The 66,777-nt window shown below is 41.2% G+C and overlaps 2 protein-coding genes across 6 annotated transcripts; both read left to right on the top strand.

The window, feature by feature from the left end:
• The first annotated feature begins 15,878 nt into the window (after window positions 1–15,878).
• On the top strand, window positions 15,879–63,469 carry LOC118571885 (zinc finger protein 431-like). Of its 5 annotated transcripts, none has more exons than XM_036171216.1 (5): window positions 15,879–16,015; window positions 54,524–54,584; window positions 59,390–59,516; window positions 59,699–59,759; window positions 60,350–63,469. In XM_036171216.1, exons 2-5 carry the CDS (start codon window positions 54,570–54,572, stop codon window positions 61,974–61,976), a joined length of 1,830 nt encoding a protein of 609 aa, XP_036027109.1. In that variant the 5' UTR covers window positions 15,879–16,015; window positions 54,524–54,569; the 3' UTR covers window positions 61,977–63,469. The 5 variants fall into 5 exon arrangements, with proteins under 5 accessions (XP_036027109.1, XP_036027114.1, XP_036027110.1 ...); XM_036171217.1 differs by lacking the exon at window positions 15,879–16,015 and adding an exon at window positions 50,103–50,186; XM_036171215.1 differs by lacking the exon at window positions 15,879–16,015 and adding an exon at window positions 50,103–50,207.
• LOC118571886 (X-linked lymphocyte-regulated protein 5C-like) lies at window positions 25,841–26,485 on the top strand. Its single transcript, XM_036171222.1, has one exon. The coding sequence runs from the start codon at window positions 25,841–25,843 to the stop codon at window positions 26,483–26,485; it is 645 nt and encodes a 214-aa protein (XP_036027115.1).
• Window positions 63,470–66,777: the final 3,308 nt, after the last annotated feature.

The raw sequence follows: 66,777 nt of genomic DNA, 5'->3' as shown, positions 1-66,777 counted from the left end.
TTAGCTGCCTAAGTACCTGGGGAACCAGGGTTGACTAGTGATTGAGAAAGCCAGAGCACAGAGAGTCTTAACTATGTGTCTGGGGACATACAGCTAATAGCCAGAGGTGCATGAGAAGATCATAATGTTCCTGGGGTCAGGTTGGAGTCCAGAACCTTCACTGAGGTGGAATGCCACCAGTTCAGCATGGAAGAATGGAACAAGGCCCAGGATCTAATCTGCTTTGGAGTCTAAATATCCTGAGAGTCTTACATGGGCTAGGGTAATAAATTCAGTGTGAGGCATTGTTTATGAAGAGATATATAGTACCAAGGCCCCTCTGTTCATGGCTCAACTGCAGTTTCAGTGGCCTCATATAGAGGGCAAGTGAGCATGCCAGGGCTAGAGCTATGCCCAGGAGTCCCTGGAATAGGACAAGGAGAATGACAAAAAAAGAGGCTTCCCTGTTCACTGTGGAGGCACACTAAGCTGAGAACAAAACCAAAGAACCTCTTAGAAGGCAAGATTTTGCAAAGACCTTCCACTTCTCACATGGGAATCTGAGGCACAGACAAGAAAGACTATCTTGGCCAGAGGAATTCTGGGTGTTGATGCTCCATCTAGTTATTATAACCATGGTAACAAGTGTGGTGCATTTACAGCTCTCTGAATAATAGGCACAGGGAGGTGAAGCCACTCAGAAAGTCACAAGGCAGTAAATGGATCATAACCCAGGATTCTCATGTGTACCCTTATAAGCTTTTTAAGATTGTATGTATTTGTTAATGTAGGGGTGAGGGCATGCATGTGTAGAGGTGAGAGGACAACTTACCTGAATCCATTTTCTCCTTCAACCATGTGGGTCCCAGGGATGGAACTCAGGTAAAAACAAACAAACAAACAAACAAACAAACAAACAGGCTTCATAGCAAGTGTCTTTACCACCAGAATCATCTCACTGGCCCCCAGTTGTATCAGTTTGTGTGTGCTCTTTGTGTGAATGTGCATGTATGGAGGTCACAGATCAGAGCTGGGCACCCCATAAATTGATATAATAATCCAAGTTGACTTTATGGGTTATTGAGCATGGCAAGGAAACTCCAGACTCCAGTGTCCTCCAAGATGTGCCAACAGAGACCCTAAGGACAGGGCAGGCATGGTGGCTTTCTGTGAATGGCCAAATAAACAAAATATTTGCTGACCTATAGGCCAGACAGTGTCTTGTTTCTGTGTGCTGTGAGTAGACAGGACCTTGAGTCATTAAAACATTATCTGTGTTTTTCATTGATGCAACATATCACATTCCTGTAAATTCATGGCTGTATTATCCACACACAGCTTTAATTTTCCTGTTTGTCATTCTGGCCCTATACACTTGACCCCCTTTGCAGTTTATTTTACCTGAGATCAAGTTTGAATCCCTAGAAGCTGAATATTTACCTCCTTAAGAGTCCAACCTGGATGTCAAGATTTGATGAACATCAAAATATGATCTGAAATCCTTTCAAGGGTCACAAAGTAATTCTATCTTTGAATTTTTTCTTTTCAAATGTTTTAATTTCTGAGGAACATTTTCAGCACCTGTGGTACACAAATACAAATTCTGAGTTGGATCAGCTCCTGTCCTGAATCTAAGACCTGTTCCAAGTGAAGAGGTCCCCCTGGTTTCTCCCTGGCCCAGGATGGCTGGTCATGAATCCCCTGCCCACTCCAGATTACAGAACTTGCCAAAGAAGTCTTTATGTCAAAGGAGGTTTTGAAGGTGCAGCAGGCTACCCTGGCCAGCTCTGAGGAGGAGGAGGAGGCAGTGAGATGCCAAACGACAGTCTTGCTGCAGAGAATCTAGTTGCTACTGTCTCTGTGGAGCACAGTCAAGTGATGGGACATAGAGCAGGTACTGTACAGAGAGGGATAACTTACTGGATCCAGTGTCAGCATGGTGGCTCAGGGACATGTCCCTGCTTCAGCCATCTATGACCTCAGAAGGTGTAGTTTGGTTTAGGTGCATAGATGTGTGGTTGTGTCATGCTATAGATGCAGCTGATGTAAGCCCTTGGCTGTTGATGACTCAGCACAGCCATTCAGTCTCCATCATTCACCTCTGCAAGATGAAGCCTCAGGGACCACCTTCCCTAGCCTGTAGGATGCTGACCTGGACTCACCATACACTGAGAAACCAGCCTGGGACCTCACCAATGGTGCTTAGCTGACCCCATCACACTATGACACCCTACACTCTTCCTGTGATTCCCATTATTCTGCAACACCTCACATGTTACAACTTCTGATATGCCACCTACATCACAAGTATCCATCAGAGAGCGTACGCTCACTGTGAAAGGGAAACATAACCAGTGCAGAACATGGTGTGATGGGAGGAATGGGGCAGATTGGCTCAATATAGGTTGAGCTTCTGGACCCAAAATTCAATTATTTCAATAAACATGAGTACAAGGCAATAGTTAAATAATCCCAGGAATGTGGCTCAGGGCTATAGTCCCTGCATAGAAAAGCCCATGTTTTTTTCTGGAGATAGTTCAAAAATAAGGTCTCAGCCTTCTGGAGTATGCAGAAGGTGTGGCCAAGTCTGGGATTGAACTGATGAATGCAGATTATCAAGGGATAGACAAGGTAACCCTTTGTCACTAGGAAATGCCCTGAGTGGCCCTGCCCGAGGCCCCAATATCAAATTCAATACAGTCATCCCTTGTCAGCATCAAGACCCTCAGAGTTAGATTACACAATGCTTTATTAATTTAAATTTTTAAATGCTAATTTTTAAATGGACAATAACTGTAGAGAGACATTGTATAGTACAAAAAACTGCTGAATTAAATCAGTTTGTATATTTTAAATGTGTTAACCTCAGAATGGAAACCAGGATATGTGTTCCATTGGGGAAGAGATTTTTTGCCTCTGTTTTCACAAAAGAAGAAAAACAGTGGATACCATTGAGATTGATAAAAGATTGTATTTGAACAGGAGGGACCTGCTTAATAAGGAGAGGTGATAGTTCATCAGACAGCTTGGTCATTCAATCCAAAATAACCTATAAACACAAATAAATGCCTTTCATTTGATCAGGCAAGAAAAAAAGATAATAAAAATTTTCTAATGATAATTTACCAAAGGTACACTTACCTTGCTGGCATGAAATAGAACATTGGTTTTCTTATACCACAAGTCTTAATTCCAGGTTCCAATGTTAGACTAGAGATTGTCATGTGGCCTACAACATTTTGGACACCAGCTTTTGAGGTTTCTTCTTAAATAAAAACAATATTTTTATTGTTTGCTATTAAAACCACAGTTAAGAGATTTAAAATTTTAAAAGTAAACTCAGATGGTTACTACAGTTCAAACTTGTTTTCTAAATATGTAAGAATTGGAGTGACTTGGAACAGAGTGATGGTAGCTCATACTTTTCATCCCTGCTGAGACAGACTTCCATAACTTTTAAAATTCTATATGTGGAGGTGGTTCACACCTTTAATCCCATTACCCAGGGACAAAACACAGATACTAATTGGTATGTTTGTACACTAGAGAAATCAGATACCATATTTACAGAATATTCTATAAACCCTCTATAGAATTATTAGAAAGGTAATTTCCAGTGGGGACAGGAACAAAGAGCAGCTTTTGCAGCAGTCATTACGCTCTTCTCTGTGCATGCAACTCTGACCATTATTGAACCAGATGATACCCTAATGGTAGATCTATTTCTTGGTGAATTGGCAACTAGGGACTCTTCATAAAGCCTAAATTTACCTTTTGGATTATATTGCAAACACTTTCCATATAAGTAGAATAAATATCCTCTCTATGAGAAATAAATCTGGACATTTTATGAGGCATGGAGAACCTGATAATGAATACCCAGTAACTTATTGTCATCTGGGCACCCCTTACAATGATGGATTGGATCTCTTCAAAGGCAGAGTCCTTAGCATGGATAGGAAGGCATTGCATTGGAACTAGTATATATCAAAATTCCTTAGTGACTGGGATATGGAGCACCAAGGGGTCTGTGTCTTCCCGAAGTGAAGAAATATTTCCATTGCCTAAAGTGTCCACCCCTCCTCCAAGAGAAGCAACTATTGAACTGTAGGGACCAACAGAATGGTCACATCACTTGGCTAAGTCATGGTTTACTGATGGTTCATCAATCATTGAGGGATCCCAAACTAATGGAAAAATGGCAGCCTCTAGTCTTGGGATGGAATGGCCAAGTCTGAGGAATGCACCACAAAATCAGTGAACCACAATTGGATATAAGACCAACAGCTGAGGAAGACAAAAGGAGCATCTGTCTTCTCCAATTCATGGTGCATGTGCAGTATATGGTAATAAAAATGGACCACTAACTGGCAGATAAATGGCAAAGAGATCAAGTTGTGGGAGGCAGAATGGAAATGGCAACACTCAGCAAAACTTAGCAAAGACATGAAATTTTATGTATCCCGTGCAGGCAAGACAGATAAAACATCTGAAAATAAAGAAATAGTGGGCAAATTGGCATAATGTTTAATTAAGAGAAGAAAATTAAAATTTGCCAGGTAACAAATTCAGAATAAATAATCAAAAGTAATAGATTACACATTTGAAAAATTTGAACGTTAACCCTTAACATTAAAATATAAGGAAAATGTAGGACCAAATTAAGCCAGGACAGCCCTATGAGAATAACTATTATAAGAAATCCATGCCAGGCAGTGGTGGCGCATGCCTTTAATCCCAGCACTCGGGAGGCAGAGGTAGATGGATCTCTGTGAGTTTGAGGCCAGCCTGGTCTACAAAGTGAGTTCCAGGATGGGCTCCAAAGCTGCACAGAGAAACCCTGTCTCAAAAAACAAACAAACAAACAAAAAAAAAAAAAAAAAAAAAAAAGAAAGAAAAAAAAAAAAGAAAAAGAAATCCATAGTGAGGTGGTGATTTACAACTTTAATCCCAACACTTGGGAGGCAGAGGCAGGTACATAAGAATTAAAATAATTTAAATGTAGAAGCTGCTTGAAAAATGCAGGCTGAAATTCAAAGTGAATGTTGTTGCAGAATATTCCTTTACACTGTGTGAAGATGTGCCACCATGACTGGTTTAATAAAGACCTGAATGGCCCTTAGATAGAAAGGAAGAAGTTAGGCAGGATGTCTGGGACAGAGAGGTCTCTAGGAAAAAGAAAGGTTGGATGACCAGCCAGACAAAGAGGAAGGAAGACATGCAGGAGGAGAGTATTTCTTCCCCAACCTGCTTTTGCTTACAAGTTTCATTGCAGCAAAAGAAACCATACTTCCAGCTCCCTGCAGTGGTTATAGAGCTGCACAAAGGGCCACTAGTGCCCCCCTCAACCAGAGATCCCAGACTACAGCATGTAAGGTCAAAATTGCCCTCCAACATTCTGATAGGAAGCTCTGCTTGGCTAGTGAGACCTAAGAGACAGGAGCAACTTCCTTAGAAGGGACACAGAACTTCCACCTCAGCCACAGGACTCTCTCAGACCTGCAGGGATCAACATTGTGCTAGGTCTTGCACCTGGCCTCCAAAAGTCAGCCCTGCAATTTTCTTGCACTCAGTAGACACTTCAGCTTCTTCTTCCTGAGAACATTTGTCTCTAGCATGCACAGACCATTACTGTGTATGCGGAGTTACCCATCTGCCTCATGGTGGAAAGGGCACCTGGTCCATCTATCACTTGGACAATTGACTCTTATACATGGGACATCTTTTCTTCAGATGTTTCAGTTATCTAGTGGTCTCTGGTTTCCCTAGCTTGTAGTTAGAGTTTTCCTGCCTGGCCCAGTCAGGACAAATCTCTCTCACCCACCAGTCCCACAGTCTCTCAGACCCAACCAAGAAAGCACACAGAAACTTACATTGTTTAGAAACTGTATGGCCGTGGCAGGCTTCTTGTTATCTGCTTCTTCTATCTTAAATTAACCCATTTCTGTTAGTCTATACTTTGCCACATGGCTTGTGGCTTACCAGTGTCTTTACATGTTGCTTTTCATGGCGGCTGGCGGTGTCTCTCTCCAGCCTTCTACTTCCCAGAATTCTCTTCTCTCTTGTCCCGCCTATACTTCCTGCCTGGCCACTAGCCAATCAGAACTTTATTTACACAGAGCGATATCCACAGCACTAGCTGGATGCTTTTCTTCTCCTGGAAAGATAAAAGCAAAGCCATGCTCCAAATCTGACTCTGGGGGATTCCTTTTTCAGCAGGTTATATCATTCCAAGGGCAAAATGGTTTCAGCCAAAAAAAAAAAAAAGTATTATCTTTCAATTGCAACAAATTTACTTGCATTGTTGGTGCTGAAACCCGGGACCAAACCCACAGAGTTTTTCCCCTTTCTTGTGAGTTATTCCTATTGGGGGAAAATAAAATCATTCCCATTAAGGGACCTTTATTATTGAGTTATTCCCAATATGAGGGCAAAACAACAGCAAACATTTAAACATATATTCAGTGAACATACAAGAAAATTCTAAGTTCTGGACCATTTGAGCTACTATTAATTCCACTGATTGAGAATAACACCACTACCTCAATTTAAAGCCAAATTTGAAGCAAGCTTGATTTTTATTGGGGTGTACCCAAGAGCTAGCCAGTGACTGCCTGCTAAATTGAGTTAAAGAGAGCAGTCATGAATCCACCTCTCAGGCCCCTTTTGAGTTGTTTTACAGAAGGGAAACAATGGGGCAATAAGGAAATAGAAAAAAAAAAACTTTAAAAAAAATCATGTGGTCACCCACCATGTGATTATCAAGGGGTCAGGGAGTGTCTGGGAAAGTCAGGGTGTTATGATCAAGCTCCACCTCCGCTCCCACCATCCATACCCAAACAGTCTGGAATGTTCTGGTGGAAACTCCACTTCAACACTCCTCCATCTCTCTCTCCAAACCTTCCCTCATCTCAGAAAGCCTTCCAAACACGGCTCCTCCCACAGAGATGCTCAAGACCCCTCCCACAGGGTATTTAAACTGCCCCCCAGAAAACAGACATGTGGTTTTTCTGTCTCTCTTCCCCATCTCCTCTCTGGGGGGCCAGGAAATCATCCTGCAGCATTTCGCCCATTAAACCTGGGCTTTTTCTTAATTTGGTTTGATTCAGTCTCATTTGGATTGCTGTGTCAGTGGAGAGGGTTATCAGGGGGTGGGAGCTTTTCATACAGTATTCTTAAAAATAAATCAACGTCATGGGTTGGGGAAGGTCTGGTTCCAAGAATCAGAAAGCAATTCAACTCTCATTCAAAATGGAGTCAGGCAGGTTCCTCCCTAGCTCATGCTGCAGCACTGGAGCCCTGCTGGCTCTGGTGGCCCTGGGCAGAAAGGGGTGACAGGCAGCTCACAGCCTGGGAGTTCTGAGTTCCAGTCAGATCCTATGTGATGCAAAGATGCATGACTGGCCAGGAAGCCTAAAGGCTCTGGAGTCCATTCTGCCGGCAGAAAATTCTCTCTCTTTATTAAGAAAAAACTATTTGACAGGAACTTTATTGCCAGTGTCCAGCAGAGTTCTGTTCCAAAAGAGGTGAATCAGGATGGCTGCTGCATTATAATAGAAGGCCTCACATTTTATACTCTACCACTGCACAAAGGAGTAAATGGGAATGGTGTTGGTTAAATTGGCACTGCTGGTGGTGCGGCAGCCATGCCGAAGGAGGGCTGTGCTGGTTGGCGGAAGAATCATGAGCCATAGCTTTATTGGGAGAGAGGGAGAGAGAGAGACAGACAGAGAGAGAGAGAGAGAGACAGAGACAGAGACAGAGACAGAGAGAGACAGAGAGGAAGAGAGACTGTACAGAGGAAAGAGAGAAGGGAGAAGGGGGGCACAGAGGGCCCGCATGCTTTTGAGGTCCCAGGATGATGACGTAATTAAGGACAAAACCCTTACAAATGGGAGGAAGGGGGCTTGTGCACAGGGGTGGGCTTGTGAGCAGGGTTTGAGGGAGCTAGCATTGACAAGTTAATAGGCACCACAGTCATATGTTAACGGAAGAGCTACAAGCTCCTGTTTCCAGAGATAAGAATGACTGCCTTTTTAGCAAGCAGGAAGCTTCTCAAAGCCCTTGTGGAAATGGGAGCTATTGTTTGAATGTCTGATCATGGGGAAAGAACGTTGTTAAGGGACCAGACACTCCATTATAGAATATTGCTTAGTTTACCCAAATAGCTAATGCTTAAAATGAGCAAAGAGGAAGCTAGAGAAATATTACTGTAACCTGGGTAGACCTTAGGAATTTACAAATCTTGATTATCGTAAATTCATATATATACCCTATTTATGAAACAAATCTTTTGTAAGTTTTCTAGCATCTTGGTGTTAACTTGTGTGGGAGTAGTTAGAGTTTCATGGTATATGGTTGCACAGTGGCTGGGATTTATCCAAAGGATTATTTTGTTTAAAGCAGTTCCCATTGTTCCCCGGCCAGCAGGGTTTCAACGGGGGCGACCCACCTGTGGGAATGGATGAGAGACAGGGGACACAAGAGACAGACAGCAAGACAAGATTCTGGTCAAGCTGCTAATCTTTATTTCTCTCCGCATGGCTTATATAGCATAAGAGGGGAAGGGGCAGGAAGAAGGGAAGGGGAAAAGACGTGGAAGGCATGCAGAACATGGGAGACATGCCGGTCGTGCAACTGCAAGATGTCTGCTAAGATCACTGGTCAGGGGCCATTTGTTCTGTTGCTAGGCTACCTGACCATGGAATGCTCTTTACATTCGGTTGCCATGGCACCTGACTGTGGAATGTTCTTATCTTTGGGGTCCTCCAGTTAGTAAACAGTTGTTACTGCTCTGGGGAAGGGCAGTGGGCTTATGACTTGTTCTCTGGCTTAGCTACTACTTTCCATGGTTCATGTTTGGTTCCTGAAATCTTGGTCCCTAACACCATTGTATACATCTTCTCCCTTCACTGAGTCCCACACAAAATTTCCCAAAGGAAAACGCATAAGGGAACTCATAAAACACAGTGAGAATTATTAAAAATGAAAGTCAAAAGGTGCTGGAGAATTGTGATCCACGATGTTGAAATGCTGGAACTCTGTCAAGCAGCAGTGGTCCATGCCACTTCATTATCTCCTTTTTTCTATCTTTTCTTTCTTTTGGCTTTTGGAGACAGGGTTTCTCTGGGTAGTTTTGGTGCCTGTCCTGGATCTTGCTCTGTAGACCAGGCTGGACTTGAACTCACAGAGATCTGCCTGGCTCTGCCTCCCGAGTGCTGGGATTAAAGGTGAGTGCCACCACCACCCAGCTTTATTATCCTCCCCTTTCCATGGGCTCTTACTGCTTTAGTTCCTATGTGATCTAAAGATTGTAGACCTGTAGCTCTGAATATTTTGTTCCTCTGGATCCTAACAAATATTTCAATAATTGTGCAAAATGCTTTGTCTCAAAAAACTGAGAAGAGCCCATATTTAGTCCCACTCTCTCAACTTAAGACCATGACTCCTTGTCAGGGAGAGGATTTGTTGCAGTAGCGCCCACACTACCACTACCCGTTCACCATGTCTGAGCGAGGTGCTGTGGATCGAAAAACAGAGACAAAAGACAGTGGGTCATTCATGTCGGCAGAATGCCAAATGTCATTTATTGAAAGAGGGAGGAAACCTTAAATACAGGCTTACAGCACAATGGAGAAACCCTGAAGGACAGAAGTTCAATACCCAATGTTCTACATTCTTGCATCTGACCTGTTTACACCAAATGCAGGATACTCGAACAAAGAACCTCAGGTGAGCATTCAGTAAGAAGGAAACCTGCAGTAATTTAGCATAGGGAAGATTTAGCATTGGTCAAGGTCTGCAAGCAGGCAACAGTTACCCAAAATTGGGAGGTCAGGGCACTACAAGGACTCTAATTTCTATGTAAAGAAAGCTCTTGTTACTTTCTCCAAGGGTCACATGCCCCACATTGGGCACCAGTTGTGCGGTCCCTGCAGGATGAGAAGGAAAACCCAGAGTGATTGACTTTGTCAACCTGGAACAGACATTGGGGAGACTATTACCAACTGGATCATTGTCAGCATATTTAAAATGTAGTACAATTTGGAAAAAGGTTTCCAGGCAACAGTCCAATTTCAGGTACATAAAGCTTAAGGTGTGATGACATGAAGACTCCTTTACAAAGTACATGTGACCATGAGGGTGAGTTCTATAAATAAAAGGCCTAGAAAACCAGTGTGATCTCTGTCCAGGACAGCATAGAGGTCAGCAGACCATACAGTACATGTGACATCTCCCCTCAAATGCTTAATGGACTAGGGAGAGAAGACTCTGGGATAATTATTCTAGGGAATATTGGTGAGATCTGCCTCTATAGCAAAAGGTGGATGAATGTTTGCTCCACAGATAGCAAAAAAGGTTATTAGGTCATTATCAAAATCCACATTTGGCCTTCTGGATGAAATGAACTTATTTGATTTGTATCTCCTCCATTGAGCAAGACACCCCTGGGTGATTAACATTTCCGATTCTATTACTGCTTCTCTGTGAGCACAAGGACCTCTGTGCCCCCAACATCCAGCCACTCTATAATCAGCATTAGCATGTGACTCCACCTGCTTTTTTCCATGTTTAGGTACAAATGAGTAGCCCTGAGAAACTAGATTGCTGAGCCAGAAATCATACAGTGAGTCAGAGTGAACCTGCCAGTCAAGTGTTGGTGTGGCTTTAAAGAATCCCCGGTGGAAGGCCTGCAGGCAGGACACAGGATGAAATTCCTCCGGAGAGCAGTGGAGCACGGCAGTAAAGCAGCTGGACAGGGAGTCTTTCATGCCATCGCCACTGCTGCTGGCTGCTGCTTCAGCACCGTCACAGGTTCCAGACAGGGTGTCCAAAAGTGGATGGTGGACTTGGGGGCAGAGGCCAGGGTGCCATAGATCCAAGTGGACTCCAGGACAAAGGCTGACACTAAGGGTCCTAAAATGGGGTGGCAGAGGCAGCATGTGCTTTGCCATTTGCTCTTTTGAGACAGGGTCTCACGTATAACCCAGGCTTGCATCAGTCTCACAGTGGTCCTCCTGTCATAACTGAAGTGAATGGTAAATGGCGCTGGTGGCAGCATTAGTTACTGGCGGAAAGGTCAGGGTCACAGCAGAACCCTGTTACTTAGTAGCGGAGAGCTTTATTAGGAGGAAGGGGAGGAGGGACAAAAGGAAGAGGTCTGGGCTGTGTGTGTGTGGGGTGGGGGGGGGGGGAAGCAGAGCAGAGCAGAGCAGAGAGAGGGGGTAGGGTCTGTGCCCGACTTTTAAGGGCTCCCGGTATGGAGCTACACCACGCACGCGCTGATTGCGTGACCATGCTGTGTGCGCATGAGCAGATGGCAGTAGAGGAGACTCAGTCTTCAGTCTCGATGCTGTGTAAGCATTGCCTGAGCAGGCCCGAGGCAAAGTCCACACCACAGAGACAGACCTTGGTGCATTCTGCTAAGTGATTGATTTGACAGACCCTCCCTGTATTCATGATTCTTACTCATTTTATTACAAATGTCCTGTTTCTGACTTTTCTTTGTTTCTTTTTTCCTTGCCAACTCAAAGAAGAGTTATTTGTTTAACCCAAAAGAGAGTGTCAAAGAGATAAGAAGTTCCATGGAAAACTTGTCATTTGTTCTTGTTTTCCATGCAGTGATAACTTGATAACATGGTGGGAAGTTAACAGTGAATGCTTTACTTCCTGTTGTCATGCTGACAGTGTAGTGAAGGAGTTCTATTGTGGTCAATGGTTGGACCAACACGTAGCTGTTGGATTGTTTTAGTATTGGTACTTTTTTTTCTTATTATTTTGACTTTTTAAAATTCTGAATTTGGGCTATTGACCTCAGGTGCTCAGACTTGGAATGTTAACCACCCCTCCTTTTAATTTTCTTTGGCGGGCAGAGGTAGGGTTTCTCAGCGTAGCCTTGGCTTCCTGGAATTTGCTATTTAGACCAAGCTGACCTCAAACAACAAAGATCCATCTATTTCTATCTCCTAAGTGCTGGCATGATATTCCAGTGCCACCATAAAAAGCTAGGAAAGTGTTAGTGTTTGGATAGCAAAGTGCAGCTGAGAGAAGTGTGAGCAACCTTAGTTGTGTCTTTTTAAAATTGCTGGTGCCTGGTGAATATCAATCAGGTGGTTTAAATTTGACCTAGGTCGACTGGGTGTCCTTTCAACTGTGAGGCAGGGGGATCACTCTCCTGGACACTGCTAATGATCTCTGTTTGCAAGAGACCCTACCCTGTGCCTAGACAGAGGAGAACTGCCTAGTGAGTACAAGAATTGTGCAGGGGTATCTTCTTCAATTTCTTTCTTCAAACACTTAAAGATTTTGTCACAAAGGCCTTTCATTTGTTTGGTTAGAGTTACCCCTAGATATTCTATACTATTTGTGGCTATAGAAAGGGTGATGTCTCTCTGATTTCTTTCTCAGTTAATTTTTCACTTATCTATAGGAGAGCTATTGATTTTTTTCAGTTAATGTTGTATCCCACCACATTACTGTAGGAGTTCCCTGGTAGAGTTTTTGGGGTCACTTATGATAGACAATTACACGGTTGGGCTTGCCCGGGGGACCGCCTAACTATTTCCGGTGTAGAATAGCCATCTCCGGGTCAGACATCTGGCGGGACCGGGACTCTGTGGCCTTACGTGGTTGCGTAAAGCGCGCGCGCAGCCATGTAATCTACACGCATGCGTGGAGTACCCACAGGAGTCCCTGTACGCATGCGCGGCCCAACCTTTAAAAAGCCGGCGCCATCTTGCGCGAGGCTCTCAGTCTCTCTCTGTCTCTCTCTCTCCTCACGTGTGTTTCACACAGGCCTGTCACCTCTATCCTCTTTAATAAAACTCTCCAGTGGTTCTGTCGTGTTCGGGACGTGTTCCTAGCGCTGCATAACTACTAACAACTTATGTAGACTATCATATTATCTGCAAATAGTACAAGTTTGACTTCTTTCTTGGTTGCCTTTGGTTGTCTTATTTGCTCAAGCTAGAATGTCGAGTACTCTAGTGAATAAATATGGAGAGAGCGGACAGCCTTATTTTGTTCCTGATTTTAGTCGAATTGCTTTGAATTTCTTTCCATTTAATTTGATATTGACTGTCAGCTTTCTGTATATTTATTATGTTTAGTTATGTTCCTTGTACCACTAATCACTCCAAGAGCTTTATCATGAAGGGGTGTTGTATTTTGTTGAAGGCTTTTTCAGCATCTACTAAAATAAACATGTGGTTTTTTTCTTTTAGTTTGTTTATATGGTGAATTACATTGACAGATTTTCAATGTATTGAAACATTCCTGCATCTCTGGGATGAAGCTTACTTGATCATGGCAGATGTGTGTGTGTGTGTGTGTGTGTGTGTGTGTGTGTGTGTGTGTGTTCTTAGATAAGTAGGAACAACATAGCAAAATGGCAATTTTACCAAAAGCAATCTACAGATTCAATGCAATCCCCATCAAAATCCCAACACAATTCTTCATAGACCTTGAAAGAACAATATTCAACTTCATATGGGAAAACAAAAAAACCCAGGCTAGCCAAAACAATCCTATTCAAAAAAGGAACTTCTGGAGGTATCACCATCCCTGCCTTCAAGTTCTACTATAGAGCTATAGCAATAAAAACAGTTTTGTATCAGCATAAAAACAGATATGTGGATCAATGGAATCGAATTGAAGACTCTGACATAAATCCACACCTATGAACACCTGATTTTTGACAAAGAAGTCAAAATTGTACAATGAAAAAAAGAAAGCATCTACAACAAATGGTACTGGTGTAACTGGATGTTGACATGTAGAAGATTGCAAATAGATCCATATCTATATCCATGCACAAAACTCAAATCCAAGTGGATCAAAGACCTCAACATAAATCCAGTTACACTGAACCTGATAGAAGAGAAAGTGGGAAGTAGCCTTGAACACCTTGGCACAGGAGACTACTTCCTGAATATAACACTAGTAGCACAGACACTGAGAGTAACATTTTAAAAAATGGGACCTCCTGAAACTGAAAATCTTTTGTAGGGCAAAGGACATGGTCAATAAGACAAAACAGTAGCCTATAGAATGGGAAAAGATCTTCACCACCCTCACATCTGAAATAGGGCTAATCTTCAAAATGTATAAAGAACTCAAGAAACTAGACATCAAAATAGCAAATAATCCAATTAAAAACGGGGCAAGAAGTAAACAGAGAATTCTCAAAAGAAGAACCTCAAGTGGCTGAAAGACATTTAAGGAATTGCTCAACCTCCTTAGTCATCAGGGAGATGCAAATCAAAATAAATTGGAGATACCATTTTATACTTGTCAAAAACACTGATAACAGCTTACGTTGGAGAGGATGTGGAGTAAGGAGAACACTCTTCCACTGCTGGTGGGAGTGCAAACTTCTACAGCCACTTTGGAAATCAGTATGGTTGTTTCTCAGAAAATTGGGAATCAACCTCCCTCAAGACCCAGCAATATCAGTTTTAGGCATATACCCCAAGGGTGCTCAATCATTCAGCTATGTTTATAGCAGCATTATTCATAATAGCCAGAACCTGGAAACAGTCTAGATATCCCTAAACTGAAGAATGGGTAAAGAAAATGTGGTGGTACATTTACAGAATGGAGTATTACTCAGCTGTAAAAAAACAATGACATCATGAAATTTGCAGGCAAATGGATGGAACTAGAAAAAAATCATCCTGAGTTAGGTAACCTAGACTCAGAAAGACAAACATGGTATGTACTCACTCATATGTGGATATTAGATGTAAAGCAGAGGATAATCAGGCTATAATCCACAGCCCCAGACAAGCTAGGTAACAAGGAGGACCCTAAGGGGGATGCATGGATCGTCCTGGGGAAATAGATGAGATCTCCTGGGTAAACTGGGGGCAGGGAGATGGGGTGTAGAGGAGAGGAGATGGAGGATGTGAACATGAGTGAATGAGGAGGTTGAGTTGGGAGAGGAACGGAGAGGGAGAGCGATAAAGGAGATATGTTGATAGAAGAAGCCATTATGGGGTTAAGGAGAAACCTGGTGCCAGGGAAATTCCCAGGAATCTACAAGGATGACCCCTGCTAAGACTCCTAGCAATAGTGGAGAGGGTGCCTGAACTGGACTTCTCCTGTGATCAGATTGGTGATTACCCTAATTGTCATCACAGAACCTTCACTAATGGAAGTAGATGCAGAGATCATCAGCCAAGCACTGTGCTGAATTCTGGGTGTCCATTCAAAGAGAGGAAGGAGGGATTATATAAGCAACTGGGATGGGGGTGAGGGTGGGATGGAGGGGTGGGGTGGGGTGTGGAGATCAGGGAAACCCATAGCAATAGATGACCCCAGCTCATGGGAGCACACAAATTCTGGACCAACAGGTGGGTAGCTTGCATGGGATAGAACTAGGCCCTCTGCATGTGGGTGACTGTTATGTGGCTTGGTCTGTTTGTGGGTCCCCTGACAGTGGGACCAGGATCTGTCCCTGGTGCATGAGCTGGCTTTTTGGTGCCCATTCCCTGTGGTGGGATGCCTTACTCAGCCTTCATGCAGGGGGGAGGGGCTTGGTCCTGCCTCAACTTGATGTGTCAGGTTTGTTGACTCCCCACAGGAGGCTTTCTTTACTCTTTCTGAGGAGTGGATGGGGGTGGGGAGAGGGGGAGGGAGGGGACTCTGTTGTTGGTATGTAAAATGAATTTTAAAAAAGAAAGAAAAGAACAGTGTAGGGGGACTTTTCAGTACAGGCACAAGTTCTACTGCAATGCCAATCTCTGCAGGTCTGAGACAACTCTGTGCCTGTGGTAGATGCCAGGCCTGGGAAGCACACTGGGCTTTGTCCCTTCACAACACTCTGTTTCTAAGCGAGATGCTCCTGTCACTCAGGAGTCACTAGCCAATCAGGGCCTTCAGGTGGACAGAGAGTCAGAATGGGGCGAGCGTTTACCGTTCGCCCTGCTGCAGACATCAGAAGCCCAGGCCTGAGGGAATCTCTTGTTCCGTGAGCTGCGCTGTGACTCGCTGCCGGGAGCTGTGAGGAGAGCGGCTGAGCTCGGAATCCGCCATGGTGAGTGAGGGGCCGCCTTTCCCTAGCGGGGAGGCGCCGTGGGAGCCGGTGTGGGGTCCTCCCGGGGCTGTGGGAACCGGCAGCTGGACTTGGGGCCGGGGGTAATTCCAAGGTTGGTCCCTGAGGTCCCTGCAAGTCCTGGACAGAAGCGGGACCTCTGAATGATTTGGCTTTGCGGGATACGCCGTGCGCAGAGCATGGGGAGCTGTAGCCTTTGTGTGGGAACATCCTTGGCGCTGCACTGCGCAGGGCGTCGCATGCTGTGCTTTTCTGTCTCCCGGGAAAGCCGATCTGCAAACTCTCAGAGCCCTGGTCTCTCTAGTGTCTTCTAGAAGTTCTGCACTTGGCACTGAACATTCAGGTGTAGATCAGTCTGCAGTTAATTCTGTGCAGGGCGTAAAGTCTGTGTCATTAATACATTTACATGTAGATCCAGGGTGGTCCAGTCATTTGTATCAGTAAGGCCAGACTTACTGGGTTTCCTGGCCTCGTGCGTCAAAATTGACTCTATATTAATTGTGGGTTTTTTTTTTTTGGTTGTTTTTTTGTTGTTTTTTTTTTTTTTTTTTTTTTTTTCTTTTTTTGTTTTGAGATAGGGTTTCTCTGTTTAGCCCTTGCTGTCTTGGAACTCACCTTGCTGGCCTCGAACTCAGAGATCCTCCTTGTGTTGATCTCTTTATTCTGTCACAGACAGTACAGTCTTTTTTTTTTTTTTTTTTTTAACGATAGGGTTTCTCTGTGTAGCTCTAGCTGGAACTTACTTTTTAGTCCACGCTGGCCTTAAATTCACAGAGATCCACCTCCCTCTACCTCCCAAATTCTGGGTTTACAGGTGTGTGCCGCCACCACTTCCTCGTTCAGTACAATCTTTTTTGCAGTTGCGTTCAATGTTTGAATGTCACTGATTTGAATGTTCAAAGTTTGGTGTCACTGATTGTGTGTTGTATTTATTCAGTCATGTGTTGATCAATTTTTCATTCATGATGACATTTTCTCATCCAATTTCTGATGGTAGCAAAAATTGTTAGACTTTTTATTGAACTTTTGCCGTATCTATGGCTCAAATTCTGTATTGTCATGATATAATATTGACATGATAGACAAGATGACAGCAAACCACATGGTTGTTTTCTACTCAAGGTTAGCCCCGCTCCCTGTTAAGAAAACCCATCCTCCAGCAGGCACAGTTCCCAGTGGGATCCCCACCTTTCCTGGTTAAATGTGCACTGTTACACCCTTTCCTTAAAAAGACTCTTTAATTAGGTTTGCATGTATATAGAAGGAGATGGTGTCTGTGTCCTAGGCAGGTAGGCGCCATGCAGCTAGGGAACAGAGGAAGCATCCCATGACCCCAAGCAGAGATAGCTGAGTCCATCCACGTGTGTCACCAACTGACTGTAACTGTTGAAGTCAGTTGTTGTCATCCAGGTCTTTCACCTTCTCTCAGTCCCCAACACAAGATGTTGCTTGGCCCCATTTCCTCCCAATTGAGTTGGTCTGGGCTGTGATCAGACAGTTTGTGACTCTCCATGTTTGCTGGACTGAAGTCTTTTGGGTTCATTTTTAAAAAATAGTTAAGTGGTGGTGTTGCATGCTTTTAACCCTAGCACTTGGGATGCAGAGGCAGGCAGTTCTCTGAGTTTGAGGTCAGCCTGGTACATAGAGGGAGTTCCAAGGCATCCAGGCCTACAGGATAGCCAGTAGCTTTTTGTGTAGTTACAGTAGTAGGTAATACCTTCCCTGTATCCATCTTTCTTAGTTCCCTGGTCCAGGCCTAAGGCCAGTGTGGATTGGAGCATGACATTATATTCATATCAAATGTAAGACTCAGGAGGAGGTAGAAGGACAGAGAGTAGAAAGCTTTAGGAGCAAATGGAACATAATTTTCATGGTTCCATAGTCCAGAGACAGTCCATTTGGCATCATCTTTGGCTTTTATTTTCTTGCCCTGGTATGGTGGGATCATGATGTATGGCAGCTCTCTTCACTGCCATATTAGTGGAGATAATCACCTGTTAGGGTCCTTTACAGGGTAGTTCCACTGTCCCATTGGCTACTCGCTTGACTCAGGCAGTATCATTGGACTGAAACAAGGGGAAACTCTTGGTGGAGTCAGAGGTCAGCTGAGTGTCTAGACTAGTCCAGTGAATAGCCTTTATGGAGGACTGGAGTTCCTACAGTGACTTGAGAAAGTAATAATTAGACTGTTCTGCAAACTGTTGTTCTCTGAGCCTGGGAAGCAGTGGGGATGCTTTTCAAATATAATCTCATAGTTGGGTAAATCCCTCCTTGCGTGGGGGGCAGCTGGCAGAAGCAACCAAAGTCAGGAGGCCTGTCCATTTTTCAGTAGACTATGAGAGTTTTGTTAAAGGTTTTTATCTATCTATCTATCTATCTATCTATCTATCTATCTATTTATTTAAATTCAAGCCATGTTTATTCTTTTTTCCTGGCCAGAATTCTGAGGTCTGTATGCACAATGAAATTTTCAATCTATGTGTAAGGCTTTGGCTATTAATTGAGTGATATTTGGCTATGAAATCCAGGCCATTGTTGGACACCATTGCTAGGAGGAGCCCAAATCATGGGACCAGTTCCTGGAGGAGCTTTTAAAGCTACTACTTGAGTTGTTTTAGTTCAGGTGGGAAACAGTTTTATCAACCAGGAAGGGGTAGCTATAAAAACTAGCAAGTATGGTTATCCTCCCTGGGCAGGGTGGATCTTGGTGAAGTCATTTTCCCCAGAGATCTTGGGGGTCTTCCTCTGTCATTTGGACACTTTCCTTGATAAGGGCTCTCTGTTTTGGATTCACTTGAGCACAAACCTGGCATCTGGCTGAGACATCCCTTGCTAAGCTGTCCAGTCTAGGTATAATATACCTTTTTTTTCTGAGCAAGTCAGAAAGTTTTGTGAACCCCACATGAGTAGGCTGGTGAAGGTCAGTTACCAACAGTCCAGTCAGTTGTTTTTTGGGAGAAGGATCCTTCCCTCTGGTGTCCTCCATCATCCTGTGGTTTTCAACTATTTTTATCCCATGAGATCTAAGAGTGTAAAGGGTCATGGTGTGTTATCAAAGCATCCATTGCCTCCCCTGGTTTTAGCCAGATTATGAGTAGGCCCCACTGGTTTTAAGCAGAATTTCAAGAGGCCACACTGGTTTGGTTGGCATCCAGGTCAGAAGCCCAGCAGTGTAGAACAGCAATTTGTAGGAGAGGCTAAATAAATAGCTTCTAGTAGGGCCAAGATTTCTCAGTGTTTTCCCCCCTCAGGGGTGAGAACCCCTCTTTCTCTGTAGATCAATCTCTGCACATGCCTGACAGTATAAGCATAGTGAATGTCTGTGTATATGGTGGAAAACTTCCTTTTCCCCACCTGAAACACGTGGTAAGATTGATCAGTTCTGTTCTCTGTGCTGAGGTACCTGGTGTGGGTCTCAATTTTTTTCAGTTAATGGAACTGCTACAGCTCCCACATCCTTGATTTCATCTTCATCTCTTGACAGTCATAGCTGAGCACCTGTGTCATCGTGCAAGAGGGTAGCTGAGTTTATGGTGGTGAGTTTCTCAAAATAGACTGGAGGATGTGTCAGAGGTAGGGCCTGGTACTGGGTCTCATAGCATCAGACAGCCTGTGTTTTGATGCTCCTCAGAGTTGGGCCTCAACCATGTTGTGTTTTGTGTGGGTATAAGATCTTGTTGCAGAGTTAACTTGTTTTGTTTGCTTTCAACCAATTAACATCAGCCTCCATTCCTCCTAGACAGATAGACCAAACCTGTGGCTACAGGGTCCAGTCATTTGTACATGTATATCAGAGGACATTTCCATGCCCAAAATTTGGGTTAATATTCCTTTTGTCTTGTGTTTCATGGGGAAAAAAAAAACAGCTGAAAAGGTTTAGATCCTTCTGGAAATTCTATAGCTGGAGCAGAAATCATAGCTGCTTTTAGTGCCTTAAATGGCTTTTGTTAAATCTCAGTCCATATTAGGGGCTCAGTGCCCCCTTTTGTGCTGGTGTATAGAAGCCTTGCCATTTCCAGAAACATTGGTATCCAGAGGCATCAATATCCAGATGCAACTAGGAACTCTTGAACCTGTTTCTTAGTCTTCTGAGTTGGGATCTGAAGGATGGCACCAATGCTATTCTGAGACAGGTTTATTTGCCTCCCCTCAGCTGGTAACCAAGATAGGCAGGCTTCGGTTAATTTGAGCTTTCTTAGCCAATGGTTTGTAGCCCAAGGTCTTTAACTCTTGCAGTAATCCTCAGTGGCCCTTTACAATCTGTTTTCCTGGGAAACCTCTGGAGGAAGAGCAGGAACTCGACATTAAGTGTCTTTAACTCCTGGGGAAACCTGTTCCAGGTTAGTTGCCCACTGTAACCTGTCCATTTAAAAGCAAAGATGGGTTGACTCACCTCTAAATTGGAGGCTGAGGAATGGATCTTTCAGATCTAAGACTGTGTATACCTGTTCCTCTGGAAGAACCAGACTCATGAGAATTAGAGGTCCTGGGTTTATTCACAGGCAGGAGAGGCACATTCCAGTGTGGCTGGCGGGCATCAGGACGCCTGTCTCTTCAAGCCAAGTAATATGGACTTCAGTTTCCCCTTTTGTTTTCAGGGTCATTTGTATTATTTATCTTTTGATTGGAGGCATAACTTTCAGCTAGGAGATATTTTTTTGACAGAGGGTAAGATAACACAATTTTGCTTGGGTAAGTTAACTTTTCTCATTGTCAGAGAAGGTGAAGGGGGCTTGCAGTTCACTCAAAAGTTCTTGTCTTTATCAGATTGTTGTTGTTGTTAAACACCTTTTTGAACTACCTCCAGCAACAGGGAGCTACTTACACCTTTAATTTTTTTTCAACTTTTATAATATTTTTTCAAATACCCTGGTTGACAAAGGACATCTTTTTTAACATCTCTCTTTAATATTTCCAAAAAGTGTCTAGTGAAATGGTGTCTTTTTAATAAATGTTTCATAGATGGGAATATCTGTTCTTTCTTGGCTGCATTGCCCAGCCCAGGCATAGTGTTTTTACTTTTTTTTGAGAGATTGGTGAGTTTTACAGATCAGTCATTGATAAGGAGACAGAAACCGTGAAAGAGAAAGTAGTGGAACTTTTTTTCTTTTCCTTGGCGAGAGCCCAGGACAACTTTACCCCTTTTCAGGACTGCTTAGAGCAGGCACAAAGTAGAGAGAATGCTTACCTGGGGAACTATTTACCCCTACCCTGTGTGCATTTGCTTAGATGGCAGGGGAACTGGGACCTGGAGGAGAAGCCCAGCAGCTCAGTGTGAGGAGGAGTCAAGCAACCAAAGAAGCAAGTGCTTCTGCTCCCAGAGTAGGACAGGTGCAGGGTTTCTTCACCCCTCCCAGGTGACCTGGCAGAGCCAAAAGGATTCAGGTCCCCAACGGGAGGGAACACAGCTTTCCAGCTGGATGGAGCAGGGTTTCACAGCAGAGAAAACCACTAGTCAATGCAGGGAAACAAAAGTGATAGAAACACATAGGAAGACTTACAGAGACCCAGATACAGAGAGTGACAGAGGCACAAGAAAAACAACTAGGATGGCCATCACGCTGTCATACACCTGAGCAAACGGGTCCAGTAACATGTCAAATGTTCCTCAACAGTCTATTAGAAGCCATATCTGACCTCTTTTATATGTTCAAAGAGAAAGCACCTCCACAAGATTTAACCTCCAGAGGTGACAGAACAAGCGACTTTCTAATTTGTGTCCTTTTGGGGGTGGAGGGGTCAGTCCTCTCTGAGGCATTTGGCAGTAATTGATCAAAGGGTGCTCAGGTGTGGTGGTTTAAATAGGAATGGCCCCCATAGACCCGTGTGTTTGAATGCTTTGTCCATAGAGAGTGGCACTATTAGGAGGTGTGGCCTTGTTGAAGGGAAGTGTGTCACTGTGGAAGCAGGCATTGAGGTCTCATATGTTCAAGCTAGGCCTAGTGTATCTTCATCTTCTTCTGCTGACAGTTAATCAAGATGTACTACTTTCAGATCCTTCTCTAGCACCATGTCTTCCTGCATGCTGCCATACTTTTCCCCATGACCATAAAGGACTAAACATCTGAAGTTTAACCTAACCTATAAATAGAAAATGTTTTCCTTTATAAGAGTTGCCATGGACAATATTAAATATAGACACTAAGTTACAGTATACCTGGACAAACCCACTTGTAAATGCACCAGCATACTACTGTTACTTTACCTAAGCAGATATAAATGGCTGGTTTTTAAGAATTTAAAAATTTCTATGAGGCGGTGATGTCACACACCTTTAATCCCAGCATTTAGGAGGCAGAGGCAGGTGGATCTCTGTGAGTTTGAAGCCAGCCTGGTCTAAATAGTGAGTTCCAGGACAGGCTCCAAAACTATACTACCCTGCCTTGAAAAACAAAAACAAAAACAAAACAAAAAAAGAAAAGAAAAGAAAAAGAAAAAAAAAAGAAAATTTAAAAGAAAATAAAGTTGTCATGGTCATGGAATCTCTCTTCACAGTAATAAAATCCTAGGTCACCTGAAGACCTCAATATCTCTGCTTGCCCACCCCCTTGTATCCCCTAATCATCCCCAATTTCTCTGGTTTTCCAAACATGAATGCTTTAACGCAGCAGTCAGTACTTTCTTTTCTTAAAAATTATTGTTTGATGATATGTGTATGGGAGTTTTTCCTGCATTTATGACCATGTATTATCTGCATGTCTGCAGTTTGAGAATGCCAGAAGAGGGCTTTGAATCCTTTGGAACTGGAGTTACTGATCATCAAGTCTCCACTAGGTTGCAAAGAATCAAAACCTGGATCCTCTAAAAGAGCTACCAGTGATCTTTACCCACTGGGCTGTCTGTGAAGCGCCAGAGATCTGAAGAACAAATTAGGTCATGGTACTATACACATTATTTATTCTCAAAACTGAAGGCCTGACAGTAATGTTCCCTGTAAAGTCAGCTCCTCCCAAGTCCATTTTTTCCCCTAGTTTTCTGTTGATACTGTTTTAGGCATGCTTTAATGCTGTGGGTTGTCAAGCACATTATCACCTCAGGGCCTTTGCACCTTGTTGCACAAATCCAAAATGGTCTTATAATAAAAACCCAGAGCCAGATATTGGGGTAAATGCTGAAAGATCAGAGAGACGAAGGAACAAGCCACAGCCACTTCTCACCTCGCCAACTTCACTAATCCTGTGACTGAATCCTCTGACTAAGTTGAAAGGTCTCTAGTTCCTGTCTCCTCACGCCTTATATGCCTTTTTTTCCACCCAGCCATTTTACTTCCTGTCTCAACCTTCCTAGTGCTAGAATTAATGATGTGTGTGCTTCCCAAATACTGGGGTTAAACGTGTGTGCCACCACTGCCTGGCTCTGTTTCTTTCCTAGACTGGATCAATCTCATGTAGCTCAATGTGGTCTTGAACTCACAGAGATCCAGATGCAGCTTTGCCTCCCGAGTTCTAGGATTAAAGGTGTGTGTTACCACTGCCTGACATCTATGTTTAACTCTGTGGCTAGCTCTGTCCCCTGATCTTCAGGCAAGCTTTATTTCTTAGATTACAAGTATCACCACATTTTCCCTGAAGTAAAAGGTATAAGTACAGTATAAGAAAAACTATATATAATAAGTACAATAAGTATATACAATAAATACAGTCAAGAATTACATTAACAATGTCGAATCCATTAACATTTGACAAATTCGGAGAAAATACTCCATTATTGATATCACAAAATTTGTAGGCAAATGGATGAAACTAGAAAATATTATCCTAAGTGAGGTAACCCAGACTCAGAAGGACAAACATGGTATGTACTCACTCATAAGTGGATACTAGATGTAAAGCAAAGGATAACCAGACTACAACCCACAACTCCAGAGAAGCTAGCTAACAAGAAGGATGCATACGTTTCCCAGTGAAAGAGAAATAGATGAGATCTACATGAGCAAAATGGGGATGAGGTGGTGTAATGGAGGGCAAGGAATGGGGGATGAGAACATAAGGGAATGGAAGGTTTGAACTGGAACAGGGACAGAGTGGGAGAACAAGGAAAGAGATATGACGATGAATGAAAACATGGGAATAGGGAGAAACACAGTGCTAGGAAAGTTCCCAGGAACCCACAAGGGTGACCCCACCTTAGACTACTAGCAATAGTCAAGAGGGTGCCTGAACTGGCCTATTTCAATAATCAGATTAGTAAATACCCTAACTGTCATCATAGAGCCCTCATCCAGTAACTGATGGAAGCAGATGCAGAGATCCGTGGCTGGGCACTAGGCTGAGCTCCAGGAGTCCAATTGATGAAAGAGAGGAGGGATTCTATGAGCAAGGGACATTGAGATCATGATGGGAAAATGTACAGAGATGGCCAACCAAACTAGTGGAAATGCATGAACTGTGGACGAATAGCTGTGGAGCCCCCATGGTGCTGGATTAGGCCCTCTGGATAGGCAAGACAGTTGTTTAGCTTGAACTGTTTAGGGGGCCCCCAGGCAGTGGGATCAGGATCTGTTCCTGGTGAATGAGCTGGTTTTTTAGAGCCCAGTACCTATGATAGCGCACCGTGCACAGCTTTGGTGCAGGGAGGAGGGGCTTGGACCTGCCTCAACTGAATGTACCAGGCTCTGCTCACTCCCCATGGGAGACCTTGCCTTGGAGGAGGTGAGAATGGGGGCATGAATTGAGGGGGAAAGGCTGAAGGGTGGGAGGAGGGAGGTGAGGGGGATCTGTGGTTGGTATGTAAAATGAATAGAAAATTTCTTAATTAAAAAAAAAAGAAAAAAGAAACCACTCCATTATTTATCCTATTTTGGTGAGTCCAAAGTGTACCTAATTCACTTTCTATCCTAACTTGTATTACCAACCAAAAACTATCTTTTGATGTCTTTCAAACTTACACATTTTACACTTCTTTAGTGAGTTTCTTTTTTGAATTTGTTAACAAGGAAAACTATAACTACCTAGACTTTAACTCCCTAAGAAACTCGAGGGGGAAATAATATTACCTAAGTGAACAGGAAGTACAAACAAACTGCTTCCAAAACATGTGAGAAATGACAGAAACAGCTGGCTTCCTGGATAGTCACCTAAGGTTCCTCTGCAACATTGGGGCATCCATCTTTGAACTACAGGCCTAGCATATCTGACAGACACATCTGTGAAGCAAGATTTTCTAAAGGGCCTTCCTACCTTGTCTTGGAAAAGTTCTGTACTCCTTTCTTTTGTTTCCTGCTTGTCCATTTGGACAGCATACTGTCAGCAGTTGATGTAAGGGCACTTTTGCCCAGTGGCTAACTTTTGCCACAAAGAAAGTAAATTCCATATGGAGTTTCTTCAATGCCCATCATCTTCTCTGAAGTAGATTGCTTCTGCCAGGAGCAGACATGTCTCATTGTCATAAAAAAAGGATCTATGCTATTAAAACATCTTAAATGCCATATTCTGCTGATCTCTGAAGTATTTAAAGACTATCTAAAATATCTGTTTGACCTTGAAAACATACCTAACATGACTAAAAGTTCTATTGTAATAGGTAACTAACTACTAACCTGCATTTCTTTATTATCCTAAATAGCTGGTAATAACTTTCAAGGACTAGAAAATTACATTACATTATTAAATGAGATGTATAGGTACAATACCTTGAACAAGAGTAGAAATAGACACGTGCCCATGCTTTCCCACGGAGGCTGACTATTTTCTCCAAGTGAAGAGTAAGCAGCTCTGACCACCCTGGAGGGGAAGCAGGGTTTCTTCTGATCACAGTGATGAGGCCCTCTCCTCTAGGAGTCCTGCCCAGCCCAGCAAGGCCCCAGCCATGTCAACCAAGAAACAGAAAGACATGGAGAGGCGTGCCAAGCGCCCAAGGGTTGATCAGAATCTCCCATCAGATGACTTCCAGAACCCAGATGCAATCACCCCCACAAACAATCCAGCAGTTGATACCAGTGAGATGGGCAGCTGTTCCTCAGGACCAGACGTGCAAGAGGCCAGGGAGCCTGTTCAGAAGAGGATACCGGATTTCAAAGGTGACGTTACTCGGAACCTTCTGGCAAAGAGGAAGCAGTTTGAAAAGGATATATATGCCTCTTTCAGTGGCCTGAATGAAAACCTCCAGAGTATTTTCAAAACCCAACAGAAGTCAAGGCAGGAGCTTCACTCCATGCACTCCCAGATGTTTGAGTCTCTGTATCACAAGTGGCTGGATGAGGTGGGGAGAGCAAGGGAGCAAGAAGAACACCTTACTCTTATAGCTCAGCAGCAGGTGAAGATTTTACAGAAAGCCATAGAGGATCATGAAACGAGGATTGAAAACGCTAAAGATTTATGTGGCACATTTTTGAAGAAAGCCAAGGACTTGAGTGGATATCGCAAAGCTTTTATTGGTGGTGAAGAAAGAAATCTCCAAGGCACAGGACAGAGTTATCATGGAAACTCAAGAGCAAGATGTGTCTGTTGTTGAAACGTACCTTCAATCCCTGGTCCTTGACCACTCTGAAGAAACCATGTGAAGCTCACGTAGAGGACGCACAGGGAGCATTAGCCGTGCTAAGAGGCCCTTAGTAGCAGTCAGTGCAGCTCCTCTCTCTTTACTTTCTTTGCTTGTTAGAAATATGACTGAGACCTGTTAACCATTAAGTGAACCCCCAATAGTTCTGTGGGTAGCAACAGTTAAGAGTGGGTCCTCCAGCCCCTGACAGCAAGGGAGAGACTTTCTCCCCAGCACTGGCAGTTACATTTTGCAAGAAAATGTCATTTGATTTTACAACTGGCTTCTTTGGTTCCCTGTCACTTCCCTAAAGTGAATGTTACCTTTCTTATTTCAGGAAGAAATAAATAACGGTGGGATCCATTTTTCTGTGCATGCTTTCATTTATCCAGGAGGGCACAGAGCCAATTCCATTGCAAATGGGCCTTTACAGGAAAACCAACCCAACATGTTCACTCAGACTTACTGAGCACAACTCATGTTTTCCTGCCCAGATGTGCTAAACTGTTGACAGCATTCCCACAGCAGAGTCAGATCTTAACGTGTTGAGCTTGCAGTGGGGCTGTGGCATTTCCCAAAGACTCGTTTCTAGGCTGTATTCAACACTGGTTGGAAGACACCTCCCCTTATCTTTGGTCACAAACATTTTATCAGTGAATATCTGCATAAGCATTTGCAGCTTCAGAATTTTAGATGGGTGTTTCCAGGTGCAATTTTTATAGTGCTTCTATTATTCATATTAATTACTCAGCTTGGATGTGGGAATGTACACATAGGCATCTAACTCTGAAAATTAAAGCGTTATAATTTTTCCCCTGTGCTATTTTATAAAGTCTTGAAAACCTTTAAAAAAAAAAAAGAGTAGAAATATATGTACAGTGTGTTCCAACAAAAAATAATCTCAACTTTGTATCAATATATACAATTTATATATAATATACAAAAATCCAATCTAATATAAAATATTTAAAACTAGTAGTTGCTTTTTAAAAGTAGATTCAATAATCTACCTTTTTATCTTATCATATCCATATTCTTTTGTTTTTCTTTTCATAGTATATTTAATAATCCACCCTTTTATCCTATCATTTCTTTCTCTCTTTTTCTTTTTCAGAGTAGATTTAACTAACTATCTACCTCTTATCTTATTTCTATATCCCCCCTTTTTTTTTCTTTTTTTCAAGCAGGAATCCTGAATCTAATCTCCTTTGTTTAGCTTTTTTCCTGACTATTACCAATAAGAACTTGTAATCAAATACCCTAAACAATGACAAATATCCAAAACTCATTGAACAACCAAAACCGCCCACCCCCACCTCTTGGGAATGTGGTTGTCATGTTCTTAAATGTACTTCCTGCTGTCTGGGGTGAATGTGGAAGACCTGCTCCCACTTGTACCCCAGGGTACTCTTGAGGAGAGAGAAATGAGAAATATTTAGATAGAAATATAGAGGGGATAGAGACAGATAGACACAGGATAGCTCGGGAGGGCCTTGATCACTATCCACCAGCCCCTTCTGTCTCTTCAAAAGGGTTATTTATAGGAGTGCCAAGGGGTGGAACAAAGACCCCCCCCCCAAGCTCAGTCCAGTGTAGACCCTTCCAATCATCTAGTAACCACGCACATGGTTAAGCAATCCTCTAATGCAGCTCTGCTGAGTAAAGCAAGCTCAGATCTCACTAGGAAACCTTTGTGGGCCTCCACAGGTGAAGGCATCTTTAGGGGATCCTGAACAGAAAATTTTGGGTTAATTGTTAAGTTCTGGGAGAGATAGCTGTATCATTTGGTGTCCAGTCTCTGCATAATGGAAAAGTGCAGGGCTTGTCTCAAGTCCTGGCTTGAGTAGTTTATGAAGCTGGATCATCTCAGCTAGCCATCTTGAAATTGTCCTTAGCAGTTTGTAGTCCAAAACCAATCTTTGGATGGTGTGTATCATCTTAATGGTATTATCATAGTCCATGTATTGTTGTGGGGCTCCATCATCCTTTTGGAGATTTCAAGGGTTGCTGTTATTAGGCATGGTCATAGTTCACTGCAGAAAATCTTTTTCATGGGACATTTTTTTTTTTTCTGGATGATTAATCTTTTTTTCTTCAGATGTCTCATTTGTCCAGTGTTCTTCAGATTCCTTAGCCTTCATTCTCCTAAAAGACAAAACCAAAACCCTTCCCAACCCCAACTTTGGGGAGGTTCCCTTTTGGCAAGTTATATCTAATCAAATAAAAAAGCATTTGTTAGTGGTATAGGTTAGTTTGAAATTGGATGGTCATGCTGGTTGATGACCTATCACCTCTTCTAATTAAGAGGTCTCTCTTGTTCAAACTGAACCTTTATCAATTTTGTTAATATCCATAGCTTTTCTTCTGTAGAAACAAAAGCAAAATTTCATCCCCAATGTATCACATATCCTGATTTCCATTCTTAGCTCAGCATATCTTTAAAGTATACAGGCTGATGTAATTCTGTAGTTTTTTTCTATTATCCATTATCTCTCTATAGCTGTTGTTCCTTATTCATTAGCACTGAGAAAATTCAAAGTTAATAAAGCATTATGTAATCTATTTCTGGGGGTTTTGTTACCCCTTTCTATTTATTTATTTATTTATTTATTTATTTATTTATTTATTTTATGATTTTAACTTTCTCTTTAAATAAGACAATTGGGGGGAAGGGGATCACTCTTGAAACACAATAACACTTATTTTGGCAAGATAGTATCCAAAATCTAAAGTACAAGGTATTATATCCAAATTAAAAGGCATTGAAAAATAAACCATAATATTGGGGGGGGGACACATCGAACACAAGATACAGTATGTCTAAACATCTTGAAATTATAATTTAAGGGTAAAAGCTGAACAATTATGCTGTTTTAGCTAGGAATTAAGTACACCTTTTCCTGTTCTCCCAAATAGAATCAGAGTTTATGATTTAATCACACCTCAAAGCTTTTTCTCTCATTACAAAGCAACCACTAAATACACACCAAATACTTATTTGTTAATTATTTCCCTGGATCATAAATGTGCAAAGCACATGACTCCAAAGACTACAATTTGGGGTGAGTGTACACAAACTGAAAAACCACAACTCCAAATTTCAAAATTTGCTCTTAAAACCATAGGACACACAGGTTGTTTTTACTTCTCATGAAGATGTCACACTGTTATTTATTCATTTGTCTCCCTTAGAATGACAAGAATTATCAGTTGCCAGTCTGAACAGATGAGGACTGGAAATACAACTTTTAAAATATCCCATTTCTTAATGGCTGAGTAAGGTCATTACAATGGTTTGCATTCTGTAAGTTTCAGCACCTGCAATCAACCAGGCTCAAGGACCTAATGGTGTAACATCCTATAAGTAGCCAATTACTTCAGTATAAGCCATTCAGAGCCCAAAGTCTGAAGAATGACCACAATCAAATCTTTATTTTTTAGTAACTGTATAAGTGTGATCCAAATGTGTCCACCACTGGTTTTTCCAAAAGAAACATGCTATAAATAAGCAAACTACAACTGCTCACTGATAAGTATGGACTTCCTAGATGTCTTGTTGGCATAGACCACTCACAGTAATAGCTTTTTAGTATCAAGTGTAGCATGATGTTAAGTCATTTGAGCTTTTATACATACATGTTGCACTTCTGGCTGATAATGAAGAAAATTTTGCAGCATTACACTGTTAAGCTAAGTTGCATCCATCCTTTTAAATGGCATCAATATCAATGTCGTCATCCTTGTTGTCAGACTTCACAGTTTCAACTTTTGGTTCACTGGCAGTCTTTGAATATACCACCTCAATATTTTCATCTTCATCTTCTTCTTCACCACCAGAAGATTCTTCCTCTGCTTCCTTCAACCATTTAATGAATGGTTCTGCTTTGACACAAATCTCTTTGGCAAGTTCTTTTGAGACATGTTTCTTAGAGGCCTTTTCCGACCAGCTGATGATGACCTCCTCTTCTAAAAGGTCTGTATCATATATCTGGTCTGACATGCTGCGGTTGACATTGACAGACATTTTGGCTTATTAGTGACTTTATCGATAAGATGAACAGATCTTTGATTGCAACTTTTTGGTATCTTCTGTCTGGAGAAGAAGGGATGACATAAATGACTGCAAGAGTTCTCAGTCTCTGACATGAAAAAATTTTCGCCCCTGAGGCATATCCTTTAGAGTTTGATTTGATCTTTCTCTGACTGCTTGGCCTGTAGGATTGTGTGGTATACCTGTAATATACTTTATATTCTAATAAGCAAAAAAAGTTTCATTTTACCAGAGACATGCAGGAGTATTGTCAGTCTTAATTTGTACATAACTTCTAGGAAATGCATGATTACAGAATCAGCCTTTTCAGAACTCAGAGCAGTTGCCTATTGGAATCCTGAATACATACCAATGATGTGGACATATGTAAATTTTCCATATTCTACATAATGAAACACATCCATCTGCCAGATTTCATTCCATTGAGTACCCTTTGGGTTACTTCTTGCAGGTAGTGGAGTTTGATTGTATAAAGAAAGGACATTTCCTTATAATTTACTTGGCTTGTTACCAGGTTACGAAATGACCCTTTTTCAAAGCCTTATACTACTGACATGATGGTTTTTTTAAAATGAAATTCTGAGGCCTCCAGAACATTTCCTATCAATAGTTGATCATTACCTGTGCTAGAGGGCCTGGCAGACTCATATGAGAGTCAGTAACTATGTTGAGAGGTTCCGTAAAATCCATTAATACCATCAGAATGGCATTCACCGCAGGCAGCCGCCAGGAAAAGCAAGATGTGAGAGTACAGGTAACGCCATGTAGATTAATAGAAATGGACTGAATTAAGTTATACAAGCTAGTTAATAATGAGCTTGAGCCATAGGCCATACAGTTTGTAATTAGTATAAGCCTCCATGTGTTTACTTGGGATGGAGTAGCTGTGGAACTGGGCAGGACACAGAAAAACTTCTGTGTCCAGCACCTGGTCTTCCCTTTGCCAGGAATGGTCAATTCTCATGTATCCCTTATTTCCTTTCTGTCATTGAATGAGGAAGTTCTGCTCTAACCACTTTAAAAACTGCAACCCAAAAGCTCAGAGTAGTGGATTGTGCCTATAATACTAACACTGGGAAATGAAAGGCATCATGATGTAGTTAATTTTTTTTTAAAAGATCTAGTACAATGCTATCTAGATTACAAATGGCAGTTACGTTCAGCTGGGGCTGTAGGATATTCTTTTTCAATGATAATAATAACCTGCAGTCTTAGTATTGGGTCTAGAGGTTGTGGGTCCAAGTGAGGGTTTGTGAGACTTCCTTGCATGAAACCATGAGATAAAAAGCCTTGGTTCTATTATGAGGTAATAATACGTTGAGATACTGAAGCGTTGAAGCTGCATGTAGGAAGTAGAAGTAGCTAAAGAAAGAGATGTGTGAGAAATTGCAGTGAGAAAGAGCTATGTAATACCTTTGAAACTGAAGCCCTAGGTGTCCGACAGAAAGCTACAGGACATGGTGTTTGCCCTAGAGGATTTCAAATTGTCTTCATCTAATATTTCCATAGTCCTTTGAAAGGGAAATGTATATTCTGGACAATTGTGTATTGGATAGATATAATTTGTGTCTGATACTACAAGATGTCACACTCAAGAGATCGCATTGAGTGTCAGAAGAACCTTTAGACAGTCAAACAGTTTAGGTACTGTTACATAATATGGGAATCTTCGAAATTAGACTAAATATATTTTGCATGATGGATTTACTGTGAGCCTATCATGACCTGTGTCAAAATGTGGCTTGAATAAAACATGCTGTATTTGAGCATTTGTATTTGGTGTGTGGTCTTCATTGGTGACTTATGTAACCCTGGGGAGGAGGAGCCTTTCTGGAAGAATATAGTCTCTGGCTTTGAGTGTTTATACCCTCACCACACTTCTTTGTGTGGTTGACACTGAGCAGCTCTCATGTAGCCTTCTCATGTAGCCACACCATTATCACTATTACAGACTCCATTTCTAAATAATGTAAGGTAAAACAGAAGCAATTGATTTTCCTTGCTAATTTCTTTTTATTGCCCAATACATTTATGTTTTAAATTTTGACTGATCAAATTAGGTCTTTGTACATGTCAAGCATTTGCTCTTTTGCTGGACTCTACCCACATCATGACTTTTGAACTTTGATAGAGAGTGTCATTTTTCACATCAAGAATGCATACATTTATGAAATTAATAGTGATCTTCTGAATCACTGAGTTTCAAGTGTGTAACATTGTCCCTACCTTTATGTATGTTTTTTACATTTTTTTAAATATATTAAATGTCTGAATCTTTTGCCTATATATATGGATGTATACAACTTATCTGCCTGGTATTTACTGAAGTCAGAAAGAGTTGGATTTTCTTGACTTGATGATAGGGATAGTTGCTAACCTCCAGTGAGCTGAGAATTGATCTAGAACTTCTTCAAAAGCAACAGGTGATCTTATCTGTTGATCCATCTGTATGTACTCCCTCTCTTTTGGTGTTTGTTTTACTGTTTTAGGATCAGCATTCACTTTACTAATTTTCTTGAGTACTCATTGATCTGTCAGACAGAAACTTAATAAAAATGTTTTGCTTCCTGGGAATTATTAGCCTTACAGTTCAATAGGGGTCACTCCAGCTTCTGATAGACAAATATAGAACTGACGTGAATGTTTAACTCCAGGGAGAAATTTTGAGTGAGGCCTGAGTGCTTTCTATTTTTGTTTTGTTTTGTTTGTTAGAGACAGGGTCTCACTATGTACCTTTGGCTGTCCTGGCAATCTCTACCTAGACCAGGCGGGCTTGGAAATCACAGGGTTTCACCTGTCTCCGCCTCCCGAGGGTTGGGATTAGAGTTGTGCACCACCACACCCTTATTGTCCATCCTTTCTTGAAGTTAATAATTTTGATAAAATTCTGCTGATGTATACTAAATAGTGTTACTCTGTTTGCATGCCTTTCTCTATATATTACTGGGCATTTCTCCTGCTGTGCTGTATTCTATTCTGTGGACACAGGAATGGAAGGTGTCATTCTCTTTTGATGTTTCATTTTAAAATAATTTGGTGACTGCATTTGATATTTAATGACCCATGTCATAGACTGTCTAGAGTGCACAGAATTATGTAAATATATTCTCAATCATGTGGATCCCAGGAATGGATATTAGGTAGAAAAACAGCAAGTGTCTTTACCATCAGAATCATCTCACTGGCCCCCAGGTGTTGTATTTGTGTGTACTCTTTGTGTGAATGTGCATATGGGGAGGTCACAGGTAAAAGTTGGGCATTCCATAAATTGATAATTATAATCCAAGTTGACTTTATGGGTTATTGGGCATGGCAAGGCAACTCCAGACTCTAGAGTTCCCCAAGATGTGCCAACAGAGACGCTAAGAGCAGGGGAGTCATGGTGGCTTTTCTGTGAATGACCAAATAGACAAAATATTTGCTGACCTGAAGACCAGACAGTGTCTGGTTTCTGTGTGCTGTAAGTAGACAGGACCTTGAGTCATTAAAGCATAATCTGTGTCTTTCATTGATGCAACAAATCACATCCCCATAAGTTCATGGTGATTTTATTCACACACTGCTTTAATTTTCCTATTTGTGATTCTGGCCATATACACTTGACCCCTTTTGCAGTTTGTTTTGCCTGAGATCAAGTTCAAATATCAAGAAGCTGAATATTTCCCTCCTGAAGAGTCCAACCTGGATGCCAAGATTTGATGAACATCAATATATGATCTGGAATACCTTCAAGCCTCATAAAATAATTCTATCTTTGGATTTTTTTTCCTTCCTAAATATTTAAATCTCTGAGGAACAGTTTCAGCACCTGGTGTATTCAAACACTAGTTCTGAGTCAGGTCAGCTCCTGTCCTGAGTCTGGGACTATATTCTAAGTGGCCCAGTGAAAAGGTTCCTAGTTTCTCCCTGGCACAGAGTGGTTGGTCATGAAGCCCTTGCCTACTCCAGATTTCAGAATTTGCCAAAGATGCCTTTCTGCTAAAGGAGGTTTTGAAGGTACAGCAGGCTGTCGAGGCTAGATCTGAGGAAGAGGTGCTGAGAGGCCAAATGACAGTCTTGCTGCAGAGAACGGAGGTACTACAAGCTCTATGGAGCATGGGACATAGAGACAGACAGCAGTTGCTGTACAGAGAGGGATAGCTTGCTGGATCCAGCCTGGGTCAGGTGCCTCAGGGACATGTCCCTACTTCAGCCATCTATGACCACTGAAGGTGGGGTTTTGATTTAGGTGCAGAGGTGTGTGGTTGTGTCTTGCTATAGATGCAGCTGATGCAGGCCCAGGGCTGTTGAGTACATAGCTTAGCTTTTCAGTCTCCATCATTCACCTCTGTAAGCTAAAGCCTCTTGGACCACCTTCTATAACCTATAGGGTGCTGACCAGGACTCATCATGCACTGGGAGTCTAGCCTGGGACCTTACCAATGGTGCCCAGCTGACCCCATCACACCATGACTCCCTACACTCTCCCTGTGATTCCCATTACTCTGCAACACTTCACATGTTACAACTTCTGACATGTCACCTACATCACAGGTCTCCACCAGGGAGCGTGAGCTCACTGTGAAAGGGAAACAACCAGTGTAGAACATGGGGTGATGGCAGGAATGTGGCAGATGGGCTCAGTAGATAGTTTGACCTTTGGGCCCAAAACTCAGTTATGGCAATAAACAAGAGTACAGTGAAATATTTAAAGAATGCACAGAATGTTGTGGTTCAGGGGTAAAGCCTCTGCAAAAATAATCTCCTGTTTTTTTTCTAGAGATAATCCAAAAAGAAGGTCCCAGCCTTCTGGAATATGCAGAAGTTGTGGCAAAATTTGACATTGGTATGCTTAATGCAGATTATCAAGGGACAGACAAGGTAAACCTTTGCCATTGCAAAATACCCTGAGTGGGCCTTCTGGAGGCCCCAATTTCAAATTTGACCCAATCATTCCCTGTCTGCATCAAAACTCCCATTGTTAGTTGCTTTATTAAGTTCAATTTTTTTAAGTGCTACTGATTTATTACTACTTTATTAAGTTCAGATTTTTAAATGCTACTGAAAACAGATGATAGGTGCAGAGAGACATTCATTGTATAGTACAAAAAAAAAAAAAACCCTGCTGAATTAAATCAGTTTGTATATTTTATCCTCAGAATAGAACTGGGATATGTGTTCCGTTGAGGAAGAGATTTTGCCTTTGTTTACACAGAAGAAAAGTAGTGGATACCATCGAAATTGGTAAAGGTTGTATTTGAACAGGAGGGACCTGCTTAATAAGGAAAGGTGATAGTTCATCAGACAGGTTGGTCATTCAAACTAACTTATAAAGACTAACAAATGCCTTTCATTTGATCAGGAAAGATAAAATAAAAAAATAATATTTTTGAATGATAATTTACCAAAGTCATGCTTGCCTTACTGGCATAAAATGAAATATGGATTTTCTTGTATCACATGTCTCAATTCCATGTTATAATGTTAGAGTATAGATTGTCACATGGCTCATGCCATTTTGGACATCAGCTTTTGAGTTTTCTTCTTAAATAAAAAGGATATTTTTATTGTTTGCTGTTAAATCACAGTTAAGAGATTTAAGTTTTTTGAAGTAAATTCAAATGGCTACTACAGTTCAAACTTGTTTTCTAAATCCCTTAGAGTTGGAGTGATTTGGATCTAAGATATTTGAGCAGAACAGTGATTGCCCATGCTTCTCATCCCTGCAGAGACAGACAGATCTCTATAACTTACTAATTTTCTAAATTCTAAATGTGGTGGTGGTTCACGCCTTTAATCCCACCACCCAGGGACAAAACTCAGATACAATTGTTGTGTTTGCACAGTAGAGAAATCAGATACAGGATTCATAGGTTATTGTAATAAACTTCTAAAGAATTAGTAGAAAGGCAGCTAATTTCCAATGGGGATGGGAACAAAGCAACTTTTGAAGCTGTCATTAAGCTCTTCTTTGTGCGTATATACTGACCATTATTGAACCAGATGATACCCTAATGATGGATATCATATTTATTGGTGAATTGGTAATGAGGGATTCTTCATAAAGCAGAAAGGAGTCCACCTACATTTACTTTTTGGATTCTATTGCAAATGATTTCCATATAAGGAGAATAAATATCCTCTCTTTAACAAACAAATCTGGACATTTTATGAGACATGGAGAACCTGATAGTGAATGTCATCTATCCTTTGGTGATCTGGGCACCCCTTACAATGATGGATTGGATCTCTTCAAAAGCAGAGTCCTTAGCATGGAAGGAAAGGCATTATAGTGGAACTGGTACATATCAGAATTCCTTAGTGGCCGGGTTATGATATCAAGGAGCTCTGTGCCATCCTCACTGAGGAAATAGCTCAGTTGCTTAAAGCACTCACCCCTTCACCAAGAGAGGCAAATATTGAACAGTAGGGACCAACAGAATGGTTACATTATTTGGCTAAGGCATGGTTTACTGATGGCTCATCAGCTGCTGGTGGATCCCAAACTAATGGAAACTGTCAGCCTCTAGACTTGGGATGAAATGGCCAATACTGAGGAAGGCACCACAAAATCAGTGAACCACAATTGGCTGGAAGACAAACAGCTGAGGAAGGCAAAAGGAGTATCTTCTCCAATTCATGGTTCATGTGCAGTGGTATAGCTTTATTGTAATCAAAATAGAAAACCACTAACTTGCAGATAAATGACAAAAATATCAGGTTATGTGAGGCATAAAGGGAAATGGCAACACTCAGCAAAACTCAGCAAAGACATAAAATTTTGTATCTCATATGGGCAAGACAGACAAAACATCTGAAAATAATGAAATAGTGGGCAAATTGGCATCATGTTTAATTAAGACTAGAATATGAAAATTTGCCAGGGAACAAATTCAGAATAAATCAGCAAAAATGATAGATTACAGTAAAAAATAAGGAAAATGTAGAGCCAAATTAAACCAGGACAATCCTATGAGAATAACTATTATAAGGAATCCATAGTGAAGTAGTGGTTCACACATTTAATCCCAGCACTAGGGAGGCATATGCCTTTAATCTCAAAACTTAGGAGGCAGCGGCAGGCTCATAAGAATTACAGTGATTTAAATTTAAAAGCTGCTTGCAAAAGGCAGGCAGAAATTCAAAGTGAACGCTGTTGCAGAATATTCCTTTACACTGTGTGAAGACGCATCACTGAGATTGGTTTAATAAAGAGCTGAATGGCCCTTAGCTGGGCAGGAAGAAGTTAGTCAGGACTTACTGGGATAGAGAGGTTTTGAGGAAGAAGAAGGGCAGGGTTACCAGCCAGACAAGGAGGGACAAAAATATTCAAGAGGAGAGGTAAAAGCCAAGAGTCATGTGGCAACAACACGTAGATGAATAAAAGTAAGTTAATATAAGTTATAAGAGTTAGTTACAAACAAGCCTAAGCTATAGGCTGAGCTTTCATAATTAATAATAAGTCTCTATGTTGGTTTTTTGTGAGTTGGCGACCCAAGAAAAATCTGGCAATAGAATGTCCTTTGTGATCTAAAAGTAAATACACTTAAACCTTTAGTTTATGTATAAAGATAAAGGGGAATGTAGGTATATTTACCCACTAAATATCCTAAGGTATATTTAGTTTCAAAATTTCAAAAAGAATTTATTTTTAATGTAAAGATAATACTTTTTCTGTTGCCCAAAACCATTTTGCCCTAGGACAGATATAACTTGCTGAAAAGGGCACCCCACAGAGTTAGATTTGTACAGCCTGCTCTTCTCAGATTTGGCCAATATCCCAGCTTTTTGTGTCACCAGCTACAATGCCCCAATGCCAGGAGAAGCTAGTCATAGATGATTACTGTGGTAGTTTGAAAGAAAATGGCCCCCAAAGAGTGGAACCATTAAGAGTTACAGCTTTGTTGGAATAGGTGTGGTCTTGTTAGAGGAAATTCATCACTGTGGAGGCAGCCTTGAGGTCTTATATGCTCAAGATACAGTCCAGTGTCTGAGACCATTTCCTGTTCCTTATGATCAAGATTTAGACAGCACCATGTGTGCCTGAACAGTGTTATGCTTTCTACCATGATGATAATGGACTGAACTTCTGAAACTCTAAGCAACCATGTCAATTAAATGTTTTCCTTTATGTCAGGTGATGAGGTCATGGTGTCTCTTCACAGAAATAGAAGCCCTAAGTAAAACAGTTATATCACCCCTTATCATTCATTTATTATCTACAAAAGATTGGGATGTTAAGATTCAAGCCTGGGTCAAGTGGCTAAGGTGTCTAGTTAGCATATCAAAGCTGCCCCAGTCACCATGTTCTCCCATCATTTTTCAGTCCCTACCTGTTATAGCGTATGGCTGGGATACTCTGCCCTCTTCCTTGAACTCTCCAGCCCAGGGACTAGGCTGCACTTCCCCAAGAGGGTCTTCCCTATATAATTCATACATTTAGTCACACAACCCTTTTGGACCTTTGGCCTCCTGGCTGCTCCATGTGGTTCCCCTCTTTCCTTTCCTCCACTCTCCTCACATGACCCAGGTCAGTCTGTTAATGTCCACTGGGGACACTCAGATATCCCTGCCTCTGACTATGCTCTCCCACATACTTAGGATAAACTTGCTCCTCCACCATACCTAGGAGCAGTCATGACCTTTCCTGTCCTTTTTATTTTTTAAATTCAAGCATACCCAATAATACAGTTCAAAATTACAAACTTTGCTGTGTTAGTTTATTTACTATGAACATTAAGCATTCATTTAAGCATTAACTAAAGAATCAGGAGAAGGGAACATTCTCCATATAATGAATGACTAATGACTCTGGAAATTTAAACAGCATTGGCTTTGTATTTTAAGTCGTGGTTGTGATTGTTTTGTACTAGAAGTTGGGCTTGCTTTCATTTTTTTCTCCCATGAAGGGACCATTAATATTGAGTTATTCCTGCTATTAAGGGAAAAGGAAAATCATTTCTCACCGAGGGATCTTTAATACTGAGTTATTCCCAGTGTGTGTGAAAGGAGCAACAACAACAATGAAAAGAAAACAAACAAAAACATTTAAACAAAAAATCAAATGAACATACAACAAGAAAATTCTAAGTTCTGGACCATCTGAGCTAGCTCATGCTGCAGCAGGGGAGCCTTGGGGGCAGAAGTGGGTGACAGGCAGCTCATAGCCTGAGAGCTCTGAGTTCCAGGCAGATCCTATATGGGTGTGAGTCCCAAACATACATGGCTGGACTAGAAGTCAAAAGTCCTGCCCCGCCATGATGTGTACAGCAGAAATTCTCCCTCTATTAAAAACAACAATAACAACAACAACAACAAAACCAAAACAACAACAACAACAACAAAAACCTACTTAACAGGACTTTATTTTTCAGAGTCTAGTTCCAGCAGGGTTCAGGTCCAAAACAAGAGGCGTAAAGTTGTTGAGGAAAGGAGACTGACAGGATCTGAGGGTGAATCTGAGGTGATGGCTCTTGCTTTATAGCAGAAGGCTACACATTTTATACTCTACAATTGCACAAAGGAGTAAATGAGAATTGGAGGAAGGTGCTTCTGACCTGGGGTGAGCCTTGTGAGCAGGGGTTGAGGGAGTTAGCACTGACAAGTTGATAGACACCACAGACTTAGGCTAATGGAGGGGTCCCATGTTTCTCTTCTCAGAGATAAGGAGAATGGCTCCCTTTTTAGCAAGCAGGAACTTTCTCTAAACCCTTGTGGAAATGGGGGCTTTTGTTTAAATGACTGCCCTTGAGGAAAAAAACTTTCTCAGGGGTCCAGACCTTCCATTATAGAATATAGTTTAATTTATCAAAATAGTTGAAGCTTAGTGTTAGCAAAGACAAAGCTAGACAAATATTAATGTGAACATGAGTAAACCTTAGGAATTTATAAATCTTGATTATCAAACATCTTATTTGTCAAATAAACCTTATTTATCAAGCATATGTTACTCATTTAACTTTTCTTGCAGCTTGGAGTTAAATTTTGTAGGAGTAGGCAGAGTTATCATTCTATATGGTTTCACAGTGGCAGGGAATTTTTCCAAAGAATTAGTTTGTTTAAAGAGGCTTCCATTGTATATACCTTCATCCTCAGCTGAAGCCCACACAAATTTCCCAAAGGAAAAGGCATAATCGAACTCCCATGACATACAGTGAGAATCATTAAAAATGAAAATGAAAACATGCTAGAGAATTGTGATCCACAATGTTGAAATGCTGGAACTCTGTTAAGCAGCAGTGGTCCCCATGAAGTCCATGACACTTTGTTATCTCCCTTTTCATGTGCTCTCTTTGCTTTAGTTCCTGTGCATTCTAAAGTTTGTAGACCTGTAGCTCTGACTATTTTGTTACTCTGGATCTTAACAAACATTTTAATAATTGTACAAAATGCTTTGTCTCAAGTAACTGAAAAGAGCCCACATTTATTCCCACTTTTACTTTAGGGTCACAATCCCTTATCAGTGAGAGGACCCTTAATTTCTATTTAAAGGAATCTGTTCTTACCATCTCCAAGGGTCATGTGTGCCACATTGGGCACCAGTTGTGGTGGTCTCAGCAAGATGAGAGTGAAAACCCAGTGAAGATTGACTTCGGGGAGACTACTAGCAAGTGGATCATTGCCAACATATTTGAAACACCGAACAATTTGGGAAAAGTTTTCCAGGCAACTCTCAGTCCAATTCCAGGTGCAAAATAAAGGTTAAGATGTGATTACGTAGAGACTCCTTTTCAAAGTACGTGTGACCATGAGGGTGCCTTCTATACCTAAAAGGCCTAGAATCTAGTGTTCTAACTGACAAAGAGCATAGAGGTCAACAGACCACCAAGTACATGCTACATCTTCTGTCAAATGCTTAATGGACTAGGGAAGGAAGACTCTGGGATAATCATTTTGGGGAAGATTGGTGAGGTCTGCTTCTATAGCAAAAGATGGGTGAGGTCTTCTCCACAGATAGCAAAAAGTTCACCAAGTCATTAACAAAATCCACTCTCAGGGAATGCAGTTATTTGATAAGTATCTCCTCCATTGTGCAGACACTCCTGAATGATTAACTGCCTCGTTCTGTTACTGTTTCTCTGGGAGTAAAAGGACCTGCATGACCCCAATATCTAGATATTACATAATCAGCATAAATATGTGACTCCACCTTCTATTTTCCAAGTTCAGGTACAAATGAGTACCCCTAGGAAACTACATCCCTGAGCCAGAAATTATATAGTGTGCTGAGGTAGGACAGGCTCATAGGGTAAAGGAAATTGACTCAAACCAGTTGCCAAGGTGTGTACGTAACATTCTTCCTTATGAGCCTACCTGAAGTCTGCCTAAGGGCCTAGCAACAGGCACTGTCAGCGGCACTGACCATGCCAAATCAATGATGGATGCCTATATAATGTCACCAGATTGAGACACAATCGATGGGTGGTGGGAGGAGGATAAACAAGTCTGCTGTTTACCTTTTATATGACTCCTAGTGTCTGTGCCATTGACACCATGCTTTCTCGCCCCCTGCCCTGAGGGAGCCCGTAGGACCCAGCAACATCTGGTGCCCAGCATGGTTTTGGCCATTCTAGCCATCTCCAGCCTGCAATGCCATGATCCCCAAAGACCCTTACTGGCAATGGTCCTCTGGACACACAGGGGATTTGGGGGAGTATTATAGTAATCTGGGCCCCTTCTATGGATACATGAAGCACATTGTGACCTGCACAAGGTCACCTCTAAGTTTTACCAGTCCTTCCAACTTGGCCTTAAGGCACAGATGCTGGCATGCAGAACATACAAAGGAGAGACAGAGAAGCTTGTCTTTCTCTTTTCTTTAAAGAATACCCAGTCTCTCAGAGCAGATTTTATCTCATTCTAAGAAATGGTTGTAGGATTCACAGGAACTACTGGCAATCATTTGCTAAGAAACAAGATCTTAGCAGTACTACCCACACTTCCAATAAAGATGCAGCCCCATGCAGTCCCCTGCTCCATTCCCATCCCTCATGTCACCCTGGCCTTTTCAGATTCTAAGATATGGTGTTCTTATCCAGTGCCCTGGCTCCACAGGTGTTACATATGTTATCCATAACCCTGGTTCTGTTCAATTGGGTGAGCTATTGGCCCCCCTAAAGGTTCTAGTGGGGTGCCAGACTGAGCCTGTTAATATATATTTTTTTCTGACAGCCAGTATGCTGTAAAGGCATTTGTGAGCTGGCCTTTCCTTGACTCAAAGACTCATTGTCCCCCATTGCCAGCACCATACTGCTCATACAAAATGTCCTAAATCAGAAGACTAAGCATTGGTACCTGTCACATATTAGATTTCACTCCAAATTACCCAGAATATTGGCTCAAGGAAATGAGGTTACAAATACCATCATATTAACAGCCACTAAGGATCTCCTAGAGCAAGCCAGGGCTCTTCATCAGCAGTTCTATCTGTCTCCACAGAATTTGCACTGACTTCTTCCAGAATTACCAGTTTCCCTATGTAACATTTGTCCTGGGCATGTGCAACTTGTACCCTTCTTGCCCCCTTAGGACTCCTTCAACATGCAGGGGTTAATTTCCGGGGCTTGTTGCCTAACAACATCTGGCAGATGGATGTCATATATCATGCCCCCTTTGGCAATCGTAAATATGTTCATGTGATAATAGATACTTGTTCCTCCTTTGTTTATGACCTCACCCTTCTTGGGGAAGAGGCTGTCAATGCTATCAAGGCCCTTAAGTCAGCCATGGTAGTTATGGGGTTACTTTGGCACTTAAGACTGACAATGAACCTACCTATGCCTCTCAATAGTTTAATGACTTTCTGGGGTCCTGGAACATTTCCCATACAACTGTCATCCCCTACAATCCACAGGGACAAACCATTGTGGAGAGGACCAACAGAGCTCTTAAGGAGCTATTAGCAAGGACTATCTCACCATAGGCTAGGAGATGTTCATCTGGCTTTAACAGAGGTTCTTTTCCATATGAACTTTCTCACTTTTGATGACAAGGGGATCAGCCCAGTCTACAAGCACTGGGCATCTCTACCAAGGATCATGCCTCTGCCCCTGGTGAGATGGAGAGATCCTATCTCCCTCCAATGGCAGCCACCAGCCCCCATGCTGACCTGTGGGAGAGGGTATGCTTGTGTTTTTCCTCAGAGTGCCACTACACCAATATGGGTCCCAGCAAGAGATGTACACTTGGCCATAGATCAGCCTGCTTCCACCAAGGAGAAAATCACCTAGGATGGGTAATGTATATACTCCCCTTTCTTGCTCTCATTGCCCCTCTAAAAACTGAAGTTTGTCTCATTTTGTGTGATGTCTTTTGGGATGATGCACATTATTTTAGCACACTGGGAGCCATCTAAATATGTTGAAAGCCCACTGTCAGCTGTTTCTATATTATTCATTACAGCTAACACATAATATTTTACAATTAAACCAAACAAAGGCAGAGGTTGTGGCCTTTGGCTCTTTATTTTATTTTTTTTAAAGGTTTGGCATAATAGAAAAAGGCTGTTTGATAACTCCTGGATTCTCACTTATGTATTGATTGGTGGAGTGGTGCTTTTAATCTTTCTCCTTATTAAGTGTTTCCTACAGTACATCTGACAACAATGGACAGCCACTAAGGTGTTAATGGCTCTTAGACATCAAATTCATAGCCCTCCACAAGAGGTTATCCATGCCTGGTTTTCTGAAATTCAAAAGGCTACTGCCTGATCCCCCCCCCACACACACACCAGGGTGATTCCCCAGGGATGGATGCTCTTTGAGGCCTGATAGTCAATGATGGGTAAGAGCTTGTTTGGCAAGATAACCTAAGCTCAGTCCAGTTGCTGTGCCCCTCTGAGGTGGGGTCAACAAGGCTGGAGCAAAGAACTCTGACTCCCACTGAGTGCCCACATAATAAAATAAAAGGATGGATATGCAGTAGGACAGGCCCATAGGGTCTGAAGAAATTGGTTCAAACCAGTTGCTAAGGCATGTACCTAATGTACTTCCTTATGAACCAACCTGGAGTCTTCCTGAGGGCCGAGCAACAGGTGCTGTCAGAGCTCCTGATCATGCCCAGTCAATGAGGGACGACCACGCCTCATGCCTGGTTATGCCTGTCACAGGTCTAGCCTTTCCATTGTCAAGAATTAAAAAGATTTTAAAACTAATCTGTCACTTTCACTTTATTTTTGTCCTTCTGCCAGAAGGTGCCATATATCTCTGTATTATACTTCGAATTAATCAGTACATTTAATTAGCTGAGCATGAGATTTGAAAGTGCTTCTTATTATGCTTAAACTATCCAAATAATCTATATTCATGCAGTCTTCTGAATAAAGAAAGGGAAGAGGCCCTGCTTTTTTCATATTTAAAGTCAAGATCTAGGGAGCTATTGACTTTCTGCTCCACAGAATGTTTCTGTCCTCTCTGAGCTCACCTTAACAACTGTTCATGCTTTTAACCCAGAATCATTTTGGGGTTCTCAAGCTTCTACTGTGACACAAAGGCATGAGTCTACTGCTCTTCCTATAATGTGTATTTCTACAATGTGTTTGTAGATTACAAACAGTGGTAATGCTAACATATCTAAAACTTTTACCTCTTTTTATAAAGTTATAAATTATTTTGTAAGCTTCAGGCCATAGACTTTGATCCACCTCTCACAGGTTAAAGGGACTCCATATAGAAAATCCTGTTACCCACAGCCTGTTTCCCCACCTGACTATTCCTGCGGTTAGGATCTTCCCCTTTATTGGTCTTGGGACTCCCTTCCCAGAACAACCAGTATCATGGGAATAAAAGTTTCAAATGAACACCTAAGAAAAAAATTTCCCACTAAACTCCTCAACTTTATGTTCCGTCCCTAATATATATCTCTTCCAGCAGATTTCCAAGCAACAGACTGCTCTAACTGCTGCCTAAATAACTGTAGCCACAGATGGTACTACAGTATCTGGACAGTGTGTGAAACAGCCTGCTCCTCACAGATTCAGCCAACATACCAGCTTTAGGTCCTCACCTACAATAACCCAATGCCAGGAGGAGGTACTCATAAATGATAACTGTGGTTGTTGGAAAGAAAATGGCCCCCAAGGGAGTGGCACTATTAGGAGGTATTGCTTTGTTGAAGTAGGTATGGTCTTGTTGGAAGAAGTGTGTAATTGTGGAAGCAGGCTGGAGGTCTCATATATACTCAAGATACAGCCCAGTGTCTGAGACCATTCCCAATTGCCTTCTGATCAAGATGCAGCCAGCACCATGCTGCCATGCTCCTCACCATGATGATAGTGGACTGAATCTCTGAAGTGCAGGCAACCACCTCAATTAAACGTTTTCCTTTATGGGAGGTGCTATGGTCATGGTGTCTCTTTAAAGAAATAGAAACCCTTACTAAGACTATTACTTCACCCCTTATTCATTATCAACAAAAAGACGGGATGTTAAGTTTCAAGTCTGGGGCAAATGGCTAAGGAGCATATTTAGCATACCAAGTCTGGACTTAGCCACCATTTTCTCCCAGAATCCCTCAGTCCCTACCTGTTACAAGGTATGGCTGACATACCCCACCTTCTACTCTGAACTCTTCTGCCAAGGGCCGGGCCTGTCCTTCCCCAGAGGCTCTTCCATATGTGGTTTAGACGTTTTGGTCACCTGCCTCTTTTGCTCCTTTGGCCTCCTGACTGTTCCACCTGGTTCTCATCTCTTCTCTTCCCCTCTCACTCTTCCCACATGACCCAGCACAGTCTGGTCTTGTCCACTTTGCACTCTCCCAGATATCCCTGCCTCTGACTATGCTCTCCCACACATCTACAAGAAACCTTCTCCTCCACCATACTTAGGAGCACTCATGTCCTTTACTTGTCTTTTTATTTCTTTTTTTTATTCGAGTACACCCAATGAATGATACAGTTCAAAATTATGAAGTTTGCTTCATTAGTTTATTTACCATGAAAATTAAGCATTCATTTAAGCATTAACTAAAAGATCAGGAGAAGAGATCTGAATTCCAGTCAGATCCTGAGAGAGGACAAGTCTCAAAAGTCCATGGCTGGCCTGGAAGCCTATAGGCTCTGGAATCCATTTGGCTTTCATGGCCAAGATGTATCCAGAAGAAAATTCTCTCTCTACTTTTTAAAAACCATTTGACAGGGACTTTATTGCCAGAGTCCAGCTCTGACAAGGTTCAGTCCAAAAGTGGAGGTGTGGAGTTGGTGACAGGATCTGAGGGTGAATCTGAACAGCTGCTGCTTTATTAAAGAAGGCTACACTTTCATACCCTACAATTGCACACAGGAGTACATGGGAATGGGAGGAAGGGGGCTTGTGTGCTGGGTTGGGGTTTGTGAGCAGAATTGAGGGAGCTAGATGGACCATGACAAGTTAATAGACACCACAGTCATATGTTAATGGAAGGGCCACTAGTTCTTCTTGCCAGAGATAAGGAGAATGGCTCCCTATTTAGTAAGCAGGAACTTTCTCTCAGCCCTTGTGGAAATGTTGGCTTTTGTTTAAATGTCTGATCTTGGGAAAAGGACTTTTTTGCGGGGGGGGGGGGAGTCGGGGGTGACGATGGACCCAGACCCTCTATTATAGAATATTGCTTAGTTTATCCAAAAAGCCAGTTCTTAAAGTTAGCAAAGAAAAAGCTAGATAAATATTACTGTGAATCAACAGACCTTAGCTATTTATAAATCTTGATTATCAAATATACCTTATTTATCAGAAAATGTTATTTGTCAAATCTTATTCATCAAGCATATGTTACTCATCTAACTTTTCTAGCTGCTTGATGGTAACTTGTGTAGGAGTAGGCAGAGTTATCATGGTCTAGGAGGCAGGGATCTTTTTTCCAAAAATTATTTTGTTTAAAGATGCTCACATTGTATACATCTTCACTCTCACCCAAAATTTCCCAAAGGAAAAAGCATAAAGGAACTCCCATAACACACAGTGAGAATTATTATTAAAAATGAAAACCAAAAGGTGCTGGAGAATTGTGATCCACAATGTCAAAATGCTAGAAAACTGTCAAGCAGCCGTGGTACTGTGCAGTCCATGACACATTATTATCCTCTTTTCATGAGTTCTCCTTTTTTTTTTTTTTTTTTTTTGAGCTGAGGATCGAACCCAGGGCCTTGCGCTTGCTAGGCAAGCGCTCTACCACTGAGCTAAATTCCCAAGCCAAGGGTTCTCCTTTCTTTAGTTCCTATGCATTCTAAAGTTTGTAGACTTGGAGCTCTGAATATTTTGTTCCTTGGATCTGAATAAATATTTTAAATATTGTACAAAATGCTTTGTCTCAGATAATGGAGAAGAGCCCATACTTATTTTAGTCTTACTCTCAGTTTAAGGTTACAACCGCTTATCAGTGAAAGGACTCCTTATTTTTAGTTATGGTAAACTCTTCTTAACTTCTCCAAGGGTCATGTTCCCCACAGAGGGCACCAGTTTTGGGGGTCCCTGCAGGATGAGACTGAATACCCACTTCAGATTGACTTCATCAACATGGATCGGAATTTGGGGAGATGCAGATCAATGTCAGCATATTTAAAACACAGTACAATATGGGAAAAGGTGTCCAGGCAACAATCAATCCACTTCCAGGTGCACAATAAAGGTTAAGGTGTGATTACATAGAGACTCCTTTACAAAGTACAGGTGACCATGAGGGTGGCTTCTATACCTAAAAGGTCTAGAATCTAGTGTGATAACTGACCAAGAGAGTTTAGAGGTCAGCAGGCCATAAAGTACATGTGACATCTTCCCACAAATGCTTAGTGGACTAGGAGGGAAGACTCTGGGATAATCATTTTGGGGGAATATTGGTGAGGTCTGCTTCACAAATAGCAAACAATCATCAGGTCATTAACAAAATTTACTCTCAGCCTTCTGGATGAAATGAACTTATTTGATTTGTATCTTCTCCATTTAGAAGACACCCCTGGGTGGTTAACTTCCTGGTTCTGTTACTACTTCTCCGTATACAAATACCACTGTGCCCCCAACATCGAATACATTCCATAATCATGTGTTCCACCTACTATTTTCCAAGTTCAGGTACAAATGAGTAGCCTTGGGAAACTAGGTTACTGAGCCAGAAATCATACAGTGAGCCAGACTGAACATGTCAGTCAAGTGATAGTGTGGCTTTAAAGAATCCTCAGTGATGGGCTGGAGAGATGGCCAGAGGTTAAGAGCACCGACTGCTCTTCCAGAGGTCCTGAGTTCAATTTCCCAGCAACCACATGGTGGCTCACAACCATCTGTAATGAGATCTGGCGCCCTCTTGTATACACATAATGAACAAATAAATCTGAAAAAAAAAAAAAAAAAAAGAATCCTCAGCCTCAGTGGAAGGCCTGCAGGCAGGACACAGGATAAATTTCCTCCACAGAGCAGTGGAGCACAGCAGGGATTCTTCATGGCATCGCCACTGCTGCTGGCTGCTGCTTCAGCACCGTCACAGGTTCCAGACTGGGTGTCCAAAAGTGGACAGTGGACATGGAGGAAAGGCCAGGGTGCCATAGATCCAAGTGGACTCCAGAACAAAGACTGATAATAAGGATCCAAAAATTCTGGGGTGTCAGAGGCTCCATGTGCTTTGCCATTTTCTCTTTTGAGATAGCCTCCTTTATAACCCATGCTTGCCTAAATCTCACAGTGGTCTCCCTGCAACAGTGTCCTCAGTTCATAGTACAATTGTGTACCCCACCTAGCTTCTGTTTATTTCATTAGTAATGTGCAGAATTAATAGAAGTCAGGTAGGGTGGTGCAGGCCTTTAATTTTAGCACTCTGCATCAGAGGCAAACTGATCTTTATGATTTTTAGGCTAGCCTGGTCTGCATAGTGAGTTCCTTTCTAGTCATGGCTGCAGAGTGAAACCCTGATAAAGAAAATGAAACAATAGAAGCATGATGTAAAAATAATTATTCTTAGTTTGGTTTACTTATTTTCACTAATGATGCCAAATTGAGAGGAAAACAAATCTGTAGACTTATATGGCTTGTAGGTTGTAAAATATGTATAATTTATCCATCAGCATATTGAGGCTCTATAGTAAATATGGAGTGATTAAGTAAAAAGCTTACTCGGATCCCATAGGGTTTACTTCTCTAAATCCTGTATTTACATTGATTGGCCTTTTAAACAGAATTAATAGTTTAAGAGTGTGCATGTTAGTCAATAATTTCATAAATTAAACTTTGTTTTTACAAAACTGAAAATATAACACGTTTTCCCACAACTCATCTGAGATATTGCTAGCCTTTAAAGTTCAAGGTTTCCTTTGTCCTTTCTCTGTTTCTTTGCAGAACCTCACTAATGCCCCAGAAAAGAGTCCTACTGAGTGCAGGAATAGTTCAGGGAAGACTTTGCAGTCCAGCCCCAAGTTCTGCATCAGTGTCAATCTCTGCAGGTCTGGGGCCACTTTGTGCCAGGGCCTGGAAGCCAGGGCTGCCAATCATTGGCTCCCTCACTTCACAGCACTGTCCCTAAGGGAGCTCTTTAGATCACTCAGGCCTCAGTAGCCAATCAGGACCTCCAGATGGACTGCCCGTCAGAATGGGGAGGGCACTTCCTCCACGGGGCTTGGTCGGGTACCGCTGCTGAGGTAGATTCGGGAGTTCCTTAATCCGCTGCCTGGAGTGTTGAGGAGAACGGGTGAGCTAGAAATCCACCATGGTGAGTGAGGGGCGGCCAACCCCACGGGGAGGAGCCGCGGGAGCCGGTGTGGCGTCCTCCCGGGGCTGCGGAAATGGCGTCCGGTCGCGGTGTCCGGAGTGATTCCCTTTGGTCCCCTGAGGTCCCTGCAGCTCCCAGGCAGAAGCGGGACCTCTCAGCGATTTATCGCTGCGGTTTGCACCTGCACAGAGCATGGGGGCGTGTGAGCTTTTGTGTGGAACCATCCTCCTCACCATGCAGAACACGCGCATGCGTTGTTTTTTTCCTGTGGTCAGGGAAGGCAGATTTGCTAACTCTCAGAACCCTGGCCACACTTGTATCTTCTTGAAGTTCTGCGCTTGGCCCGGAACATTCAAGTGTAGCATCCGTCTGCAGTTAATTCAGTGCAGGGCGTAAAGTCTGTGCCATAAACCCATTTGCTTGTAGATGCCAGGGTGGTCCATTCTCATATGTCAGTAAGGCCATCATCCTTCCTGGGTTTCCTGGCCTCCTGTCACATTTGACTCTATATTTATTGTGTTTTTATTTCTAAGTTTGCACTCATGATCTGTTTATCTCTTTATTCTTTTCCAGACAGCACAGTTTTTTATTCTATTTTATTTATTTATTTCTGACATAGGGTTTCGCTGTGTAGCCCTGGCTGTCCTGGAATTCACTCTGTAGACCAGGCTGGCCTCTTGAACTCCCAAGTGCTTCGTTTAAAGGCCTGTGCTGCCACCACTGCCCAGTTCAGTACAGTCTTTATTACAGTCTTTATTGCATTCAAAGTTAGAAGTCAGATGGTGTCACAGTGTGTACCATTTATTCAATCATGTGGTGATCATTTTTCATTCATTATGACCTTTTCTCATGACATTTCTGTTGTTTGTAGCACAACATTGTTAGAGTTTTTAATTGGAATTTTGCTGTATCCATAGCTCAAATTCTGTATTATCATAATATTTTTGACATAATAGTCACATGGTTGCTTTCTATTCAAGGTTAGTCCAGCTCCCTGTGAAGGAAGCCCATCCTCCATCAGGCACAGTCCCCAGTGGGGTCCACACCTCTCCTAGGTTAAAGGTGTGCTGTTATATACCCTTTTCTTAAAAAGGCTCTTTAATTAGATTTGCATGAATATAGGAGGAGATGATTCCTATGGCCTAGGCATGTAGGCCCACACAGACAAGGAACAGAGGAAAGAATTCCATGACCCCAACTAGAGACAGTTGAGTCCATCCATAAATTTCACCAACTGATTATAACTGTTGAAGCCAATTGTTGTCATCCGGGTCTTTCACCTTCTCCTCACAAAATGTTGCTTGGCCCCATTTTCTCCCAATTGAGTCTGGTCTGGGCTGTGATCAGACAGATTTGTGACTATCCATGTTTGCTGGACTGAAGACTTCAGGGTTTAATTTGTTAAAATAGTTAAATCAGTGGTGGTGTTGCATGCTTTTAAACCCAGAGCTTGGGAAGCAGAGGCCAGCCTGGTCTATAGTGTGAGTTCCAGACCTGCCAGGGCTACACAGAGAAACTCTGTCGGGAAAAATGAAAAAAAAATATGAAAGTTAAATAAATTTTAAAACTTTTGTAGTCTTGTACACCTACTCAGTTAGAAATGCAGCTTCCAATGCCATCATCTACAGCAGTCACACTTCAGCACACCAGGAGACTGGCTGCCATCACTGCTTCCACCAGACCTGATCCAAGGTTTCCCATGTTCTCTAAGAGAATTGGGTAGGGAGGGAAACAAGGGATAATTCGAAGAACACAGAGAAAAGATATGGACATAAACCTAGATTTAGAGGCCTTGAATTGTTTAATATTTTTGGAGATGGGGCAGGGAAGTTTTTATTAAGGAAGACTAATCCAATGAGAGGATTTGGCCCTCCTTATTTGGAGAAAATAATTTTTGCCTTTTCTGTCTTTCCCTTTTCCTTTCCTTTCTGTATCTATCTCTCTCTCTCTCTCTCTCTCTCTCTCTCTCTCTCTCTCTCTCTCTCTCTTTTGGAGACAGGGTTTCTCTGTAGCTTTGGAGCCTGTCCTGGACTAGCTCTGTAGAATGAATGCTGGGATTAGAGGCGTGTGCCACCACTGCCTGGCATTCTCTTTCCCTCTTTCTCTCTCTCATTCTTTGTCACCCTTAATATCTTTCACTCCTTTACTTTAGAGCTCTTTCTTCTTAGGTTGTGTTCCTGTCATGGTTCATGTTTGCTCACAGCATCAGGCTCTGTGGGTTTCCCCTTTATGATCTTGACCCCTCAGGCTCATATAATCCCTCCTCCCTCTATTTAACTGCATTCCAGAGGCTCAGCCCAGTGCTTGGCTGTGGGTCTTAGTATCTACTTAGTTACTGGATGAAGGTTCTATGATGACAATTAACATAGTCAGCAATCCGATTACAGAGTAAGGATAGTTCAGGTCCACTCTACTATTACTGGGAGTCTTAGCTGGGGTCATCCTTGTAGATTCGTAGGAATTTTCCTAGCACCAGGTTTCTCCATAATATCATAATTGCTCCCTCTATGAAGATAACTCATTGCTCTCTCTCTCTCTCTCTCTCTCCATCCCTCCTCCAGGTCAACCATCACCATGCCCTCATGTTCATACCACCTATTTCTCCCCCTCTCTATCTCTTTTGATTAATTTAAGTTTGAAGTCTATTAGGTTAAATATTAGGATAGCTACACCTGTTTGTTTCTTAGGTCCATTTGATTGAAAAATTTTCCCACTCCTTTACTCTGAGGTAATGTTTGTCTTTGAAGTTGAGGTATGTTTCTTGTACATAGCAGAAGGATGGATCCTATTTTCATACCAATTCTGTTAGCCTGTGTCTTTTTATAGGTAAATTGAGTCCATTGATATTAAGAAATATTAATGACAGTGGCTGATAATTCTTGTTATTTTTGTTTTTTGTTGTTGTAGGTGTATGTGTGTGTGTGTGTGTGTGTGTGTGTGTGTGTGTGTGTATGTTTCTCTTCTTTGGGATTTGCTGGTGTAAGGTTATCTATTACCTGTGTTTTTGTGGGTGCAGCTAACTTCCTTGGGTTGGAGTTTTCCTTCTAGTACTTTCTGTAGGGCTAGATTTGTGGTAGATATTGTTTAAATCTGGTTTTGTCATGGAATATCTCATTTTTTTCAACTATGGTGATTGGAAGTTTTGCTGGGTATAGTAGTCTGGGGTGGTGTTCATGGTCTCTTAGTGTCTGCACAATGTCTGTCCAGGACCTTCTGACTTTCACAGTCTGTATGTACAATGATGTTTTCAATCTATATGTAAAGCTGTGGCTATTAATTGAGAGATTTTAGGCTATAAAAGCTAAGCCATTGTTGGACCCCATTGCTAGGTGGAGCCCAAATCGTATGACCAGTTCCTGGAGGAGCTTTTTCCACTTGAGTTATTTTAGTTCCCACTTGATTTGTTTTAGTCTGGTTAGGAAACACATTTACTGACCAGGAAGTTGTAACTGTGAAAACTAGCAAGTACTGTTATTCTCCCTGGGCAGGGCAGATCTTGGTGAAGTCATTTTTTCCCCAGACTTCTTGGGGTTCTTGCTCTGTCATTTGGATGCTTTTCTGGGTAAGGGCTCTCTGTTTTGAATTCACTTGAGCACAAACCTGGCATCTGGCTGAGATATCCTTTGCTAGGGTACACTAGCCTAGGTATATGAGACCTTGGTCTGCTTCAACTCTGAAAGTTTTGTGAACGCCACATGAGTAGTCTGGTGAAGGTTAGTTACCAACAGTCCAGTCAGTTGTTTTGGGGAGAATGAATCTTCCCTTGGGTGTCCTCTATCATCCTGTGGTTTCAAACTGTCTATTTTGTTTTGTTTTTTTGTTTTTTGTTTTCCTTTTAATCATGAAGTTTCAGGGTCATGGTATGCCATTAGAATATCATTTGGCTTCCCTGGTTTTAGCCAGATTATCAGTAAGCCCTATGGTTCTAGAATATCAGTAGGTCCCACTGGTTTTAGGCAGAATATCCATGGGCCCTCTGGTTTGGTGGGCTGCCAGGTCAGAAGCCCAGCAGTGGAGTACAGCAATTTGTAGGAGAAGCCAAATAGCCTCTAGGAGGGCCAAGGTATTTTAATGTCCTTTTTCCTATTGGTGAGAAGCTCTCTTTCTCTGCTGATCATAGTGTGGACATGCCTGACAAAAAAGCATAGTGACTGTCCATGTCTATGGTGGAGTACTTTCCTTTTCTCCACCTGAGACCCTATATCAGATTAATCGGTTTCTCTGTGCTGTGGTACCTGATGTGGGTCCATATTTTTTCAGTTAATGGAACTGCTACAGCTCCCATGTACTTGATTTCATCTTTCATCTCTTGACAGTCATGGACAATCACCTGTGTCATCACACAAGAGGGTAGCCTCAACCATGTCGTGGTATGCTGTGAGTATGAGATCTTGATCCAAAGTTAACTTGTTTGTTTTCTTTCATTAAACGAGCACCATTGCTCTTAGACAGATGGGGCCAACCTGTTTACTTTTTTCAAAGAGAAGGGTGGGTTTTTCAGATCACTGGTTGAAAAAGAGACAAAATATGAAAGAGAAAGTAGTGGAATTTTGTTTTCCTTATGACTCAGCCCAAGAGAACTCTTCTCTTTCCCTGGAACTGCTTAGAGCAGGCACAAAGTGGAGGGAATGTTCACCAGGAGAACCTATTTCCCTCCACTTCGTGTGCATTCAGCTTAGATGGCCATGGGAGGGCCCTCCCCCTCCCCTCCCTTTCCACACAGGGCCCAACACTAAATGTAAGCAGTAGTCAAGCACAATACAAGCTTCAGACACGTGGTTCTGGCTTTAGAATCAAGGGTAGAAGAAAGGGTTTATGGAATCTCCCTCCATTTGTAAGGAAAGCTGCTGGGGCCAGGCATGTGTCAGGGTGCATTGGTCCACTGTTTCCTTAGTATGCCGCTTTCCTCAATTTTGGGATGGTAGCATATATGCTGTGCCATTGTATGTTGGAACTATGTGATTTGCTTTTTGATTTTGGTTTTACAGGAGATTACAGTTAAGAGAATACATGAATCTCAGAAGAGACTTTGAACTTTGGATTTTTGAACCAGCATGCTTCTTGCCATGATGATAATGGACTAAACCTGTGAACTGTAAGGCAGTTCCAATGAAATGTTTTTCTTTATAAGAGTTGACATGGTTGTGGTATCTCACAGCAATAAAATTCTAACAAAGACACCTGTGGACCTGGAATGTCTCAGTGGTGTCAGATTTCCATGCCTATGTGATAAAGACCTCTCACTAAAGGCTTAATTTAGTGAGAGCTCTGTTCTGCAGGCTGCAGTTATTAGCCTAATACTCAATATTTTATATTCAGAGCCATACATATTTATATAGGGAATGACATGGATATAACTTGACAAGGAAGGACTGTGGACTCTTGCTTGTGGCCAGTAAATTCCTGATTCCATTAGGTACAGCCATTGCTGGGGCATTCTGAAAGTCTTCTTACTCTAAGCTATGTGTGTATATGTGTTGTGCTGGTAATAACACCCAGACAGGGAAGCTCCATTGTAGTTAAAGTTTACAGAGCCTGGAAAAATGGCTAAGCTGTTAATGTGCATATGGAGTTTCCTGAAGACAGAGGTCAGTTCCCAAGCCCCAGATGGGAGTTCTTTTGACTATGAAGGAAATTAATACCTATTCCAGACTTGTGGCCTTTCATAACTCTTGTGATATGAATCCCAAATGCTTTGCTTTTCTTTCTCTTGGGATATTCTTGTGTGATTCTTTTTGTGTTCTTGTTTCTTGAGGCAGGGCCTCATAGCACAGATTGTCCAAAAGCTCTCTGTTTACCCACGAATGACCTTGAACTTCAGATCTTTCCACCTCCATTCTCAAGTGCTGGGATGACAGACATCCCAATCTGTCTTAGTTAGGATTTCTATTGCTGTGAAGAGACACCATGACTATGATAAGCCTTATAAAGAGAACATTCAATTGGGGTGGCTCACTCACAGGTCAGAGGTTTATTCTGTTATTATCATGGTGGGACATAGCAGCATGCGGGCAGACATTGTGATGAAAAGTAGCTGAGAGTCCTACATCTTGCAGGAAACAGGAAGTGGCCTGAGACACTCAGTGGTATCTTGAACATATATGAGACCTCAAAGCACACCTCCACAGTGACACACTTCCTCCAACAATGCCACACCAGTCCAACAGTGCCAACCTCCTTATAGTGCCTCTCCCTTTAGGGGACATCTTCTTTTTAAGCATCACACTATCCTTGTCCCCTTCATAAAATAGGAATTAAACTCAGGGATTCATGTATGCTGGACAAGTATGCTTCCACCTGAGCTACATCCTGAGATCCTGTAATCTTTTTCTTTTTAATAGGATTTAATTATCATTTTACTATATGTGAATGTTTTTCCTCTGTATATGCTGATTACCTTGAACTGGAGTTAGAAGTGGTCCTGAGCTACCATGTGCATTCTAGGAAACAAACCCAGGCCTTTTGGAGGAGCATCAAGTGCTGGTAACCACTGAGCCATGCGGTGACCCTAAGTGATCTCATTCTATCATTCCCCAGATCTCTAGTTCTCCAACCATTTATATTTTAAGTCAGCAGTCAGATCTTTTATTTCATTTTTATTTAAATTATTTTATGGTATGCATATGGATGTTTTGGCTGTATGTATATTTATTTACCATATAAATGTGTGCAGTCTGAGAATGCCAGAAGACAGCATTGAATCCTCTGGAATTGGAGTTACTGGTCATTGAGTCTCCATGGGGTTGCAAGGAATCAAACCTGAATCCTCTGGAAAAGCTGACAGTGCTCTTTAACCAGTTAGATATCTGTGAAGTGCCAGAGATCTAAACAATAAAGTAGGTCATGTTGCAATACACATTATTTATTCTCAAAACTGAAGGCCTGACAAATAAAGTTCCTTGTAAAAATCAAGTCCTCCCAAGACCACTGTTTTTCCTGGTTCTCTGTTGACACTGCTTTAACCATGCTTCAGTGCTTTAGGTTGTCAAGTGTATTATCACCTCAGGGCCTTTCACCTCATTTTCCCTTTGCCAAGAATGGCCAACTCCCATGTGTCCCTTATTTCCTTTGTGTCACTGAATGAGGAAGCCCTGCTCTCACCACTTTAAAAACTCCAGCCATAAAGCCCAAAGTGTTGGATTATATCTATAAACCTAGCATTTGGAAATTAAGGCAGGAATACTAAGTTCATGGCTATCTAGATTACAAATGGCAGTAAAGCTCACCTGGGGCTACAGGATACCCTGTTTTAAATATAATAATCTGCAGCCGTAGTGTTGGGTCTAGCATTCATGGGGCCCAGTGAAGAGACTGTGAGACTTTCTTTCATGAAGATATGAGATGAAGCCTCAGTTTCATTTTGAGGTACAATATGTTTAGCTACCCAATCTTTGAGACACATGCCATGAATAGCTGCATGTAGAAAGTGGAAGTAGCCGAAGAGAGAGATGTATGAGAAGATGAAGAGAGAATGAGCCATATAAAGCTTTTGAAAGCCCTGGGTGCCTGACACAGTGGCAAGTGTTGGTGTTTGTCCTGTATGGTTTCAGACTTGCCTTGCTCTAATCTTTCCTTAATTCTTTGAAAGGGAAATGCATATTCTGTGCCATTGTGTTTTGGGTTGATATGATTCCTCTTTTGATATTACATGAGGTCATAGTCAAAGATTGTCTTCTGTGTCAGAAGAATCTGTTGTCATTCAAATGGTATTGGAACTATCACATAATATGGTGATCTTTGAAATCAGACTAAATGCATTTTGCATCATGATTTGACTGTGAGCCTGTCATGACCTGTGTCAAAACGTTGAGGGTTGAATGAAAAACCTTCCAGATGGTGTGCTGAGTTTGAGGATTTGTCTTTGGTGTGAGCCTTCATTGGTGACTTACAAAACCCTTAGGAGGAGGAGCCTTTTGGAGGAATATAGTCTCACCACATTCCTTTGTTTTGTTGAAAGTGAGCAGCCTCCTTCCTTCTCATGTAGGCATGCAATCATCAACAGTAGAGATTCCATTCCTATTATTAATATTAAGGTAAAGTAGAAGAATTACTTTTCTTCCCTAATCCATATTTCTTGCCTGATATTTTTATGTTTATATTTTTGGAGGATGGAATCTGGTTTTTGTACATGTAGCATTTGCTCTTGTGCTTAACGACCCACATCATGACTTTTGAACTTTGGCAGGTTTGTCATTTTTCAGAGCAAGAATGCATACATTCATGAAATTAATAGTCATCTCCTGAATCACTGAATTGCAGGTGTGTAATATTGTCCCTACCTTTGTGTATGTTTTTACATTTTTAAATTGTTTTCAATGGCTGAAATTTTTGCCTAGATAGACAGACAAACAGATATGTACCACTTGTCTTCCTGTTATTTGCTGAAGGCAAATTCCTATTCCAGAGTTAGGAATAGTTGCTAGCATCCATAGAGTGTTGGGAACTGAGCTAGGACCTCTTCAGAAGCAACAGGTGATCTTATCTGTTGACCCATCTTCACATACTCCATCCCTTTGGTTGTTTGTTTTCCTGTTTTAGGATCAGCATTTACTTTACTAATGTTCTTGAGAATTCATTGATCTCTCAGTTAGTAACTTCGTAAAAATGCTTTCCTTCCTGGGAATTATTAGCCTTACAGTTCAATAGGGGGTCACTCCAGGTTATGATAGGCAAGTAGAGAACTGAAGTTAATGTTCAACTCTATAGAGGAATTTTTGTTTGAGACAGGGTCTTACTATGTACCTTTGGCTGTCCTGGAAATTTCTACATAAACCAGGCTTAGAAATCACAGAGTTTCATCTACTTTGCCTCCTGAGTTTGAGATTAAAGGTGTGCACCACCACACCTATATTTTCTATCCTTTCTTGAAGTTAATAACTTTGATAAAATTCTGCTGATGTATACTAAATAGTGTTACTCAGGTTGCATGTCTCTCTGTATATATTCCTAGGCATTTCTCCTGTGTTGCCGTATTCTATTCTGTGGGCACTGGAATAGAAGGGTCATTCTCTTTTGATGTTTCCTTTTAAAATGAGTTCGTGACTGCATTTGATATTTATTGACCAATGTCATAGAATGTTTTGAGCACAAAGAATTTATGTAAATATATTCTCAAAGAAGTGTGCATTTGTAATTCAGTCAGTCTCATCATTTCAATTACAAACATGTATGGGACATTTTAGGATGCAGTGACCTATGAGGATGTGCATGTGAACTTCACTCATGAAGAGTGGGCTTTGCTGGATCCTTCCCAGAAGAGTCTCTACAAAGATGTGATGCTGGAAACCTGTGATAATCTCACTGCTATAGGTAAGAATGTGAGTTTTCCTTCACTTTTTAACTTTTTTTAGAGATTGGTGCTCTCCTGTGATTTTGAATGTGAAAGGGGAAGAATCTGGTGAATAAATCAAGCATGGTACTAAGATTCATGCAAGATAGTAGTTTTAATTTCCAGTAATATATCACATACATTTTCTCATACTGTGTTTTAGGGTACAAATGGGAAGATCATAATATTGAAGAACATTGTCAGAGCTCTAGAAGAAATGGAAGGTAATTTTCACATGCAAGATGGTACATATGTATATTTGAAGAAATGTTAATGTACCATGAACATTTAATGAAAAGCCACTGTGTAAATAAGCATAGCTTTGTGATGATTATAAAATTGTCACAACACCATACGCTACAATGTCAGGTAGCTGATCACTGTTTACTCAGCTTTCCTTTAAGTAGAAAACAAGAAAATGATGCCATAATAGATGTCACAGTTTCAATTATAGCCATGTGAGAGGCATGTTGTAGAACTGTCCATCCATTTGCCATCATACCATTCAGTTATCATATAAGGTATACACATTGATGAGGGGATTACTATATGTCCAAGATCTTTTATATGCAAAGCTTCCATATTAAAGCTAATGTTCCTCATATGCTTGTAGTGAGTGACTTAGCATAGTTTAGTTAGAGGAGCACTTTATGAGAGACCAGGAAATTGCTGTGGTATGGAAACATTAATCCCTATTCCACATCTTTATGGCATACAAAACATATGACTATGTGACTGTAGTGTGAAAACCTTTTTATTTATTTTTATTTATTTATTTATTTATTTATTTATTTATTTTATTTTCCTTTACCAGGTATATCATCTGTCACTCTCGATACAAGGCATGTGAGCATAAGGGACATGCAAAGAAGCATTGTAGTTCTGTCTTTCGCAGAAAAGTTGGAAGATATGTAGTAGTCCCTACTATGAGAAGACATGATGACTGTGATAAAAGTTTACAATTAGTGGGCTTTTCAACTTCAGTGGGAATTCATCAACAAACTGTCATTGGAGAAAAACCTTATGAGTACCAGGAATATGGAAATTCATCTGTCTGTACTGGTTCACTGTGTACATGTAGTGTGGCTCACAGTATAAGAAAATGTTGTGAATGCAATCAGTGTGGTCAAATTCTCAGTTCTTCAAGTTCTCTTCAAAGATGTGAAAAAACTCATGTGAGAAGAGAAAATAGTAAATGTGAGTCATCTACTAAAGGCTTTAGCCATTACAAGCATCTTCAAACACACCAAACAACCAATAATGAAGAGGTTCTCTATGAATGTAAGCAATGTGATAAAGCCTTTAGATCTGATTGCTCTTTAAACGTACACCAAAGAACTCATTTGGAAGGAAAACCCTATGAATCTAATCAAAGTTGTAAAGCCTTTGAATGTCACAATCTTCCTCAAGTACATAGAATTCAAACTAAAGAGAAAAGATATGAATACTATCAATGTGATAAATCCTTTGCATGTCCCACTAATCTTCAAATTTATAATAGAAGTCATACTGGAGAGAAATCTTATGAATGTAATCAATGTGGCAAAGCCTTTGCATATAACAGTCATTTTCTCACTCATCTAAGAAGTCATACTGGAGAGAAACCCTATGAATGTAATCACTGTGGTAAAGCATTTGCACGGAAGAAGAATCTTCTCTGTCATCAAAGAAGTCACACTGGAGAGAAACCCTATAAATGTAATCAATGTGGTAAAGCCTTTGCAGAGAAGTATATGCTTCTCAGTCATGAAAGAATTCATACTGGAGAGAAACCCTATAAATGTAATCAATGTGATAAAGCCTTTTCAAGGAAGAGTAATCTTATCAACCATGAAAGAATTCATGCAGGAGAGAAACCCTATGAATGTAATCACTGTGGTAAAGCCTTTGCACAGAAGAGTAATCTTCTCATTCATGAAAGAATTCATACTGGAGAGAGACCCTATGAGTGTAATCTATGTGGTAAAGCCTATGTATCAAAGAGTAGTCTTCACAGTCATGGAAGAAGTCATAATGGAGAGAGACCCTATCAATGTAAGCAATGTGGTAAAACTTTTGTGCAGAAGAATAGTCTTCAAATTCATGAAAGAATTCATACTGGAGAGAAACCCTATGAATGTAATCAATGTGGTAAAGCCTTTGTCCAGAAAAGTACTCTTCACAGTCATGAAATAATTCATACTGATAAAAAACCCTACAAATGCAATGAATGTGGTAAAACCTTTGCAGAGAAGAAGAATCTTCTTGGTCATGAAAGAAATCATACTGGAGAGAAACCTTATGAATGCAATCAATGTGGTAAAGCCTTTGCACTGAAGAAATATCTTCTCAGCCATGAAAGAATTCATAGTGGAGAGAAACCCTATGAATGCAATCAATGTGGTAAAGCCTTTGCAACAAAGGGTTATCTTCTGAATCACAAAAGAATTCATACTAGATAGTACCATATGGATGTAAGCAATGTGGTAATTTCAGATGTGAGCTGATGTGAGCTGCCATGTAGGTGCTGAAAACTGAACTGTGTTTTCTACAAGAGATACTTGCTGGAGTCCAATTCCATAGGGGTTCAGGTCCCAAAGAGGGAATCAGTTGTCACCAAAAGAAGGAGACTGCCATGATCTGAGCATGAGTCAGCATAGCTGCTGCTTTATTGAAAAAGGACTACACCTTTTCTATGCTATAACTGAATATTAGTTTAGACTCAAGCAAGATTGTAAACAGACTTAATGATTCCAGGATAAAAGCAGGCATCAACCTCATCACAGCATTTTTCCTGAGACAAAAAGTGATAGTTCCACCAAGTATCTAAATGCCTATCTGGATGTGAGCCCATTGTTTCCTTTTGTAGTGTGCTCTTATCCCTGTGACCAGGTGTATCCAGTTAGTGCATCTTTAAGTTCTTTATTCTTGGTGTAATCAGAATGGGCATTCTTGTGTGAGAGTAGGCATATTTATCATGCTACATGATTCCATGGTGATGGGCATTTTTCAATATTTTTTTTAAGAGACTGCCTATGTATATATTCCCATCCTCCACTGAAGCCCACCCCCCCAAAAAAAAATTTCCACAGCAAAGATGCATAAGGAAACTTCATAATATATAATGGGCATTATTAAAAATAAAGGTAAAGATGCTGGGTAATTAAAAGATCTGCCATGTCAATATGTTTGACTTGGTCAAACAGCAATGGTTACCATGCAGTCCACACCAGGTACTAAACTGCTAAACCATCTCTCATCCCTTTATATTTGTTTTTAGATTCAGTTTATTTTTGTCTTTGTGAGTGCACATGCATAGTGTTGTTTAAAATCAGATGACAGCCTATGGTACCCAGTCCTTCCTTTCTACTATTTGGATCCTAATGACCAAACCAGGTCCATCAATATTGTCTGCAAGCACCTTTACCTGAGGAAGCATGCCATAATTTCCACTGAGCCCTGATATTTTTTTTGTTAATCATTGTTTTGTGTGTGTGTGTGTGTGTACGTGCGCGCATGCTTTTTTTTGTTTTTTGTTTTTAAACAGTTTTGTGGCAGCATTCCCACTGGGCTATACCTGACCTGACTCCAGACAATTGGCACATACCCCTAATCCATCTTGTGTTTTTTGGTTACATTTTGTTTCTCTTGTTGCCCTCTATGTGAATCTTGTCTGAGAGTCTCCCAAGGGTACAAGCCTATGCAAACTTGGTTCAGGAAACTGGGAAAACTGATGAATCAAGGAATTTCCACTTGGCATTGTATTGTTGGGAGCTTCTTTCAGGTTGTTTTGAACATATGGAAATCAACTAGCTAAAGTGTGAGTATTGAGGAAAAAATGCCCTGGGTGAAGGGAAAGTGCTTCAGTGCTGAAAGGCTGGACCACTCTGCAGCTGTGAAAGGCTAGATTGATTTTTTTTTTTTTTTTTTTTGGAGCTGAGGACTGAACCCAGGGCCTTGGCTTGCTAGGCAAGTGCTCTACCACTGACCTAAATCCCCAACCCGATTAATTCTTAAGATGCTTCTGAGTTTTCATTCAATGGTCCAATCCATTCAATGGCACCAACACCCTCACCTTGACAATTGGTGCCCAACATGACATTGACCCCTGTTGTGTGGCTTGAAGAAGGAAAAATGATCTGCTGAAGAAGGACAGAGGAGCTGGCCATCTTAACAGGAAGCGCCTTCAGGGTAAGGGGACTCCAAGATCTGCAGGGTCATGGGGAATTTAAACTCCCCATCTCAGGAGCAACAAAATGTATAGTTGCTAAAATGCTTGTCAAAAGAAAAAGTGGTAACTATACAATTTTTAAAGCTAGAGATAGAATGATTCCTGAGACAGGAAGTAAATCAGAGACAAAGACCTTTATCAATAGAGAAAAGGGAAAGAAAGAAAAAAGAAAATCTTCCCAATAGAGAAGGAAGGAAAAGAAATAAAAAGAAATTTCGCTATAGAAAAGGGTGAAATGGGGCTGGAGAGATGGCTCAGTGGTTAAGAGCACCGACTGCTCTTCCAGAGGTCCTGAGATCAATTCCCAGCAACCACATGGTGGCTCACAACCATCTGTAATGAGATCTGCTGCCCTCTTCTGGCCTGCAGGGACACATGCAGACAGAACACTGTTTACATAATAAGTAAATAAATACTTTTTAAAAAAAAGAAAGAAAAGGGTGAAATGTTTAATCATGAGAAAAGGATTTTCCCTGTAAAAAGATGAAAAATATTGAAACTAGGCCTAAAGATTAAAAGGCCACATAAAAGAAAAATAAAGAAAAAAAAGCCTCTTCCCAATAGAGAGGAAGAAATAGCGCTTTCGAACATAAGAAATTGAGGATAGCTAAACCTCTGAGCTTTCTGCCTGTCAGCTCTTTCACAGATCTGCCCGCCAGCACAGAGCAGTGGCATCTGAATTACAAAGAATCAACAGGTGGCCCTTACTGCTGCAGCCTGAACAAGTACAGCAAGCCCAGAGCTTAGAATTGTGTTGTCTGTTTGCTTAACTTTGGTTTAAATATTTTTTTTTTTATTTTTCCTCTCAGACCAGGAATAATTCACTATTAAAGATCCTTTCATGGGAAATGTTTTTTGTTTTTCCCTAATAGTGGGAATAACTCATTATTAGTAGTCCCTTCATGGGAGAAAGAGAAAGTTTAAGTGGGCCCAACTTCTGGTGAGAACAGTTGTGGTTAGGACATAGAATGCTAAGTTGATGCTGTTTGAATTCCCAGAGATATTAATCATTCATTGTATACAAGATGTTCTCTTTTGATTGTCTAATAAGTGTTTGGATGGATGTTTGATTTTCATGGTAGATAAACTAAAGGAACAGGATTCATAATTTTAAACTATATATTGGATATGCTCTTGTCTGTTTATCATTACTGAGAGTTTGGCTCTGCTCTTTAAGTTTCTTTCTAGAAATTCTTGGTTAAATTCTTTAAAATATTAAAACCTGAAACAGAATGAGTTGTTAGCTTATTAAATAACGTGGTTGCTAGGATAAAAACTCATAGAAAATAATTTCTTACTGATAAAGAGCTTTTAAAATTATTTATCCACTAAACAAAACACAGGTAAATTATTTGATTCACACTGTTAATTATTGGCAAGTTGCATTAACTTGTTACTTGGGATCTATGAAAAAAGGATCATCTTTTTAAGATTTTATAAAAGTACTCCAGACTATTGTCTAAGATTATCTCTTAAAAGTCTATAGAGATTGTCTTTAATGCTATTATAGATGGCTTATGTAAAAAAAGACTATGCAGATAAAGACTGGTGATAGAATTGGTCAATTATTATTGCTTCCATATCTTAAAGGCAAAGTGGCAACTATGTAGAACTGGAGGCTTTGGAAGTACTGGAAAAAAGGTGTGTTGGCAAACAGTCATCAATGATAAAAGGCCTAAATTAAAAGTAAAATTAAATGGAATTGAAATTGAAGGATCATTGGATTCTGATACTGATATATCTGTACTTTCACAAGAGTCCTGGGCTCCCAGCTGGCCTTTATAAGAAATCTCCACTCCATTTGTAGGCATTGCAACCTTATCTCAAGTAAAAAAAGAATGTAGAATGGATTAAATGTGTAGGGCCTGAAGGACAAGTAGAAATGTTAAAGCTTTATGTGACTGATATACCCATGAATTTATGGGGGAGAGATTTGTTACAACAATGGGGAGCTCAAATTAACATTCCTACAATTTCTGAAGTAGCTTTTAAAATGATGTTAAAAATTGAGATATATTCCTGGAAAGAGCACTGGGAAGAATTATAAGTGAAAGTCACAGACTAAGGAATTCAAAAACTGTCCTGCTTGTTTTTATAATCGAGTTCCTTTACCTGCAGAAACTCATCCTAAAGGTGCACAAAGGAATGAAATTTGGTAAAAGGATGTATTTCATTTAGTAGATTTTTAAAAATTAAAATATGTTTGTAATATCATTGACACTTATTCTGAGTTCCAGTGGACATCTCCCTTAAGTTCTGAAAAGGCAAATGCTATAATTATACATTTATTAGAAACAATGGTTGTAATAAACATACAGCACAAATTAAGACTGATAATGACCCAGCTTATGTTTCCAGTGAAATAAATCTTTTTTTTTTTTCACATTATAACATAAACCACGTTACTGGGATACCATATAGGACAAGCAATTGTTGAAAGATCTAATCACACTATAAAATAGATGCTAAACAGAAGGGGACTATGAGGACCATCAGGAATAGACTGCATAATGCCTTACTAATTTTAAATGTTTTTAAACACTAATGAAACAGGAACAACAGTGAGTTATGAAAAGAATTGCTGAATCAAGTCAGCCCATGTTTTATAAATGTTTTAACATCAAAATAGTTCAGGGAATGTGAAGGCAGTATTAAGGACTAGACTTGACTTTACAGACTCCAATTTAGGGAAGGACCACCTGGTGACTGGAGGCTGTACTCAATTCTAGGAAGATTCTTAGGAATGTGCCATCATTACTCAAACAGAAATCCTAGAAGCATCCAATTAAGAAATTGGTCAGTAAAGTTTAACAAGATCAAGATAGTCCTGCAGATATCCTGTCTGTGATTTATGGCCCTTACAGATATCCAGATAATCCTGTCAATAGGTTGCAGTTCCACACCAAAAGTCTAACTCAATAGTTTCAAATGTGGTTTTTCATTGAATGTCTAGACCAGTAGTTTCAAAAAATCACCTTGTCCCATATCCCTTTGACCCAATCTCAAAATGCCAAGGCATGTAATTCTCAGCT

The sequence above is a fragment of the Onychomys torridus genome, chromosome 21 (genome assembly GCF_903995425.1).
Source record: "Onychomys torridus chromosome 21, mOncTor1.1, whole genome shotgun sequence".
Taxonomy (NCBI): Eukaryota; Metazoa; Chordata; class Mammalia; order Rodentia; family Cricetidae; genus Onychomys; species Onychomys torridus.
Note: the sequence above shows the minus strand (reverse complement) of the source record. Positions and strands in the feature narration are given on the sequence as shown.

Excerpts from the sequence above, each read along its gene's own strand:
- LOC118571886 (XM_036171222.1), top strand. The coding sequence starts at position 25,841 with ATGTCAACCAAGAAACAGAAAGACATGGAGAGGCGTGCCAAGCGCCCA.
- LOC118571885 (XM_036171216.1), top strand. Across the intron at positions 59,517-59,698 it reads TGATAATCTCACTGCTATAG|GGTACAAATGGGAAGATCAT; the intron begins GTAAGAATGTGA and ends ACTGTGTTTTAG. Across the intron at positions 59,760-60,349 it reads AGCTCTAGAAGAAATGGAAG|GTATATCATCTGTCACTCTC; the intron begins GTAATTTTCACA and ends TTCCTTTACCAG.